Source organism: Stegostoma tigrinum, chromosome 6 (assembly GCF_030684315.1).
Source record: "Stegostoma tigrinum isolate sSteTig4 chromosome 6, sSteTig4.hap1, whole genome shotgun sequence".
Taxonomy (NCBI): Eukaryota; Metazoa; Chordata; class Chondrichthyes; order Orectolobiformes; family Stegostomatidae; genus Stegostoma; species Stegostoma tigrinum.
The window spans coordinates 107848542-107920630 of NC_081359.1; the positions used below are offsets into that span (position 1 = coordinate 107848542).

Genomic DNA, 72089 nt, shown 5'->3' on the forward strand with positions numbered 1-72089 from the left:
ATGCTTCAAATCCCACCCAAGTCCTCACTTTCAGGCGTGATGGGCTAACTGGCCTCCTTTTCACAACAATAATTCTGTCTTCTCCTAAAACAGAAGGTTTAGAGGTTTGATCAAGATGTTCCAGGTCATTAAATTTAGATCAAGTAAATAAGGATACTGTTTTCACTGGCACAGGATCAAAAGCCAGCAGAACAGATTCAAGGTGCTTAGCCAAGGGAAAAATGACACAAGGAAGCATGTTTTTAGAAACAAAGGTTATGAATTGATATATACTAAGAAGGGAAACCAACAACACAAAGGTATTCTGGATAAAGGTAAAACAGAAAACAGAAGTGTAGCAATATGGGAACGAGCGAGGGAAAGGGGAGAATTTGAACACCTCCCCAATACAGCTAAGACTGGGTGGAGAAGCACAATGCCCCATAGTTTCTAAGATGCTATACAAGCATTTACATCAAAACTCCCCATTAAGGCCAACATAAAGAGAGTCATGTGATAAGCTCTGAACCAGAAAACATGCAAACAGTTAAAAATATATAATTAACTAGGAGAAAGAAATTTGTCGTCAGTTTATTGTAGGTCAACCATGCACTATCAGAAGACCACTCCTGGGCCAGAGGTGGACAGTACAGGAACAAATTTGATCCATGTACAATGAACTAATTAATAATGAATTAAGAGTTAGTACAACTCGCAAAAATTACAACAAGCATCAGTCAGATTTACAGATAACAAAGTGTGAAGCTGGATGAACACAGCAGGCCAAGCAGTTACGGGACTGGTGAAGTCATATTAATAGTTTTAAACTCACAGAGCATTACTATTTTTTTTAAAAGCAGGCGCAAGGTCAAGTAATAAGTGAAGGAATGTGAAGGTTACCTCCACTTTCTGAATGCAGATCGTGAGCAATGTGAAAAAACAAGGAAGTTTCCTCCATGTTCTAAACAACCATTTGTACAAGTAGTACTGTCAGTTGCAGCAGCTTGATGTTTCACGGATGGGCAGCATCAGGCATTGCCACAGTGCGATAAGGATGAGAGCTAATGGACAGCACGGTGATTGATGTGGTCACTTCATATCTTGACAGTGTCAAGGAGGGGGAACAAGTGACCAGCAAGGGAGTCCAAAAGGATAGGTAGGTCACACGTGGGTCCTAAGCACAAGCTGCTCTCCAACTAGTACTCACTTCTGACGGGAGTGATGGTTGATCCAGGGACTACAGCCACAGCTAAGTCCATGGAGCCATCGTGGTTCGGCTGCACACAGGGCTACAAGATAAACTGGCACTCCAATAATAGGTCATTCCAGTCAGGCAACACAATAACTACATTGAGACATAACCTTTAGACCAACAACTACTGAGCAGGATGTAGTGGAAAAAAACTTTAAGCAAGTTAGGAAGAACTTCAAAAAAATTATATAGTGATTACGTTGGGGGATTTTAGTTATCTAAATATAAAGTGTTAACAGTTGCTTAAAAAGAGAGGGTGGACGGGTTGTTCAGCAGTATTTTAGCTGCGTGCTTTCAGTCCTAAGAGACCTGTAGCACTATTATAGCTGGTTCTTGAATACAAAGTAGGCCAAGCGAATCAAACATTAGTAAAGAATATTTGGACAGCAGTGATCAATGTTTCACATGGGTTAGGGTGACTAAGGAAAGAATAACAAACAAGTCAGAGTCAGATTAATTAATTAGGGGGAAGATAACTTGAATGATACTGGAAGGGAGAGAACCCCACTTCTTCCTCCATTACCTTGATGACTGTATCGGTGCTGCCTCTTGCTCCCCAGAGGAGCTCGAACAGTTCATCCACTTCACCAACACCTTCCACCCCAACCTCAAGTGGACCTGGGCCATCTCCAACACATCCGTCAACCTCTCAGTCTCCATCTCAGGTAACCAGCTAGAAATTGATGTCCATTTCAAGCCCACTGACTCCCACAGCTACCTAGAATACGTCTCCTCCCACCCACCCTCCTGCAAAGATTCCATCCCCTATTCCCAATTCCTCCGCCGCATCTGGTCCCAGGAAGAGGCATTCCACTCCCGCACATCCCAGATGTCCACGTCCTTCAAGGACCGCCACTTTCCCCTTGCAGTGGTCGAGAACGCCCGTGACCGCGTCTCCCACATTTCCCGCAACACATCCCTCACACCCTGCTCCTGCCACAACCGCCCCAAGAGGATCCCCCTCGTTCTCACACACCACTCCAACAACCTCCGGATACAACGCATCATCCTCCGACACCTACAATCCGACCCCACCACCCGAGACATTTTTCCATCCCCACCCTTGTCTGCCTTCCAGACAGACCACTCTCTCCATGACTCCCTTGTCCGCTCCACACTGCCCTCCAACCCCACGACACCCAGCACCTTCCCCTGCAACCACAGGAAGTGCTACACTTGCCCCCATACCACCTCCCTCACGCCCATCCCAGGCCCCAAGGTAACCTTCCATGTTAAGCAGACGCTCACCAGCACATCTGCCAATGTGATATACTGTATCCAGTGTGGCTTCCTCTCCATTGGGGAAGCCAAGCGGAGGCTTGGGGACTGCTTTGCAGGACACCTCGCTCGGTTCGCAATAAACAACTGCACCTCACAGTCACAAACCATTTTAACTCCCCCTCCCATTCCTCAGATGACATGTCCATCATGGGCCTCCTGCAGTGCCACAATGATGCCACCCGAAGTTTGCAGGAACTGCAACTCATATTCCGCTTGAGAACCCTGCAGCCCAATGGTATCAATGTGGACTTCACCAGCTTCAAAATCTCCCCTTCCCCCACTGCATCCCAAAACCAGCCCAGATTGCCCCCACCTCCCTAACCTGTTCTTCGTCTCACCTACCCCTTGCTCCCATCTCAAGCCGCACCTCCATTTCCTACCTACTAACCTCATCCCGCCCCCTTGACCTGTCCGTCTTCCCCGGACTGACCGATCCCCTCCCGACCTCCCCACCCATACTCTCCTCTCCACCTAACTTATTTTCTCTCCATCTTCAGTCCGCCTCCCCCTCTCTCCCTATTTATTCCAGAACCCTCTCCCCATCCCCCTCTCTGATGAAGGGTCTAGGCCCGAAACGTCAGCTTTTGTGCTCCCGAGATGCTGCTTGGCTTGCTGTGTTCATCCAGCTTCACACTGTTATATTGGATTCTCCAGCATCTGCAGTCCCCATTATCTCTGATACTGGAATGGATCGATGTTCAATCAGCTAACTTGGCGTCAAAGGATGGCAGGAAACATTGCACAATAGGCTACCTTTAAAGGCAAGATGGTCTGTATAGCTTAGGGCCAATATATCTTCGATTCTCCAGAATCTGCAGTTCTCATTATCTCTGACCATAATACAGAACTTCAAAAAGTATGCAGACAACACAAAGGAATACAAAGCAGCGAAGTGATACATTTTGGTAGGAAGAGGCAACATAAAACAAAGCGCACAATTCAACGTCAACACAGAGCGGAGCTAGAGGAACACAGCAGGTCAGGCAGCATCAGAGGAGCAGCAAAGTCAGCATTTCAGGTTGGGACTCTGCATCAGGAATTAGATGGGAGCTGGGAAATAATTAGAGAGATGGGGTGAGGCTGGGGGAAGGTAGGTGGGATGTTGATAGGTGGATGCAGATTGGGGTAGCTGGGATTCGTCAATGGGAAGGGGTGGCAAACAGGTAGAGGGGAAGATGAACAGGTTGTGACAGGTCAAGGAGGCAAGGGTGGGCATGGAATGAAGGCGAGGTTGGGGAAGATTTTAAAACTGGTGCATTCTACGTTTAGGCCATTGGGCTGTGGGTTCCTGAGACAGAACATGTGTTGTTCCTGCAGTTTGCATGTGGTGTCACTGCGGCATTGGAGGCGACCCAAGATGGACACGTCACTCAGGGAGTAGAAGGGAGATTTAAATTGGTTGGCAACCAGAAGGTATTGTTGATTATAGCGGACAGAGGACAAGTGCTCCATGAATCAGTCCAAGGCTGCACTCGGTTTTACCAATCGAAGTAAAAGAGGCCACATCAGGAGCAACGGATACAGTAAACCAGGTTGGAGGACGTACAGGTGAACCACTGTTGGAAATGCAAAGTTTGTTTTGGGCTTTGGATAGAGGGGAGGGGGTTAGCGTCGAGACGGGAGCGGAGCGGCATTCGAAGACAGAAGTGCAGGAAATGCAAGGGACGCAGTTGAGGGCATTTTTGATCACCAGAGGAGAAGTTGCACTCCTTGAAATAGGAGGATATCTGGGATGTCCAGGAGTAGAATGCTGCATCTTGGGAGCTGTTGCAGGAGACACTGAGGTGCCAGTAGCAAGGGATTGCATTTTTGCATAGGGTGGGTGAGAGGTGGTGTAGTCAAGGTAGCTATGGGAATCAGTGGGTTTGAATCAGATTTCAGTGTTGAGACAGTTAACAGACAGCCCATAACCACCCGCTCTGTTTGTAGGAAGTGACAGGAGTTAAAGGAAAAATGGTTCAGGGTAAGGACAAGTTCCGTTAGATGGAGGGGGGTGTTGGTGGTTGGGCCTGCGGGACAGGAAGATGGCGGCTTTTAGGCCACCTGCGTGGGGATACAGGTCAATTCTAAAGTGGTTACAGGAGCACAAAGACCTGGGTGCCTATCTGCAGGCATCATGAAAGGCAGCAGGACAAACTGAGACAGCAATTAATAAAGCACACAATATACCAGGCTTTAGTAACACGGATATAGCATTGAAGGGAAAGGAGATTACGTTGAACTTGTCCAAGACGTGCATGTGGCCTCAGCTAGAGTGCTGCATTCAGTTTGAGTACTGTCTTTTAGGAAGGATGTAAAGGCAATCGAAAAAGTGCAGTAGTGGTTTACCAGAACGAAATTCCTCATTCCGCAAACTAGTTACGAAGCTAGATTGGAGAAGTCAAGACCCTAATTTGGACAGGAGGCATTTGATCAAAGTCACAATGGATCAGAACACAGTACATTGGGACAAACTGTCTGCGCACTTCTGGTCAGATTGAGACCAAAGGGATGCAGAATTGAAGTAATTGGTGAAAGCAGCCAGGGCAATATATGGGAACATTTCTTCCCTATACAAGTGGTCAAGCTTTTTCCTTTCACAGCAGGGATTCATTCAGAACTCTGAGGGAATTAGGCTGTTACTTGAAAAAGAGCAAGGAGACTGAAAGGAGAATATTATTCAGATGTATAAAATCATGAGGGCTATACATTGTCGAGACTTGGAGGGGAGGACAATGTACAGGTGCATAAATTTAAAGTAAACAGCAAGCGGAAATCAGAAAAAAATGTTTTTACAACAGGTCAGTAGGAATCTGGAACTCACTGCCAGGAAGCAAGAACCCTCCGAACATTTTACCTATTCAGATGTGTACTTGCGAGGCCAAGACATAAAAGACCAAGTATTGGGAAATGGGATTGGAATAACCTATTTAAAATAAGTAAAACAGATGCCAAAAATCTGAGACAAAAGCAGAATGTCAGAGAAGCTCAGTCAGTCTGGCAGCATCCGAGATGATTGGGAAGGGGATCAAAGATGACATGGAGAACGAGACCGAGAAACATATCAGACCAGAGAAAGAAAGTGGTAGAGACTGGTACAACATTTAAAAGGGGTCCAGGGGGGTATATGAATAAGAAAGTTTGAGAAGGATATGGGCCAAATGCCAGCAAATGGGAGTTGATTTATTTTGGATTTCTGGAAGGCAGGCATGAGTTGGACCGAAAGGTCTATTTCCATTATGCGCAGCTCTGTGACACGACCGAATAGTGGAACAGACACGCAGGGTCGAACGGCCTAAATCTGCTCCTACATTTTATGGTCATATCATAGGGGAGGGGGACAAGGGGGAAAGAGAAGGAGAAAAGAAACACAGTTAGCGCTTGGGGTTACTTTAGAAAGCCAAGAGTGGTTCAGGTGGTTGAATTAGCCCCCCCACCCCCACCCCGGCCGCCTCGACGGGCCAAGGGGCCTTTACCCGTGCCGCAGACCGACTCGGGAGAAAGGAGAGAGGCCAAGGGACGGTTCGTTCGGGGGCGCTAGCAGAAACATGACGGGCCGAGCGGCCTCCTCCGGCGCCGTGAGGCTTTGGGGGTGGTGGGGGGGGGGCGGTGGGGAGAACGAGGAGCAGCCCAGCCGCCAGGCCCCGAGTTTTCATTTCATTCGCTACCAGGCACAGGAGGAGCCTCGGGCCCGGCGCTGGGGAGACATTCCCGCAGACGGGCCCGGTGTGAGTGTGAGAAGCCGGGTGGGCCAGCGGGCAGACCGTGGGGTGGGCGCCGCCGGCTCCTACCTGCTGGGAGCTCAGCTCGACGTGCACGGCCCGGGACGAGCTGACATTCCTGGCGTTCATCGCCGGCTCACCCCGCCACCGAACAACGGGCCCTCGCCTCGTCCTCGGACAGCCGAGCGGTAACGGTCCAGGGAAGCAGGCGGTCGATCACCTCAGCAGCAGCAACACCAACAACACTCGCGCCACCTCCGGCCCGCTCGCTGCTCTGCACAAAAGCGCCTGCGCCAAAATCTGACACCTCGGCCCGCCCTCTTCCTTCCTTCTATTGGTCGATGCAGCCCCCTGACGCTAACGGAAAAGTGGGTACCTGTGTGAGGAAAGGCGCCGCCGATTGGTCGTGTCCGCCCCCGCTTCTGTCAATCCACGGTGAGCCACGCCCATGCGACGGCCCGTCAGGACTGATGACCCGGACGTCGGCCACAATGCGCAAGCCCGATCACGGCGCTCACGGTTTGGGGTGGTGCCAGAGAGGGCAAAGGGCAAGAAAGCAGATGCTGATACACTGGGGAACACAGACGGGGGCAAATATAGGGACTGGCTGATACACTGGGGAACACAGACGGGGGCAAATATAGGGACTGGCTGATACACTGGGGAACACAGACGGGGGCAAATATAGGGACTGGCTGATACACTGGGGAACACAGACGGGGGCAAATATAGGGACTGGCTGATACACTGGGGAACACAGACGGGGGCAAATATAGGGACTGGCTGATACACTGGGGAACACAGACGGGGCAAATATAGGGACTGGCTGATACACTGGGGAACGGAGACGTGGCAAATATAGGGACTGGCTGATACACTGGGGAACACAGACGGGGCAAATATAGGGACTGGCTGATACACTGGGGAACGGAGACGTGGCAAATATAGGGACTGGCTGATACACTGGGGAACACAGACAGGGGCAAATATAGGGACTGGCTGATACACTGGGGAACACAGACGGGGGCAAATATAGGGACTGGCTGATACACTGGGGAACACAGACGGGGGCAAATATAGGGACTGGCTGATACACTGGGGAACACAGACGGGGCAAATATAGGGACTGGCTGATACACTGGGGAACGGAGACGTGGCAAATATAGGGACTGGCTGATACACTGGGGAACACAGACAGGGGCAAATATAGGGACTGGCTGATACACTGGGGAACGCAGACAGGGGCAAATATAGGGACTGGCTGATACACTGGGGAACGCAGACGGGGGCAAATATAGGGACTGGCTGATACACTGGGGAACGCAGACGGGGGCAAATATAGGGACTGGCTGATACACTGGGGAACGCAGACGGGGGCAAATATAGGGACTGGCTGATACACTGGGGAACGCAGACGGGGGCAAATATAGGGACTGGCTGATACACTGGGGAACGCAGACGGGGGCAAATATAGGGACTGGCTGATACACTGGGGAACGCAGACGGGGGCAAATATAGGGACTGGCTGATACACTGGGGAACGCAGACAGGGGCAAATATAGGGACTGGCTGATACACTGGGGAACACAGACAGGGGCAAATATAGGGACTGGCTGATACACTGGGGAACACAGACAGGGGCAAATATAGGGACAACAAAGTATGAAGCTGAATGAACACAGCAGGCCAAGCACAATCTTAGGAGCACAAAAGCTGACATTTCGGGCCTAGACACTTCATCAGAAAAGGGGGATGGGGAGAGGGTTCTGAAATAAATAAGGAGAGAGGAGGAGGCGAATCGAAGGTGGATACAGGGAGACAGACAAGTTAGGGGGCAGGAATGGAGCCTGTAGAGGAAAGTGTAGGTGGGGAGGTAGGGAGGGGATAGGTCAGTCCAGGGAGGACAGACAGGTCATGGGGGCAGGATGAGGTTAGGAGGTAGGGAATGGAGGTGCGGCTTGAGGTGAGAGGAGGGGATAGGTAAGAGGAAGAACAGGTTAGGGAGGCGGGGACAAGCTGGGCTGGTTTCGGAATGCAGTGTGGGGAGGGGAGATTTTGAAGCATGTGCAATCCACATTGATACCATTGGGCTAAGATAACAAAGTGTGAAGCTGGATGAACACAGCAGGCCAAGCAGCATCTCAGGAGCACAAAAGCTAACGTTTCGGGCCTAGACCCTTCATCAGAGAGGGAGATGGGGAGACGGTTCTGGAATAAATAGGGAAGATGAACAGGTCAAGGAGGCGGGATGAGGTAGTAGGTAGGAAATGGAGGTGCGGCTTGAGGTGGGAGGAAGGGCTGGGTGAGAGGAAGAGCGGGTTAGGGAGGCAGAAACAGGTTGGACTGGTTTTGGGATGCAGTGGGGGGAGGGGACGAACTGGGCTGGATTTGGGATGCGGTGGGGGAGGGGGGAAATTTTGAAGCTGGTGAAGTCCACATTGATACCATCGGGCTGCAGGGTTCCCAAGCGGAATATGAGTTGCTGTTCCTGCAACCTTCGGGTGGCATCATTGTGGCACTGCAGGACGCCCATAATGGACATGTCATCTAAAGAATGGGAGAGGGAGTGGAAATGGTTTGCGACTGGGAGGTGCAGTTGTTTATTGCGAACCGAGCAGAGGTGTTCTGCAAAACGGTCCCCAAGCCTCCACTTGGTTTCTCCAATGTAGAGGAAGCCACACCGGGTACAGTGGATGCAGTATACCACATTGGCAGATGTGCAGGTGAACCTCTGCTTAATGTGGAAAGTCATCTTGGGGCCTGGGATGGGGGTGAGGGGGGAGGTGTGGGGGCAAGTGTAACATTTCCTGCAGTTGCAGGGGAAGGTGCCGGGTGTGGTGGGGTTGGAGGGCAGTGTGGAGCGAACAAGGGAGTCGCGGAGAGCGTGGTCTCTCTGGAAGGCAGACAAGGGTGGGGATGGAAAAATGTCTTGGGTGGTGGGGTCGGATTGTTGACGGCGGAAGTGTTGGAGGATGGTGCGTTGTATCCGGAGGTTGGTGAGGTGGTATGTGAGAACGAGGGGGATCCTCTTGGGGCGGTTGTGGTGAGAGCGGGGTGTGAGGGATGTGTTGCGGGAAATGCAGGAGACGCGGTCAAGGGCGTTCTCAACCACTGCGGGGGGAAAGTTGCGGTCCTTAAAGAACATGGACATCTGGGATGTGCGGGAGTGGAATGCCTCATCGTGAGAGCAGATGCGGCGGAGGTGGAGGAATTGGGAATAGGGGATGGAATTTTTGCAGGAGTGTGGGTGGGAGGAGGTGTATTCTAGGTAGCTGTGTGAGTCAGTGGGCTTGAAATGGACTACAGTTTCTAGCTGGTAACCTGAGATGGAGACTGAGGGGTCCAGGAAGGTGAGGGATGTGTTAAAGATGGCCCAGGTGAACTGAAGGTTGGGGTGGAAGGTGTTGGTGAAGTGGATGAACTGTTCGAGCTCCTCTGGGGAGCAAGAGGCAGCACCAATACAGTCATCAATGTAACGAAGGAAAAGGTGGGGTTTGGCAGTGTAGGTGCGGAACAGGGATTGTTCCACATAACCTACAAAGAGGCAGGCATAGCTTGGGCTCATGCGGGTACCCATGGCCACCCCCTTTGTCTGTAGGAAGTGGGAGGAATCGAAAGACAAGTTGTTGAGGGTGAGGACAAGTTCGGCTAGGCGGATGAGAGTGTTGGTGAAGGGGGATTGGTCGGGCCTGCAGGACAGGAAGAAGCGGAGGGCCTTGAGGCCATCTGCATGGGGAATACAGGTGTATAGAGACTGGACGTCCATGGTGAAAATGAGGTGTTGGGGGCCAGGGAATTGGAAGTTCTGGAGGAGGTGGAGGGCGTGGGTGGTGTCACAAACGTAGGTGGGGAGCCCCTGGATCAAAGGGGAGAAAATGTATTCCAGATAGGTGGGGATGAGTTCGGTGGGGCAGGAACAGGCTGAGACAATGGGTCGACCAGGGCAGGCAGTTTTGTGGATTTTGGGACTACCTACTACCCTACCTACTACCTCATCCCGCCTCCTTGACCTGTCCATCTTCCCTGGACTGACGTATCCCCTCCCTACATCCCCACCTATACTCTCCTCTCCACCTATCTTGTTTTCTCTCCATCTTCGGTCCGCCTCCCCCTCTCTCCCTATTTATTCCAGAACCTCTCCCCATCCCCCTCTCTGATGAAGGGTCTAAGCACGAAACGTCAGCTTTTGTGCTCCTGAGATGCTGCTGGGCCTGGTGTGTTCATCCAGCTTCACACTTTGTTATCTTGGTTTCTCCAGCATCTGCAGTTCCCATTATCACTGATACCATTGGGCTGCAGGGTCCTAAGCGGAAAATGAGTTGCTGTTCCTGCAACCTACGGGTGGCATCATTGTGGCACTGCATGAGGCCCACGTCTAAGGAATGCGAGGGGGAGTGAAATGGCTCGTGACTGGGAGGTGCAGTTGTTTATTGCGAACCGAGCGGAGGTGTTCAGCAAAGCGGTCCCCAAGCCTCCGCTTGGTTTCCCCAATGTAGAGGAAACCAAACCGGGTACAGCGGATGCAATATACTATATTCGCAGATGTGCAGGTGAACATTTGCTTGATGTGGAAAGTCATCTTGGGGCCTGGGATCTGGGTGAGGGAGGAGGTGCGGTGGCAAATGTAGCATTTCCTGCGGTTGCAGGGGAAGGTGCCGGGTGTGGTGGAGTTGGATGGGAGTGTGGAGCGAACAAGGGAGTCACGGAAAGAGTGGTCTCTCCGGAAAGCAGACAAGGGTGGAGATGGAAAAATGTCTTTGGTGGTGGGGTCGGATTGTAGATGGCGGAAGTGTCGGAGAATGATGCGTTGTATCTGGAGGTTGGTGGCGTGGTACGTGAGGATGAGGGGGATTCTCTTTTGGCTGTTCTTGTGGGGACGGGGTGTGAGGAATAAGTTACGGGTCGACACGGTCGAGGGCATTCTCAACCACTGCAGGGGGTTGCTGCGGTCCTTGAAGAATGAGGACATCTGGGATGTACAGGAGTGGAATGCCTCATCCTGGGGTGAAGGAATTGGGAATAGGGGATGGAATTTTTGCAGGAACGTGGGTGGGAGGAGGTGTATTCCAGGTAGCTGTAGGAATCGGTGGGCTTGAAATGGATGTCAGTTGCTATGTGGTTGCCTGAGATGGAGACAGAGAGGTCCAGGAAAGAGAGGGATGTGTTGGAGATGGTCCATCTGAACTTGAGGTTGGGGTGGAAGGTGTTGGTGAAGTGGATGAACTGTTTGAGCTCCTTTTGGGAGCAAGTGGCAGTGCCGATACAGTCATCAATGTAACGGAGGAAGAGGTGAGATTTGGGGCTGGTGTAGGTGCGGAAGAGGGACTGTTCCACGTAACCTACAAAGAGGCAGCCATAGCTTGGGCCCATGCGGGTACCCATGGCCACCCCCTTTGTCTGTAGGAAGCGGCCAGGTGGATGAGGGTGTTGGTGGAGGGGGGCTGGTCGGGCCTGCAGGACAGGAAGAAGCAGAGACCCTTTCGGCCATCTGCATGGGGAATGCAGGTGTATAGAGACTGGACATCCATGGTGAAAATGAGGTGTTGGGGACCGGGGAATTGGATGTTCTGGACGAGGTCGCGGGCATGGATGATGTCACGGACGTAGTTAGGGAGTTCCAAGACCAAGGGGGAGAAAATGGAGTCCAGGTAGATGGAGCTGGAGCAGGTGGAGACAATGGGTCAACCAGGGCAGGTGGGTTTGTGGATTTTGGGAAGGAGATAGAAGCGGGCCATGCGGGGTTGGGGAATGATGAGGTTGGAGGTTGTGGGTGGGAGGTCACCTGAAGTGATGAGGTTGTGAATGGTTTGGTGCTCGGGGGCGGGGTCATGATCCAGGGGGCGGTGGGAGGAGGTGTCGGAGAGCTGACGTCTGGCCTCAGCAATGTAAAGGTCAGTGCGTCATACTACAACTGCGCCTCCCTTGTCTGCGGCTTTGATGGCGAGGTTGGGATTGGAACGGAGGGCTGTGTGTTGTGCGGGGGGGAGAGGTTGGAGTGGGTGAGAGGGGTGGAGAGGTTGAGGCGGTTGATGTCTCGACGGCAGTTGGAGATGAAGGGGTCGAGGGACGGTCGGAGGCCTTGGCGTGGTGTCCAGGAGGAGGACCTGTGTTGGAGGCACAGGAACTGTGGATACACTGAGGAACTGATACACTGGGGGAAACAAGGAGGGGTTGAAACACTGGGGGAAACAGGGAGAGGCTGAAACACTGGGGGAGACGGAGATGCAGAAACACTGGGGCACACAGCAAAATTTGCATACCATGAAATGGAAAAATCTGCATTGAGAAGGAGCCAGATGTCATCCCGCAATATGACCTCCCAACTCCTACATTCAAGGCTATGACTAATGATGGCAGGAGTGTGCCAAACACATTCTTTGTCACCCTGTCTACCTGCAACTCCACTTTCAAGCAACTATGCACCTCGGTCTCTCAGTTGAACAACACTCCCCAGGACCCCACTAAACCTGTCTAAGTCCTGCCCTGATTTGCCCCACGAATATGCAACACGTCACGTTTATCTAAATTAAAATCTATCCGTCTATTGGCCCATCTGTCTTATTTTCCTCTGTTTCAATTGGCAAAATAACACTGGGGAAGAGATTGGGAATTTTGTTTTTAAAATAGTTTGTTGATATGAATGGGAATGAGGGAGATTCAGTTGTAATTTAGAAAGAATTGCAGAAATACTTGAAAAGAAAATAACAAACGCTGCAAAGCCAAGGGAAGAATAGAATGATCAGTGTCTTTTAACAAACAAGCGTAAGAAACAGGTCCAGAGATAGGCCGTTCAGCCCATCGAGTCTGCTGTAACTTCCCATCCACTCCTTAGCCATCAATCAGTAACTGTTGTCGGATTGTATTGTGGCAGGATTTATTGTATGGTTATCATTGCTTGCTATGTGAAGGGGTGCTGTAAAAGAGGTTTAGAGGGTATTTAATGATGCAGAGGAACAAACCCCCCTCCCCCACTCTACGCATCCTGCGATGACAATGTTGCACAATATGATCCCTTTAAGCCAGCACATGCTCCAGAGGTAATAGTGATGCCTTCACACCCCCATGAATTAATAAATTAAACTAATTGCCCTCTGGGCAATTATGGATGGGTAAAACATGCTGGACCAGCCAGTTACATGCACATCCAATGAATTAATTTATAAAACCTCTCTTAAACATAGCAGATTCCACATCGGGGCCATTCTGTTCCCCCTCCATACCCCCAGAGAAGGTTTGGGGGGGTCGGTAGGTGAAAGGCAAAGTGCCGTTAAAACAGCAGCAGTAGGGGTTTGAGATAACAAGGTGTAGAGCTGGATGAACACAGCAGGCCAAGCAGCATCAGAGGAGCAGGAAGGCTGACGTTTCGGGCCTAGACCCTTCTTCAGAAACCATCAGTGTTGCCTGTACTGGAGGAGCGTAGGGGATGAGGGTGGGCATCATTAAGCTGTAATTTCAGGGGGCAGGGAAGACTGTGGAGGTAATATGGGAGTGCCTGGAAAGGAGCAGTTCGAGTTAAAAGGGGGAGCACGGGAGAAAGCTGGTGACAAGAGGGAGCTGAATGTTGAAGGTGTCTACCACGCACTGCCAATACTTCCTGTACTCCAGGTGCAAAATGCAACTGGAAAAAAGTCTGCAGAGAAGAGCATGTCAAAATGGAAGCAATGATAGCTTTCGGATCAGGCTGAAGCACCAATACACTAACAGGCTCAGCACAGTGTGAATGCTGCGGCCAGGTAGGTGGTAGGTGAACAGCCCTGAGATACAAGTTGGGTGTCTGCTGCTGTAGCTTCTCAATGCTAGTTGCTGGTGTACATTGCAACGCAGTTCTGTGCTTCCTAAATGTCTACAAATAGATCAGAGAGAGGTTCAGGAGGTGTTTGCAAATAGCAGATGCCAGTGTCTCTAGCTGAGAGCTGGGCTGCCTATGGACTGTGCCCAGAAATACTGTTTGCCGCTGAGGAACATGGAGTCTCCTCACATCCAGCAGTGAATTGAAACCACCAGGTACCGGCTCAGACTTCCATTATGAGATTGTCTAGATTGTTAGGCTCATGCAGTAAAAGAGGATGCTGGCTAATAATGAGGTGAGATAACAAGGTGTAGAGCTGGATGGAAACAGCAGGCCAAGCAGCATCAGAGGAGTGGGAAGGCTGACATTTCAGGCCTCGACCCACCCGTCCTTTTTCTGCACCAGCTTTCCTGCTCCTCTGATGCTGCTTGGCCTGCTGTGTTCATCCAACTCAATGTCTTGTTATCTCAGATTCTCCAGCATCTGCAGTTCCTACTATCCCTAATAATGAGGTGAGTTGTGCCATTAATAAGGCATTTAACGAGCTTGGAAATATGTTGTCATTCCTTCAGTGTCGCTGAGAAAATCCTGGAATTCCCTCCCTAAGGCCCATGTTGGTCAACCTACAGCACATGGACTGCAGTGGTTCAAGAAGGCAGCTCGACCCCACCTTCTCTAGGAGCAACCTCTCAAGGAGGCCAGCTGGGTTTGGGCAATAAATGATGGCCCAGCCAGTGACACCCACATTCCACAAGTGAATAAAGAATGATAATCCCCGTCTGCTGTCTGGTGAGAGACTCTATTGTCCGCCCAGCAGATACAGAAAAGGTGCAGCAAGTTACTCCTAAAGTCCAGCCCCGGGCTCCACTGGACATCTCCTGTGATTCTACACTCTATAAGGGTGTTAGAGGCAGAAAGCCACAGAACAGAGAAAGAGTATTTAGATGTGCAGTTGCGATGCCAAAGGCACATGGGTAAATGCTAGAAAATGGGATTAGAATAGTTAGGTAGTCATTTTGACTGACATGGACATGATGGGCTGAAGGATCTTGACTGTGCTGTAGATCTCTGTGACTCTATGATGAATCCCACCTCAATACACACAGTTGAGGCACTGATACAATTCCCTTTGTACCATCACAGGGGGGTGCTGCTGAGCTATAGGTGTGTAATGCGAATGAAGATAGTTTGTAATTAAAACCGCTTATTACCGCAAACACTTCTGGTTCTTTCTTGTCCTTTTGTCCTATTCCCCTAGAGTTCAAGGTAATCCTTGTAGTGCACAGAGGACAATGCAGACTGGCATAGAAGTAATGTTGTCTGGACCAGTAAACCAGAAATCAAAGGCTAAAGCTCTGGGGACACAGGTCTGAGGTAACTCCATGAAGACATGTATCACACCACATCATTCCATCTCCTATTCCCAATTCCTTTGCCTCCGCCGCATCTGCTCCCATGATGAGGCATTCCACTCCCGCACATCCCAGATGTCCACGTTCTTCAAGGACCGCAACTCCGCACCCCCCCCCCCCGCAGTGGTCGAGAACACCCTCGACCGCGTCTCCCGCATTTCCCGCAACACATCCCTCACACCCCACCCCCGCCACAACCACCCAAAGAGAATCCCCCTTTTCCTCACATAGATGGAGTTCAACCTGGATAAATGCGAGATGACGCATTTTGTAAGGTCGAACTTCAATGCTGAATCTCGGATTAAAGGCAGGATTCTCGGCAGTGTGGAGGAACAGCGGGATCTTGTGGTTCTGGAGAGAAGGAGGAAGAGAGGTGACCTGATCGAGGTGTACAAGGTAATGAGAGGCATGGATAGAGTCGATGGCCAGAGACTTTTCCCCAGGGCAGGATTGACTGCCACGAGGGGTCATAGTTTTAAGGTTTTAGGAGAAAGGTATAGAGGAGAAGTCATAGAACATAGAACATAGAACAGTACAGCACAGAACAGGCCCTTCAGCCCACAATGTTGTGCCGACCATTGATCCTCATGGATGCACCCTCAAATTTCTGTGACCATATGCATGTCCAGCAGTCTCTTAAATGACCCCAATGACCTTGCTTCCACAACTGCTGCTGGCAACGCATTCCATGCTCTCACAACTCAGAGGGAGTTCAGAGGGAGGTTCTTCACCCAGAGAGTTGTGAGCGCATGGAATAGTTTACCAGTGGTAGTCGTGGAAGCAGAGTCATTAGTGACATTTAAGCGACTGCTGGACATACACATGGACGGCAGTGAATTGAGGGGAATGTAGGTTAGGTTATTTTAGTTTTGGATTAGGATTATTCCACGGCACAACATCGTGGGCCGAAAGGCCTGTACTGTGCTGTACTTTTCTATGTTCTATGTTCTATGTTTGATGTTGTATTCCCCTCTCTGATGAAGGGTCTAGGCCCGAAACGCCAGCTTTTGCGCTCCTGAGATGCTGCTTGGCCTGCTGTGTTCATCCAGCTCCACACTTTGTTATCTTGGATTGTCCAGCATCTGCAGTTCCATTATCTCTGATCACGTCACGTCACGTCACATCACATCACATCACGTCACCCTTTATTTACACATGCATTGTACATGACACTGAGCCAGCTAACCCAGAGCCAACTCCTAGAGTGGCTCCTGTTTATATCTGTCAGACAGGGCTCACTGATTGAAACCAGGTTTACAGCCTCAATCAGGGAACTCATATTCTATGAGGTCCACCTGGCTGACCTCATTACAATCACTACCGGTTCAGATCCCAGCAAATTTCAATTCAGTAAAAATTGAAAGCTTAAACAAAAACAGAAACTGCTGAAAAATCTCAGCCGGTCCGGCAGCATCCGTGGAGAGAGATCTGTGAAGATGCTGCCAGACATCCTGAGCTTTATCAGCAATCTTTGTTTTTGTTTCTGATTTCCAGCATCCGCAGTGCTTTTGGTTTTCAAAATTGAAAGCTTTTCTAATGACAACTGTGTAACCATTTATTATTGATTCTGGTTCACTCGTTTCCTTTCGGGACAGCAATCTGCAGTGCTAACCTGGTTTGACTGATATGCGAGTCTTATCTGACCTGCGAAATGGCTAAGCAAACCATTCAGTTGAAGGGGCACTTAGGGATGGATAGTAAATGCTGGCTAAGTTGGCGATGTCCGCATCCCATGAGCAAATTTAAAAAGAGAGAAGTGATCCATGCCTCAAAATCACTGAAATCTCAGCTTTCTCCCAGAACATTATGTTGAGATTGTACAGGGCGTTGGTGAGGCCTCTTCTGGAGTACTGTGTGCAGTTCTGCTCACCCTGTTACGGGAAAGAGCGAGCACAGAAAAGATTTACCAGGATGTTGCCGGGAGTGAAGGCTGGACAGGCTGGGACTTTTTTCACTGGAGTGTAGGAGGCTGAGGGGTGACCTTACAGAGGTTTATAAAATCAAGAGACACAGGTGAGGTGAATAGCAAAGGTCTTTTGCCTAGGGTGGGGGATTTCAAGACAAGGGGCATTTTTTTGAGGTGAGGGGTGAAAGTTTTATTAGGGACATACGGGACAACTGTTTTATACAGAGTGCAGTTCATGTGTGGAATGAACTGCCACAGGAAGTGGTGGATGCAGTTACAGTGACAACATCTAAAAGACATTTGGATAACGACATGAATAGGAAAGGCTTGGAGAGATATGGACCAGGCACAGGCTGGTGAGTCTAGTTTGGATTGGAAACTTGGTTGGTGTGGATTAGTTGGACCAAAAGGTCTGTTCCAGCGCTCTATGACTCTATAACAGAGTCAGCTTTACCTCTTTAGCATTTGCCATCATTCTGGGGGTCAGTAAGACTGAATTCGGACACTCTGATCTTTGGACATGGACAACTTCTAACTCATTTCCATGACATTGCAACGCTTTCATTTTTGCCTGCCTCCCTCTTCAGCTTGTTTACTGGCATGTTCCGACCTTTAATTGCTCTTCAGTGTAGCACCGTGCTGTAATCGTCGCAGCTTTAATTGCATTTGGTATAACATGTGCTGCTGCTGTGATCAGCTGGCTGAAAATTCATTGTGCAGGACCTAGAGAATCGTAGACTATTTACAGCACAGCAGGAGGCCATTCAACCCAGTGAACTCTTACTGGCTCTCTGCGAGAACTGTCTAACCAATCCCCACTCCTCACACTTTCCTTGTGGCTTTACCATTTGCGCACTTGTCCAATGCTGTTTTGAAAGAGAGGATCAAACCTGCCTCGTCCACTCTCTCAGGCAGAGCATTCCGGACCTTAAACACTTACTGCATTCAAACATTTTCCTCCATGTCCTTCCAGTTCTGTCACCAATTAAATTATATCAATGTCCTCTGGTTCTTGTCTCTTGTGCCAATGGGATCAGTTTCTCTCTATCCTGTTCCGCCCGTATGTAATATCTGACAGATAGACTCATATGTGGAATGGGCAGGTTGGCTTATGAGAAAATATTGGGTAGGCAGTGCTTGTATCCTTAGAATTTAGTAAAACAAGAGGTGACTCTCCAGTGTGAAGAGTGAATCAATGAGTTTTTGGCCCATGGCATATGGCTCCCCTGGAAGTTATAATTCCCCGGCAAAGGGACAGGCTGTTCGTGTTCTTCTCATGGCAGGGGCTTGCTAGGTTTACCTCAATGTTGCTCAGTTACTAGTGGTGTACTGCAAGGGTCGGTGTTGGATCCACTGCTGTTTGTCATTTTTATAAATGACCTGGATGAGGGCGTAGAAGGATGGGTTAGTAAATTTGCAGATGAAGGTCGGTGGAGTTGTGGATCGTGACGAAGGATGCTGTAGGTTGCAGAGAGACATAGATAAGCTGCAGAGCTGGGCTGAGAGCTGGCAAATGGAGTTTAATGCAGACAAGTGTGAGGTGATGCACTTTGGTACGAGTAACCAGAAGGCAAAGAACTGGGCTAATGGTAAGATTCCTAGCAGTGTAGATGAGCAGAGAGATCTCGGTGTCCATGTACACAGATCCTTGAAAGTTGCCACCCAGGTTGACAGGGCTGTTAAGAAGGCATACAGTGTTTTAGCTTTTATTAATAGAGGGATCGAGTTCCGGAACCAAGATGTTATGGTGAAGCTGTACAAAACTCTGGTGCGGCCGCACTTGAAGCATTGTGTACAGTTCTGGTCACCGCATTATAAGAAGGATATGGAAGCTTTGGAAAGGGTGCAGAGGAGATTTACTAGGATGTTGCCTGGTATGGAGGGAAGGTCTTATGAGGAAAGGCTGAGGGACTTGAGGCTGTTTTCATTAGAGAGAAGGTTGAGGGGTGACTTAATTGAAACATATAAAATAATCAGAGGGTTAGATAAGGTGGATAGGGAGAACCTTTTTCCTAGGATGGTGATGGCGAGCACGAGGGGGCATAGCTTTAAATTGAGGGGTGAAAAATATGGGACAGATGTCAGAGGTAGTTTCTTTACTCAGACAGTAGTAAGGGAATGGAACGCTTTACCTGCAACGGTAGTAGATTTGCCAACTTTAAGTACATTTAAGTCATCATTGGACAAGCATATGGACGTACATGGAATAGTGTAGGTTAGATGGGCTTCAGATCGGTGTGACAGGTCGGCACAACATCGAGGGCTGAAGGGCCTGTACGGTGCTGTACTGTTCTATGTTCTATTGTCAGGGATCTCATAGTCTTCGGATCATCGGATTATTTTGGTTATAAACAGATACCCCTTACACACTGATGCAGTTCTGTTAAGGTGCTCTGAGTTGTTAGATCTCCAGACCAGCCTTGAGCTTAGTGTGGCACTGCTCCACCCTTGGGGAATGCATTTTGTGGAGGGAGGAGGTCATAATCTACTCCATGTTAGCTTGGTGCATCCTCTTGACGGCATTGCGATGTGAGGTTTGTGATTCATATAGATTTTAACATCATTTGTGTTAGAGTTTGGATCTTGAACTAGAGGCACATGGGTTTGATCTGATATCAATGGAGTGTAAACATTTCTGTAGCCATGGTGATTTCTTTTCAAACACAATATTATTGGGAGTATTATAGAGAGCTCTGATGAAGGGTCTAGGCCTGAAACGTCAGCTTTTATGCTCCTGAGATGCTGCTGGGCCTGCTGTGTTCATCCAGCCTCACATTTCATTATCTTGGATTCTCCAGCATCTGCAGTTCCCATTATCACCATTATAGAGAGTATAATGGGATTTTGTCTTCTTTAAATTAGTAAACAGTGTAATGCCTGAGGTTTCAGTTGGAAGGTTCTGGAACTTGTTATATTTTTGCGTTAGGGTAACACTCATACTTTGAAGAAAGCCCTTTTGCTTTTAGGTTAGCAGAGGTTAGAGGTTAGGTTGGAAATAACTGTATGTGTAAGGTCTAAGAAGAATGGTGATCATTTAGAACTGTTAAGAAATAGGATATTTCAGTGAAATGACTTAAGTTTTAAAGTTCCAAACCAGAAATGTTTGGTTGAAACCCGGATGGGTTAAACGCTTTTGATGTGACAAGGAAGGAAATTCTCTCTGGTGTGAGTACCACAAAGGAACACTATTGGGACTAACGTGATCATATTTTATCATGTGTTCTGAAATAACTAAATATGTTTTATGTAAATAGTTTGGTTTATTCTATTTTATCTTATTTTAGAACATAGAAATGTACAACACAGGAACGGGACGTTCGGCCCATGATGTTGTGCTGGACATGACACCAAATTAAACTAATCCCTTCTGCCTGCCCTTGGTCCATATCCCTCCATTCTTTGCATGTTCATGTGCTTATCTAAAAGTCCCTTAAATGCCCCTATCATATCTGTCTCCACCACCGCCCCCCTGCCCACCCCTGGCAGTGCGTTCCACACTCCTACCACTGCCTGTGTAAAATAATTTGCCACCACATCTCCTTTGAACCTTCTTCCTCTCACCTTAAATGCACGCCCTCTAGCGTTAGGCATTTCAATTCAGGGAAAGTTTTCCCACTGTCAACCCTACCTATGCATCTCATAATTTTATAGGCTTCCATCAAGTCTCCCATCAGACTCTGCTGCTCCAGAGAAAACAGCCTGAGTTTTTCTCGCCTCTCCTTATAGCTCAAACCCTCTAATCCAGGCAGCATCCTGGTAACTCTCTTCTGCATCCTCTCCAAAGCCTCCACAGTCTAGAATGGAAGGCAATACAGTAAGTGGGGCCTAAACAAAAGCTGCAATATGACATCCTGACTCTTGTACTCAGTTCCCCAACCAATAAAGGCAAGCATGCCATATACCTTCTTTACCACCCTATCTACTTGCGTGGTCATTTTTAGGGAGCTATGGACTTGAACCCCAAGATCCCTCTGTACATCAATCCATCATGTTCAGGGTCCTGCCATTAACTGTCCTTTTCCTTAACATTCGATTGCTCAAACTGCAGTACCTCACTTACCCTGTTGAAACACCCTCTGCCATTTCTCCGCCCATATTTGCAACTGATCTACTCCCTGCTGTATCCTCTGACGACCATCTACACTATCCACAACTCCACTGCTCTTTGTATCATCTGCAAACTTACTAACCCACCCATCTACATTTTCATCTAAGTCATTTATATATATTACAAACATCAGAGGTCCCAGTATGGATCCCTGCAGAACATTACTAGTCACAGACTTCTAGCCTCTCTTCCACCACTATCCTCTGCCTTCTCAGGGCAAACCAATTCTGAAACCAAGCAGCCAAGTCACTGTAGATCCCATGCATCTTAATCTTCTGGTTGAGCCTACCATGAGGGACCCTGTCGAAAGCCTTACTAAAATCCATGCAGACAACATCCACTGCTCTACCCTCATTGATAGCTTTCGTCACCTCCTCTAAAAATTCAATCAAGTTACTAAGACATGACCTGTCCCACACAAAAGATATACTGACTGTACCTAATTAGGCTATGCTTTTCCAAATCTGTGTAAATGCTACCCCTAAGGATTCTTCCCAGTAGCTTCCCAAACCACCGATGCATAATAAACTTCTGTTTTATTGTTTCAGTGAAGGACTGCCTTATTAAGACAACAAGATTGTTTTATCGAGCCAGATGGAAGTCTGGAATCTGTGTTGCCCAGAAGTAAAATCAACTGGGATCTTATCGCATGGAGTGTTTAACCATGGTAGTGTGGTTACGATCAGTTTTAAAGGTGGGGTTGGAGAGGTAAGGTTTGATGAGACTTAGGAAAAACAAAACACTCCTGATTTCAACCATAGTTTAGTTTGAGTAGATGAGTCTAATGAGGGATGCTGCTTTACTGCTCAATCCTCTGATTCCTGTTTGCCATGTGGTGGCTGTTCACTATCTGTTCAATGTGGATTTGTTGGTCACTGTTCTCCAGGAATCCTGTCTTGCATTTACTATGCCGTAGGAAATCCCAGTGGGGGGGAAATACAAAAATAGTACAGGTGGGAAGCGGCTTCTGTAGAATATAAATGGCCTATTTATGTCTTTTTAATAGTTGATGACACTACATGCTGTGCTATATAATGTAAGGAGCAGCAATCTCTGAGCAATGTTGGGTAAGATTCATGATTATCACTTCAACAGTCTGTCCCCCAATTCTGATGAAGTGAATACAAAGAGATTGGGATTGTCAGAAGGAAAATTTGAGCTGGTCTAGAGTTTAGCACAAAGCTCTGAATTTAAAACAGAGAATGCTGGAGAAACCCAACAGGTAGAGAAGCATCTCTGGAGGGAGAAAAAGACTTAACATTGAGACTGGTTTGACTCTTCTTCAGAGAAGAATTACCTGATTGAAACAGCTAAGTATTTTGAAGGGTTTTGGCAAAGTGTGTACCATGAGGTGGTTTCCCCATTTGGGAGAGGCTAGAACGAGGGCACACACATTCCAAGTAAGAGATGTTCTCCTCAAGGTGAGGATTACGAGGAATTCTTTAAAATGAATACAATATAGATTTACAAAAAAAATTACACTAGGACATTCACGAGTTAAGATATGTGGGCAGATTATACTAACTAGGCCTGTTTTGTCCTGAATTTAGAGGGTTAAGAAATGATCAAATTGAAGTCTTCAAGATTGGGTAGGTAAAGATAAACTGTTTTCCATTGGTTGGGGATTCCAGAACTGAGAATTAGGGCCAGACCATTCGGGAGAGATAAAAAACCAAAAGAACTGCGGATGCTGTAAATCAGGAACAAAAACAAAGTTGCTGGAAAAGCTCAGCAGGTCTGGCAGCACCTGTGAAGGAAAAAAAGAGTGAACGTGTGGGGTCCGGTGACCCTTCCTCACAGCCTTGAGGGTCACAGGACCTGAAACGTTAACTCTATATTTTCCTTCATAGATGCTGCCAGACCTGCTGAGCTTTTCCAGCAAATTTGTTTTCATTCAGGAGATGTTAGGAAACACTTCTATACACAAAGGTTAGAAGAGGTCTGGAACTCTCTTCGGCAAAACAACAGTTGTTGCTGGATCGTACGTTAATTTTAAATCCAAGAGGTACATTTTTCTTCAGCAAAGGTATTAAGGGTAAGAGGTTAGAACACAGATCAGCCGGGGTGGGGGCTGGGGTCTAGGGGGTAAATAATTAGATCATTCACAATTATTGAGATTGAAGCAGGCTTCAATGGGCCAAATGATCTAAACATCTCCCTAGCAAACACCATGTCCCCACATGATATCTTCAGATCAGCTTCTCATTGAGGAGGAACAAAGAATGAAAGGCAATTTGTCGTTTCAATTTTTATTGTGAAACGTAACCAAAAAGCGGTTTCACACAAATGTTGTAACAGTCACCACTAAACCATCTTCACAGATGTGTGGCCAAGAAATCCTGTAACATGAGTAAATCCACAGTCAGTCAGTCGATGGGTAGAGCAATGAAAGAACTTTCTTTCGATGAGATATTTCATCACCAAACCCCTGTTTGGAACGTACATGGACTGCTCCCAACACAAAAACTGATTCAGCCTCATTCTTGACTGTCTGAGTAGTATTACACAAGCTGGCTCACGTGCGAGAGTTATTTATTGACAACAAACTGATTTGCACATGTGTTGGTCTTCGTTATCGCAGGTCTTTGGTGCAGGGGGTAGTGTCACTGCCTCTGCTCCAGGAGTGCCGGGTTCAAGGCCTGCAGCCAACCAGACCAAGGGCCAAACTGCAAATCCCGCCAACAGCAGGTGGTAACAGCAAGGAAGATTCCAGACCAGTTGCGCCATGAGAAGACCATCGGTGCCCCTATTATCATTATCTATAGCTCCAGACTACACCATGTTACCATAGCAAGTCCGGCTAAGTGAACAGTAACACACTACCTCCACTAAGTTAAGTCCGTTTTCCAGGTGACATGTATAAGAACCCACCAGCTCTTACCGAAACACCCTGGGATACCACCCGTGCATTTAACGCTGTTCATACTGAGCAAGTTTTGCAGTTAATTGGAATAAATCATTCAGGAACTGAGTACCTGCAGCATCAGGCTAAGAATTGAAGAGCGATGCAATCTCATGAGCTGGGTCTCGCTCATCATCTTTCTCCCCAAGACTTTCAACATGGCCCTGACAGGTGACATTCTCACAGTCAGTTTCTGGCTTTTTTTTTTAAAAAAAAAAAGAATTTGGGGGATAATTCTCCTCCAACTGGACAGGGTACCTCAGAGTTCCTGCCAGGTTTACTGCAGACCTCAGTACCACTTCAGCAAAGCATTCATAGTGGGGGTACAGAACTCATAAGATTCATTCTAAAGGGAATTCAGGAGCCGGAGCATGGAAGTTTCTATCATACTGAAGGGAATTGCAAGTGGTGTATTTAAAAGGGAAATTCAATGACACACAGCAGCGAGGGTGCTGGGTTGAGATGAAATAAGGTGGAAGGAGGTCAGTGGGGAGCATAAGCCACAAGTTTGCTCTGACAAGTCAAAGTAATGTACTCCATGTGGTGCAACTAGACTGATTTACTGATAAATAGTCACCTCAGCTAACTTCCAGCTCTCTCAGATTCACACATCACCCGGTGTTTATAGCATACAAATTGCTCAGCTCCAAGTGAATGAGAATGAAAACTACACATCAGCTTCCAGCCATAGCCATTGCACAATGCTGGCCATGTTCAAGTCCCAGTCACAGCCCCTCATTGAGAATTTGAAACTGCACTCCCTGAGAAAAGATGGAGATTTTAAAAGAAATTGCTATTGACACCATCCAGGACAAAAATAACCCATTTGATTGGCATCTTATCCACTACCAACATGCAGTAGCAGTCGTGTGTACTATCTACAAGATGCACTGCAGAAATTCACCAAGGATCCTTGGAGAGCATCTTCCAAACCCATGACGGTTTCCATCTAGAAGGACAAGGGCAGCAGAAACATGGGAACATCACTATCTGCAAGATCCACCCCAAGCCACTCACCATCCTGACTTGGAAACATATCACTGTTCTTTCACTGTCGCTCGATCAAAATCCTGGAATTTCCTCCCTATAGGGCTTTGTGGGTCAACCTGCAGCACTTGGACTGCAGCTGTTCAAGAAGGCAGCTCACCCTCACCTTCTCTGGGGACAATTAAGTCTGAAGAACAAATGCTGACCCAGCCAACGACATCCACATCCCGTGGCCAAGAAGAAATTCCACAAGTGGTCAACACATTTTGTTAAAACATATTGGGACATCAACTTAAAAATCCACTGAGAATTCAGGGAGAACGTGTTTACTCAGGGAAGGTTAGAATGCAAATCAAGTGGTTGAGGTGGATTACTGGAGTGCATTTAAAGGGAAGGTGGGTGGTGAGAGGAAGGTGAAATGAATAGGGGGAGACTAAGAGTAGGAGCAGACTCTTGGGGAGGGTATACCTGCTGGCAAAAACTAGATAGGCTGAATGTCCTGTTCTTATGCTTTTAGTTTGATTTGATTCTATGTAGGGTTTGATACTATTCCTGCTAATGGCTCAAAGTACAAACATTGAGAGGTGGAAGCAATAATACTTCTGGAGCCAGAGAGCCCACCCAAGATTGAGGCAGGGGTTTGGGACAAACAGGCTGTGAACTGGCTGACAATATCCCACCAAAGGGGCAATTGGAGATGGTAATACACACCTAACACTCTAACCCAAAGACAGGATGTCAAATCTGCAAGATAGAATAGTTGACTTTTTTTGGGGGAAAAAAACAACTTAAAGACACATTGCAATTTGAGCATCAGCTACACCCTTTAGCACCGGAACCATTCAGTGGCTACAGTTCATCGTGCATCTTGCTGCCTTCAGGCTTCACCAGTCGCCCAATGAAGAGGATGGAGTTTGTCCTCTTGTCCTTGACAAGGAAGAAGAACGGATGATCAGCGTAGAAGATTTCAGGGTTCTTCAGCTCCTCCCGCCCATAGATGTACGCATCATAGGGGTTTCCATCAGTGCTCCATTCTAGCGCCGCAGCATGGAGGACATTGGCCAGGTACAGGTCTTTCTTCCCAGAGATCTTCGACAAGTCGGCTTTGGTTTTGTCAACCGCCGTGGCGAGACCAATACTGGCCAGATGTTTCTAGGTGCAGAATAAAGATGGATCATTAGTCATGGCTAGCCCATACAGGAGCAGGGGAGTCAGCTGTTCGGCTCTAGCAGCATTGTCCACCATTCAGCTCCATCTGCATCTCTATTCCACAAAACTACTGACCCAGTGAAACAGGAACCCACCATTACTGAAGCAACAGAGAATCAGACTTCCACACCTCATGTCTGAGTTAGTGCCTTTTGGTTTCACACCGAGTGGCCTCGCTTTAAGACTATATTCCATTGGTCAGTGTTGCCCCAATCGTTATAATAGTTTCTTCGTGTCTATCCTATTGAATCTGATAGGCATTTTTGAACACCTCACTTAGTTCACTCCTCAGTCTCCTGTTTTGGCGGTACGTTACAGCAAATCAGAAAATAAACAGGTCCTCCCAGCAAAGGAGGACTTTGTAACCAACCAGTCGAATCTTCAAAATTATCTTCAAAACCACACAGTGCCCCTCACCACAGGGGAATGTCAATTTGCTCTCCATTATTTAACCCCTTGAACACATTATGAATCTATTGATGGGATACACAGGTTTACAGCGATTGAAACAGGCCCTTCAGCCCAACTTGTCCATGCTGTAATTGTTTTCACAATTAATCTAGACCCATTTGCCTGTGTTTGGGCTATATCCCTCCATGTACTTGTCTAAAATGTTCCTTAAATACAAAGAAACTGTACTTGCCTCCACCACTATCTCTGGCTGCCCATTCCAGACACTCACCACTATCTGAGAACAAAAAGTTACCCCCCCGGATCCTTTTGTATCTCTCTCCTCTCACCTTAAACCAATGCCCTGTACTTTTAGGCTCCCCCACTATGGGGAAAATCTGTTGGCTATCTAACTTATCTATGCCTGCTCACGATTTTAATCGGTCTCTATAAGGTCATCCCTCAGTCTCCTAAACTCTAGAGAAAAATTCCCATCTATCCAGCCTCTCCTTTTAACTCAAACCTTCCAGTCCAGACAGCTTCCTAGAAAACATTTTCCGCACTCTAACTTAATAATCTCCTTATTTTTAGTAGGGTGACCGGAACTGCACATAGTACTCCAAATGTGGACTTACCAATGTTTTGGGTCACTGCGACAAGACTTCATTTGGAAAATACATCACCTTGTTTCCTCAGTGAGTAACAAAAAGGGGGAAATAACCCAATATTAAAATGAAAATAAATAAACAAAAGCTGGTGTGAGGTTGCAGAGCTCCAAGATGCAGTGGGATCCAAGAGCATGGATTGGAAAAAGCTAACACATAGGACTGTAAGCAACTAGGAAAGCTAATTAAATGTTATTGCTTACTTCAAGGTACAGCTGAAATGGAAACTAAAACCGCTTTATTTATTCAGAGCACTGATGGGACCACATCTGGAGGACTGTGTACACTTCTGCTCTCCACATTTAAAGTCATCTACTTGCATTGGGGCTTGTACAGTAAACATTTAATATCAATTCATCCCTGGGAATGCAAAGGTTCTTTGATCATGTGACCGACTAAACAGGGTTGACAGTCTCTGGAGAGACCTCAAATGACAGGAGACCTCACTGAGGGAGCCTACAGCTGGGGAATCTCAAATAATGTCTCGGTTTAACGGTTGATTATTTAGAACTGAGATGAAGAGAAACGTTTTCACTCAATGGGTTGTGAATCTTTGAAATTCTCTATTCCACAGGATTGTGCACATTTATTGTTGAGTATGTTTGAAGGCTGGAATACACAATATTTTTAGACTCAGGGAACCGAGGGAGAGAGAGAGATCACATTGAATTAGGGAGCAGGAATGACAGACTGAATGGCCTACTCCTACTCCTATTTCTAGTATTTTACTGGAGGCTAATACTGGCGAACAAGCCTGCTCTGATCCTTACAGAGCCCCTTCCAATTGCTACCTGGCCACTTTGTTATCCAGGATTTAGTAGGAGTCCTGAATGACTGTGAGATTGCCTGGCCAACTGTATATTATGTGATAAACGGCATCACAGAATTGGTGCAGGGCAGGCAGTGACCTGGGGGTTGTTGCATTTTAGCCTCTCTCACTCAGATAGTTATGGATCTAAATCCCATCCCAGAGCTGGAGAGCCTATTCAAGCTGAAACTGCAGCTGGAGTACTGAGGGATTGCTGCATTGTTGGAACGACTGCCCTCTGAAAGGGGCTTTAAACCATGTCCTCTACTTTGAAGAGGGGCAAGGGAAGATCTGCTCAATCTACATTATGGCTGGGGAAGGCGATGGCCCAGTGGTATTCTCGTGGGAATGTTAATCCAGAGACCCAGATAACATTCTGGGGGCCCAGGTTCAAGTTGTACCATGGCAGGCAGTAGAATTTGAATTCAGTAAACATATGTGGAATTAAGAATCTAACGATGAACATGAATCCATTGCCAACTGTTAGGGAAAGCCCATGTGGTTCACTAAGGTCCTTTACGGAAGGAAACTGCCATCCTTACCTGGTCTGGCCTACATGTGACTCCAAACCCACAGCAAGGTGGTTGACCATGAACTGTCCTCTGGGCAATTAGGGATGGACAATAAATGTTGCCTACCCTGTGATGCCCTCATCCCATGAATGAATTAAAAAAAGACAGATGCCCCGATCACCATCAGGAGGTCTGTCTGTGGGATCCTGCAGTGTGCTAATGGGCAGCTGAGATTCCTTCCTTCGGTGGTGGAGGACGCTCCACAATCACAAGCTCTTGCTCTGTGGTTTTAGGTTTACCTGCAGCTCGTGGCTAACCCCCAGCTTGACTTTTGGCAAGGAGATGGCCACAGCCCGTTTCTGAAGCTTGCCCAGCCAGGTCTTGATCTGCTCCTTGGTCAGCAGTTTCTCCAGCCTGTCCAGAGGCTGCACATGGAGTGGCATGACTAACATCATGCTGGATAGCTGGTGGGCCAGGGGCATCTCCAACACATTCACCTGGTTGGTTTCATCCTTATGGAAGTTATAAAGACCTAAGCAGGAGAGAAACAAATTAAAAGTGAGAGTTTTGATCCATCAACACAGGAATTAGTTTTAATTAATACACAAGATGTAAGCATCACAGTTAAGACCGTCATTTATTGCTTATCCCTCATGGCACAAGAGCGCAGTTAAGATGTGGAGGTTGGTTGGCTCGCCGAGCTGGTTTGTTGTTCTGCAGACGTTTCGTTACCGTGCTGGGTAACATCCTCAGTGCAGCTTCCGATGAAGTGTCGGTGTGTTTTCCCGCCTGGTTTTTAAACTCTGGCGTCCATTGCGATGGATTGCCTCACTTCAGGGTTTCCTCCGTCATGGAATGTATTTGGGGCCAGGTTCATTGTGTTTATTAACAGCCTGCTTCATGGAGCGCCATGCTTCCAGGAATTCTCGTGCTTGTCTCTGCCTAGCCTGTCCCAGGATCTTGGTGTTGTCCCAGTTGAAGTGGTGGTTCTCCTTGTCCGTGTGGATTGAGATGATTGAGTATTGATCATGTCTTTTTGTAGCCAGTCATCTCAATCCACACGGACAAGGAGAATCACCACTTCAACTGGGACAACACCAAGATCCTGGGACAGGCTAGGCAGAGACAAGCACGAGAATTCCTGGAAGCCTGGCGCTCCATGAAGCAGGCTGTTAATAAACACAATGAACCTGGCCCCAAATACATTCCATGACGGAGGAAACCCTGAAGTGAGGCAATCCATCGCAATGGACGCCAGAGTTTAAAAACCAGGCGGGAAAACACACCGACACTTCATCGGAAGCTGCACTGAGGATGTTACCCAGCACGGTAACGAAACGTCTGCAGAACAACAAACCAGCTCGGCGAGCCAACCAACCTCAATGCCCACAACCCGAGCTGCAGATATACTCCAAAACCTTAGTGCAGTTAAGAGTCAAGCAGTGTTGGTCTGGAGCCACATGTTGGCCAGGCTGAGTAAGGATGGCAGATTTCCTTCCCTAAAGGACATTTAGGAACCAAGTAGGCTTGACCCAACAATTGACTCCAATTCCATGGTCATCATTAGCCTTAATTCTAAACTTTGGTTGGATTGAAATTCCAACACCTGCCATGGCAAGGTTCAACTCAGATGCCCAGCACACTAGCTGGGTCTCTGGATTACCAGGTGAGTTTTAGCACCTCGGATTACCAGCCCTCCCGTTACCTGAAACGGAGGACCATAGGTTTGTTGTAACTGGCAACAGAAGCAGAAGGGAGACAAGGAAGATTATTGGGCAGTGAGCTGTTGTTATCTGGAATGCACCGTCTGTAAAGGGCAGTGGAAGCAGGTTCACTGTTCCTTTGAGTAGGAGCTGGATAAATACCTGAACTGGCAACAGTGCCAGGATTTGAGGAAAGAGGAAGAAAAAGTAAATGGGGCTCATTGGCCCAATTCTTCCAAAGACTCAGCACAGGCTGCTAAAGGCAACTCAGCAGTTGCAGGCCATTCAGCCCCTCAAATCTGCTCCACTATTTAATATAACCATGGATGACTGGATCAATTCCTATTGGCTACGATTACAACCCTTGATTCCCTTGTCGACCAAAGGGGTGTCTAACTCAACCTCAATGATGTCTTATCTCTCAGTCTGAGAAAGTCCTCCTCCAAAGCCCTTCCAAACAACAGTCAGCCTCCAGAGGTCAATGACTGCTTCCCAGTGGAGAGTGCCACCTGTGTAGGGTGACCCAATGGATTTCTGATCCACCTCAAGGCATTGCTGCCACTGTAGTGTCAGAAATGGGGCATCCAACTTAGAGGAAACGCCCCACAAACACAGCAATGGGATTATGGTCTGCAGTGGATCACAACAGCAGTTTCTGAAGGGCAATTAGGGATAGGCAATAAACATTGGCTGAGCCATCAACACTCAAATCGCATGAATGAATATAAAAAAAGACTCAAGAGTTAGTCTTGTCTCAAAGTGATGTCGATTGAGGGATTTGCTTTAAAACAAATAGAGATAATTAGTGAGACAGCAAGAATTACAGGTGCTGGAGTCAGAGATAACATACTGTTGAAGTGGAGGACCACAGCAGACCAGGCAGCATCAGAGGAGCAGGAAAGCTGATGTTTTGGATCGGGACCCTTCTTCAGAAATAATTAGTGTTCTTTTGTTAAGTGAAGGTTAAGTTGATTGAGGGATGGGGTTGATTTACTTGAGATGTTAATGGGGTAACATTGCATTAATTTTTATGCTCCTTATCTTCTTACACAGGGATATGTGGAAACTGTCTTAAACTTCCTGCCCAAATAGGATTGGGTGGGAAATGTTGGTAAAGGGTGAGACTTCTGTTTCTACTGAAGTGGCCAGGTCAGTGACCTTTGCTCAAGTCAGACACTTCGGCGACTTGAAATCACACCCTGTCGTCATCAGTCACTTTGAGAACAATCAATGCTGCATCCTGTTCTCTATGTTCTGAATGTAGTAATTGTTTTATGTATCAGCCAATTCATAGAGTATAAAAAGCAGGGACTGTCTGCTGTTCGGGGAGAATTGCTTATGAAACTCAGCTCTGTGCCGGATTGAGAACGGCGATCCTCCACAGATTGGATTTGCTTAAAAATAAAGGATTGTGTTTTTATAGCCAGGTCAGTGTCTTGCTATTGCATCAAGTCTGTGAGGGTCTCCGAAAAACGAACCTAACACTTAGGTCGGCTGGATGGCTGGTATGCAATGCAGAGTCTTCATCAACAGTGCAGGCCCTGCCTGGTCAACTTACCCCCAGCCTAAGGCATGTTGACCATCAGGTTAAAACATCAGCAATCATCTGTCTCAGTCTTTATAATGAGACAATGGGATGTGGTGACTTTACCTTTCACTAATTGTGGGATAAACACTGACCAGGGAACGTTCCTCTTTCTCTTAAAACTAGTTCCAATGAAATCTGATAGGGTAGATGAGGCCGTGGTTTAATATCTTGTCTGAAGGATGGCACCTCCGACAATGAAGTATTCCTTCGGTACTGTGAGTGACCAGAGTGCTCAAGCTTCAGCAATGTCTGCCGGGAGGTGGAGACCTACCTGTACGATGCATCATGTCGATCCCAATTGAGAGAGACCGGCTCACCATGAAACTGCGCTGGTCCACCATCTTGTGATGAAACTGTTCATCCCAGTGAGCTGTGAACACAAAGTAAATAACAGGGGAATGTGAATGATTGGCCTGGTCAAGAGCAAACCAGTTCAAACCAAAAAAAAAAGGCCAAACTACAAGGATCTATTTATTCTTTTACAGGAGGTGAGCATTGCTGGCAAGACGAGCATTTATTTCCCATCCTTAGTTGCCCATGAACTAAGAGGCTTGCAGGGTGATTTCAGAGGGCACTTAACAGACAGCCACATTGCCATGGATCTGGTGTCACATGTAGGTCTGACCAGGTCAGGATTCTTCCCCTCTCAAAACAAAAGGATGTGAATGAATAAGGTGAGTTTTAACAAAAAAAACCATTGTTGTCACGATCCCCGTCACGGAGACAAATCAATGCCAGATTTACAACTTGAATTCAAGTCCCACCAGCTGCAGTGGTGGGTTTGAATCACTCAATCTCTCCAGTGCAGCAAGGGGCCATTTGGCCCATCAAGTCCACCTGAGGAGCATTCCACCGAGACCCACCGTCTAACCTGTAACCCTGCATTTTCCATGGCTAACCCACCTAGCCTGCACATTCCTGGACAATATGGGATAATTTAGCCCACGGCCAATCCACCCTAACCTGCACATCTTTAGACTGTGGGAGGAAACCCCACGCAGACACAGGAGAACGTGCAAACTCCACACAGACAATCGCCAGAGGGTGGAATGGAGCCTGGGTCCGCAGCACCGTGAGTCGGCAGCGCTAGCCACTGAGCTACCGTGGTACCCCATTTCCCTAGAGTAATGGGCATTTGGATCGCTCGTCCGGTGGTGTCACACAGACACCCTTACAGCCAAGAAACCAGGCAAACCGTGTAGCTCCAAACCAGGCTTCTGGATTTAATTCACCGAATTAACACGGCTGCTGCGATGGGCTTTGAAGCCTGCGGTCGCAGACGATGAGAGTTTCTGACAGAATGATCCAGTGACTTTCCTACTGTCTCTGCCTGCTCCCTCCTACTTCCCCTTTTAGAAAAGCCACCTACGTTTGAAGAACATGGCGTTGATGATCATAGCTCCATCGGTTTTTGTCAGATCTTTGGTTGCCTCAGCGACTTTGCCGTCGGTGCTCTCTGCCGCCCACTCATTGATGGACTTCAAGGCTCCCTTCTTGTCCCGGAAGTTGATCTTAGAGGGCTCGTAATTGTAGTGCTTCTTGCTCTTCTTCACAAAGTCATCGGCAAAGTTGACCGAGGTTGGCCCATACAGCCGGCTGCCCATCCTCCAGGTCACGTTGCGCGCGGTGGAATTGCTGACTTCGGTGAGTAGCTGGGACAGTGCCGAGTGGAGCTTGTCATCTTGCACCTTACCCATGTCCAGCACCGCTTTGGCCTCGCTGGCAGTCGGCTCCTTGGCAGCAAGGGACACCAGGCCGAGGGAAGAGGCGACCACCACAGGAGAGAGGAGGATGTTCTCAGTGCCCTTGTCCTTGGCCATGGTGTGATAGAGGCTCAGACCCAGCTTGATGCTGTTATCTGCCAGAGCAGCAGTGTGCTCGCTCAGTTTCTCCTCAGCCACTGCGACAGCAGCCAGGAGCACGATGGCCAGCAGTTTGCCTACCCACATGGTTCCAGCAGAAGGGGGCGCCATAATCCTGCAAAAAGAAAAGAAACAGAACGCCGAATTAAAATCTTGGGCCATGAGAGTAGTGGACTCCTGTTGCCATGCTCCATCGTAACCTCCCTTCGACAGTGTGGCACTCCCTCGGCACCAACCCTCCAACAATGCGGCATTCCCTCTGCACTGAGTGCTCGCTCTCTGCCGAAAATCAGAACTGGGGCTCAAATTTGCAAATGGTCCTGCTGACGAGTGCAGGGCTTTACGCAAGCACATTAAAATGCAAGATGCGGGGGACTCTCCCTTCTCAATGCAGACATCAGTGCAGAGTTCTCAGCGTCTGAAATTAGGGCAGATATCACAACCACTCCATAAAAATCGAGCTCTTTCCCAGGCGCACACACAGGACCAAACAAGTTGATGCAAGGAATACCAAACAAATCAAAAATTGAAAAGACATACATCGACACTGGAAATCTGAAATGGAAGGTCAATCTTAAAAACATGAACTGTTTCGCTCTTCAGATTCTGCCAGACCTGTTGAGCATTTCCTGCATTTTGTTTTTAATTTGCTGATTAAACCTACATTAGTGAATTCCTTCAGCTATTAAAAATGGTTTGTTGGTCCTGAGGGAGACACCAACTGCTGTTATTTGTAGTTACTTTTCACTATCCAATGAGCTGTGTAAGAAGATGTGTGCAGTCATGCATGTTTGTGTGCAAATACATAGCTGTCTACGCATGTTGGTTTCATATAGGTGTATGTGCAATGGGATTTATGACACTCGCTATAATAGAACATACCAAGCCTCTTGACACGGAATCACAGAGCTACATTTTTCACAAAGCCCCCCCCAATAAGATGAGGTCAAAATGTTCAAAAGCTTGCTGAAACGGCGAAGTTTTAAAGGAGGAATCCCTCAAAAAAAGGCAAGGGAAATGGTGAGAGGCTTAGGACGGAACTCCAGGCATGGAGTAATGGCCACTGATGGTGGAGCGATTCAGATCAGGGAAGCTCAAGGGGTCAGAACTGATAGAATGTAGAGATCTTGAATGATAGTGGGGCTAAAGTAGATGACAAAAAACAGTGAAGCATTTTAAAGCAAGGATGAAAATTTTTAATACTGATGATTGCTTAGGAACAGATAGAGCACTGACTAAATGGGCGAACAGGTTTGGTGCAGGTTTTATTGAAGTTCACACTTATTTGTGTATATGTCTGCACACAAAATTGTTTGCATGACTACTTACAAAGAGTACGATACAATTCTGGACTGCCCCGATACTGGAAGAACTGTCCAGGCCCTGGATAGACTGACCACTCAGATCTGCAGCCATGAAGCAACAGCCCGCAAGCCCACTTCAGGACAAAGACGACAGAATGGGAGATTGAAATTTAAAGAAATACTAGAAGTAGTAAATACCAAGAGGAATCTGAATACAGTCTATCTTGGATTTGAGGGCTTTTCAGACACTGCTTGGGAGAGCTATCTCAAAACACAACAGATCTACACTCGCAAGTGAATGTTTAAAGCGGGTCTCAAAGAACTTGCCCGATATCTCTGTCCTTGGTTTGAGCATCTGTCTACGTGGCAAATCCTCAGCTGGAGGGGGAGGGACCTTCTCTTGTGCCTTACAGCATATCTGGAAATCTGGATCCATTTGAGACTGCCTTTATTTCAAAAACAATCACTCTCAGTGCCTGGCCTGTATTCAGACCACAAAGCTGCAGCAGTTGAAGGCAGCAGCAACTCACTCAACAGAGAATTAACAAATGGGGTTTAGGAAACATCAGCATGCACAATGCACTGCGACACATGGACAGTAATAGGCATACACAGGGACACAAACACAAGCTGACAGACATACACACACATGCGGGCGTGCGCGCGCAATGCTAGTTTTGGTTCCAAATGCCTGTCTCTCAATTTCACTCTAATAACCATTTCCTCAACTGCTCCTAGATTCCATAATGACCTATGCTACTGTTGAGCATCTCCCCTGAGATCCGGCACTGTGTATCTTACCTGATATTTATCCCCTGAACAACATCACTCAATAAACATAGAGCACACAGCTGTACAGCACAGTACAGGCCCTTCAGCCCGCGATGTTGTGCCAAACTTTTACCCGAAACCCAAGATCTATCTAACCTCCACCACTACCTTATACTATCATCCTTATGCTTATCTAATAGCATTTAAATGCCCTTAATGAGGCCGACTCCACTACCCTCTGTGGCAATGCATTCCACACCCCGACCACTCTGAGTAAAGAACCTACCTCTGACATCTCCCCTGTATCGACCCCAACTCACTTTAAAGTGATGGCCCTTCATAATGGCTACCTCCACCCTAGGAAAAAATCTCTGGCTGTCCACTATCTGTACCTCTGATCATTCTGTCCACTTCTTATCAAGTCACCTCTCATCCTTTATCGTTCTAAAGAGAAAAGCCCTAGCTCTCACAACCTTTCCTTGTAAGACATTCCCTCCATTCCAGGCAACATCCTGTTAAATCTCCTCTGCACCTTTTCCAACGCTTCCACATCTTTCCTGTAATGCGGCCACCAGAACTAGACACAATACTTCAGATGTGACCGAACCAGACTTTTGTACAGCTGCAGCATAACTTCATGGCTCTTGAACTCGATCCCTCTATTAACAAAAGCTAACACACCGCATGCCTTCTTAACAACTCTATCCACCTGGATGGCAGCTCTCAGGGAACGGTGAACATGAACCCCAAGATCCTGGTGCTCCTCCACACTGCCAAGAATCTTTCTGTTAACCGTGTATTCCGCAATTCAGTGATTGACTGACTGGCCAGTCCCATTGTAAAGAAAACAAGATCATATGAAAAACAGAACAGTACAGCACCAGTACAGGCCCTTCAGCTTTCCATGTCTTTGCCAAGCACGATGCCATTCTAAACTAATTCCACCTGCCTGTACATAGTCTGTATCCCTCTCATCCCTGCCTGTTCATATGTCTGTCTACATACCTCTCAACCATTGCTATAATATTGCTTGTGCCACATCCCCAGACAGCTGATTTTGGGTACCTACTACCCTCTGGCCTTGCACATCTGCCTCATATCTTCCCCCTCTCATCTTGAACCAATGCCCCTTAATATTTAACACTTCCACCCTGGGGAAAGAGATTCCAACTATCCACCCTATCCACACTTCCAGTAATTTTATGTAATTCTACCAGGTCACTTTCAGCTTCTGACACACTCGTGAAAACAATCCAAGTTTGTCCAACCTCTCCTTGTAAAGAATGCACTCCAATCCAGGCAGCATCCTATTAACCCTCTCCTCTCCAAAGCTCCACATCCTTCCCATAGCACGGTGACTGGAGCTGCGCACAATACTCCAAATGTAACTTAACTGAAGTTTTATTCAGCCGCAACATGACTTGTCAATTTTTATACTTAATTCCCTGCCTGATGAAGACAAGCATGCCATATGCCTTCCTCTACAACTTTCTCAACTTGTGTTAGCATTTTCAAAATAACAAACTGTGGACATGCTCCCAAAGTGTGCCTAAGGGTCCTACTTGTCTCAGAGTTCATTGCAGGTGGAGGCTGGGTGGGTAGGTAACAGCCAGTGAGGGAGGCCCATCCCTGCAGTACTTCTCCCACAACAGGTCAGACTTCAGCAAGTCCAATTTCACAAACCTCACTATGTTATTGTAACTAAATCGCTATAGATGGGCTTACGGTGCTCCAACAACATGAAAGGCAAGACTCAAATTCATTCTTGGGACATGGGTGTCGCTGGTTCTGCAAACACTTATTGACCGTCTCAAGTTGCTCCTTGAGAAGGTGGTGCCTTCTCGAACAACCACAGTCCATGTGCTGGAGATAGACCCACAATAACCTTAGAGAACAAATTCCAGGATTTTGACCCAGCGACACTGAAGAAACGGCAATATATTTCCAAGTCGGGATGGTTAGTGACTTGGAAGAGAACTTGCAGGTCGATGGTGTTGCCATGTATCTGCTGCCCTTGTCCTTCTAAAGGGAGGTGGTTGTGGGTTTGGAAAGTGCTGTCCAAGTATTTTTGATGGTTAACTTTGCAAAATGACTCAAACTTCTCTCTTGCTTTCTGCTTCCACTGTTTGCATGCAAGTAGGCTGGTTAACAGCTCAGTTTCAGGTATGCCCCTGGCCATGCCTTCCTGCACTCTCCACTGAACTGGGCTTATCCCCTGGTTTGATGGTCATTGTAGGTTGAGGGACATGCCTGGCCATCAGGTTTCTGACTGTGGTTAACATGGTGCTGATGGTGCACATCCTGGATGCCTGCAAGAATGCAGGAGTTAGGACCAGGAATGGGCCATTTGGCCCTACTGGTCTGCTTTGCCATTCAATAAAACTATGGTTGATCCAACAACCCTGGACCCCGTTTCTGAAAACCTTTCTCAGGCCTAGATGCATTCAGCAGCACAGCCCACCCACTCTCTGGGGAAGGGACTTGCACAGGCTCCTGGCTATCTGGGTGAAATAGCTTTCTCCTCATCTCTTATTCCTTCACCCACAGAAACGTAAGGAGGACACAGACCGTTGATTAGAAACAGGCTACAGGATTACGGAGAGCAAGCAGTAAAGTGATTCATTTGGAAAGGACAAACTTGAAAGCAGAATACAGGGTTAACAGAAAAATTCTTGGCAGGTGGATGAGCAGAGGGATCTTGGGGTTCATGTTCACAGTTCCCTGAAAGCTGCACCCAGGTGAATAGAGTTGTTAAGAAGGCGTATGACGTGTTAGCTTTCATTAATAGAGGGATCGAGCTCAAAAGCCGTGCAGTTGCCACCCAGGTTGATAGTGCTGTTAAGAAGGCTTACGGTGTGTTAGGTTTTATTGGTAGAGGGATTGAGTTCTGAAGCCATGATGTCATGCTGCAGCTGTACAAAACGCTAGTGCAGCCTCATTTGGAATATTGAGTGCGGTTCTGGTCGCCCCCATTACAGGAAGGATGTGGAAGCATTGGAAAAGGTGCAGAGGAGATTTACCAGGATGTTGCCTGGTCTGGAGCGCAGGCCCTATGAAGAAAGGCTGAGGGACTTGGGCCTGTTCTCATTGGAGAGAAGGAGGCTAAGAGGGGATTTAATAGAGACATACAAGATGATCAGAGGATTAGATAGGGTGGACAGTGAGAGTCTTCTTCCGAGGATGATGACGTCAATTTGTACAAGGGGTCATAGCTACAAATTGAGGGGTGATAGATTGAAGACAGATGTCAAAGACAAGTTCTTTACACAGAGAGTGGCAAGGGCGTGGAACGTCCTGCCTGCCAATGTAGTTAACACAGCCACATTAGGGGCATTTAGATAGTCCTTGGATAAGCATATGAATGATGATGGGATAGCATATGGGGAGGGGCTTAGATTAGTTCACAGGTCGGCACAACATCAAGGGCCGAAGGGCCTGCTGTGCGCTGTATTGTTCTATGTTCTAAGTTATGCTCCAGCTATACAAAACCCTGGTTCGGCCACATCTGGAGTATTGTGTCCAGTTCTGGTTACCTCATTACAGGAAGATGTGGAAGTGTTGGAAAAGGTGCAGAAGAGATTTACCAGTATGTTGCCTGGAAGGGAGGGAAGGTCTTACAAGGAAAGGTTGTGAGAACTAGGACTTTTCTCTTTAGAGTGATGAAGGATATGAGGTGACTTGATAGAGGTGTACAAAATGATCAGAGGTATAGATAGAATGGGCAGCCAGAGACATTTTTTTAGGGTCGAGGTAGTTTTTATGAGGGGACATAGATATAAAGTGAGTGGAGGTAGATATTGGGGAGACGTCAGAGGTAGGTTCTTTACTCAAGAGAGTGGTCAGGGCATGGAATGCATTGCTGGACAGGGTAGTGGAGTTGGCTTCATTCGGGGCTTTTAAGAGACAATTAGATAGGCACATGGATGCTAGTTTAAAGGTCGTGGTGGAGGTTAGGTAGACCTTAGGATTCGGGCAAAAGTTCGACACAACATTAAGGGCCGAAGGGCCTGTACTGTTCCACGTTCTGAAGTGGAGTTGAGGCTGACAGGAGATCAGCTAAGATTGTATTAAATGGTGGTGCAGGCCCAAGGGGCTGAATGGCCTTTTACTGAGCCTGGTTCTTTTATTCTTAAGTATCCCTTAGTTATAAAAGGGAAACATCCTCTCAGAATCCATCCTGTCCGATCCCCTTAGAATCTTACTTCTCAAAAAAATCTGCTCAAATTCTTCTAAACCCACAGGAACAGACTGATTGAACGATCTTCATGAGGTAAGCCTTTCAATCTAGAAATGAGTTCAGCATACCTTCCCTGAACTGCATATTAAAAAGACAATGAATTACTACTGTCCTTTACCAAAGGAAACATGCCATGTTACCTGTAGTGGCTGGAACAAAGTCAGCCAGGTGGGCCTCACAGAACATGAGTTCCCCAATTGGTCCAGGTTAACAGCTCCAATCAGGGAGCCCTGGCTGACAGATATGAACAGGAGTGTCAGAGGTTCTCTTCACTCTAGGAGTTGCCTGTGTTAGATGGCTCGGTGTCATGTGCTGTGCACATGTAAATAAAGGGATACCAGCCTGTACTGAGTTATTTCAATATGCCTGCATGACTCCATGTGGCACCCAGACAGCAATCTTGCTGGCTCCTGTCCTTGAAACAACTTGATAGAATGACTTAGTGAAGGGATTTAGGAAAAGGCAGAAAATCCAGAAATGCCCATATCCTATGGCTTTTTAGAAAATTTTCAAGCTGTTAAGGATAGAGAGAAAGCTGCATTGTGGCACTAACAGATAGAGGACCGGCCATGATCAAACTGAACATCAGAGCAGGCTCGAGGATGCAATAGGCTATTGGTATTACAACTAGACTATTAGTCTACAAATGCAGGAGGCCTTCCAGGGACCTGGTTTTGAATCCTGCTAAGGCATTTTATTTTAAAATCTGGAATTTAAGAGTTTCATGATGACCACGAATTCATTGCCAATTGCCGTATAAACCCATGTCCATTAGGGAAGGAAATCTACCATCCTAACCCAGTCGAGCTCACATATAACTCCAGATCCACTGCAATGTGGTTTAAGGCAGCACAGTGGCTCAGCGGTTAGCACAGTTCCTCACAGCACCAGAGACCCTGGTTCAATCCCAGCCTCAGGCGACTGTCTGTGCGGCATTTGCACACGTTCTCCGTGTCTGTGTGGATTTCCTTCCACCGTGCAAGGATGCGGAAGTTAGATGGATTGGCTGTGCTATAGTGTCTGGGAATGTGTGGGTTGGCCATTGGAAATGTAGGGTTACAGCGAGGGGCGGTGTGAGTCTTGGTGGGATGCTATTCAGAGGATCAGTGTGGAGTCAATGGACCAAATGGCCTGCTTCCACACTATAGGGATTCTAATGGATTCATTGCTGTCCTCTGGGCAATTAGAGATGTGTAATAACTGGCTTAGTCACTGCCATGTGCATGGCTCCTGATTTAGAGGGCCAAATGGCCTGTTCTTGTTTCCAGTTTTTTTTCCTAAAAAGCCAATTTTAAAGCATTTGGAATCTTTCTAAAATAACTGAGTAATTGAGTGTCAGACAGAAAGCCCTTAACTCCTCCTGCCCACTGCTCCTTTCTTTGTTGTGTAATTATTTGCAAAAAAGCATGGAGCTGCATGAACACAGCAGGGAAAGCAGCATCTTAGGAGCACAAAACCTAACGTCAGCTTTTGTCTTCTAGGATGTTGCTTGGCCTGCTGTGCTCATCCAGCTCCACACTTTCTTTTCTCAGATTCTCCAGCATCTGCAGTTCTCATTATCTCTGAATTAAATGACAAAGTTTATTTTGAAAGTTTCTTCTCACGTTTCCTCCCAACTCCAAGGCAAGTTGAGAGCGCCAGACAATGATCTGGCCACACCCAGATTTAAACTTTCCGCCTTTCAACACTTCAAGGAGAAAGCCAGCAGCCCAGGGAGCGTACAGCTCTGGCCCTTCGGCTCTAACATCCTCCTCAGAACAAAGAGGAATCAGAGATAATGGGAATTGCAGATGCTGGAGAATCCGAGATAACTAAGTGTGGGGATGGATGAACACAGCAGGCCAAGCATCATTTTAGGAGCACAAAAGCATGCTCCTAAGATGCTGCTTGGCCTGCTGTGTTCATCCATTCCCACACTTTGTTATCAAAGAGGAATCTATCCTCATCTTCCCAGCATCTTGCAGAGACTAAGAGGTTCTGCCAGCAATCCGCCCTCCCTTTGGGGGAGACAAACATTCAGTTTTAGGTACAGCTCCTCAATTCCTGTGGGGGCTGGAAAAAAAATTAAATCAACTCAACTGGTCATCCTGACTGCAGCCGTAGTCTCTGAGTGCGGGCCGGTGGGGTGGGGGTTGGGGGGGGAAAGACAGTCACATTACAAATTGCATTTATATAGCGCCCTTCACGTAGAACACAAGTGCTATCGGAATTGCACTTCACACCGAGCCAGTGAAGGCGGGATCGGGACCTAGGGCTGCAAAAAAAATCCCTCTCACAGGGGTTTCTCAAAGTAGTAGACAGTTAGAGTTTAACAAGAGAATGTTTAAAGAAAATCCGAGCGGTTTTTTTTTGAAACCGCGAACCATTAAAATTGGGGGATACTGTGTAACTTGCCTGAACCGCAGGAACAGAGGGTCGGAGGAGGTTACAGATCAAGGAGGGGAGGGATTCGGGGAACTTGGACGGCAAGGCTGAGATTTTTAAAATCCACCCTCTTTCTTTCATCTCTGAAGACTGAGACAAAAAAAAAGACAGTCAGATAGGAGTACAGTCTGACTGTTTTAGATCCAACATTCCCCACTGCAGGGCCGTCGGCTGTGGAATGCAACAGGAAGCGCAGATCAGAACGATTTTCATGTTCCAGCACGCACACAAACAGGGAATTATACAAGAGGTTCTGGCCGCGTTCCTAACTTTGGGGAAAAAAAAATCACTGCCCGGCAATGATGAGATTTCAGGGGGCGGAGAAATCTGTTCTGGTCTCTCTTTACACCGAAAAATCTGCAAGTCTAAGATCTGGTAGAAATGCGATGACACTCTTCACACACACGAGGGAAAACACAATAAAGTGATAAATATCAGAAGGTCTAACCTTGAAATTTTGTCAAAGTGATGTCAACTTTTGCCTTTGTCATTCTGAAAGAAAATAAACAAATCAAGTACAGGATACTTTATCCCCAGTACTTCCAACAGGATGGGGGAATGCGAGTTCGGACCGGTTTGGGTGAGGTGGGCAAGTCATTTCATCGCTGATAACGGGAACTGCAGATGCTGGAGAATCCAAGATAACAAAATGTGAGGCTGGATGAACACAGCAGGCCAAGCAGCATCTCAGGAGCACAAAAGCTGACGTTTCGGGCCTAGACCCTTCATCAGAGAGGGGGATGGGGAGAGGGAACTGGAATAAATAGGGAGAGAGGGGGAGGCGGACCGAAGATGGAGAGAAACCATCCCCCTTTTCTGATGAAGGGTCTAGGCCCGAAACGTCAGCTTTTGTGCTCCTGAGATGCTGCTGGGCCTGCTGTGTTCATCCAGCCTCACAAGTCATTTCATCCCCTCTGATTTCTTTAAAAGAAAGAAAGAGGAGGAGGGGTGTGGAGGAAAGGGAAGGGAAAAAAAAAATCAGCCAATGGAGGCTGCCAGAGTGGACAAATTCTTCGGAACGTCTGGAAATTTCCTTATACATTCCTTCCAAACCCCACCCCACCTCTCGTCTGAAATTATGGATTTCCAATTTGGACCATCAATGACAAGATGCAAGAAAAGCAAAGTTTAAAAATAAAACAACTCTTAACTGAACGGGAAGTTTGCAAGTTTACAAAGAAAAAAAAAATCACTTTCCGAGGGATTATTTGCCAGATTGTGACTGGATCTTTACCGTTTTGTCTCGCCCATTCCGCCGTTATCTCCGATTTGCCTCCCCTTCCTTCCTGGGAGGCGGGGGAAGGTAGAGAATCAAAGAATTTGCACAGTCTTATTTGGTCAGAATTTAGTTCTGACAAGCACACCAAAAAATAAACTCAATCGTAACTTAAGATAACTCGGTGTGAAGCTGGATGAAGACAGCAGGCCAAGCAGCAGAGGAGCAGGAAGGTTGACTTTTCGGGTCGAGACCCTTCAGTCAATCCTAAATTACATTCATATTGGGTGTCATAATATGAGGATATCAGATGCAGTTAAAAGTATAGGAGACGCGTGGTTTACATTAAGGCTAGAATACATTGTTAATTATTTACAATTTCATTACATAATTTGCTACAAATAATTTGATACACTGTCTCAGCAAACATGAACACATCCACATAGCGACTAGTTTTGCTTTAAATACAAAATCTTTCCAAATACAAAATTTTTGTCCAACTTTGGGGCATTTTACTCCAAAGACAGTTTAAGATTCCGTGCAGTAGGACGGGCACATTGACTAACCCTCGACTATCCATGGCAGCATAGAGATTTAAAACAAATTTAAGAAGTTTTACAAACTTCTGACGTCCCATAACTTTTCATTCCCAATGGGTGCGGCCGTCTGACTGGACAGAGACTGACCTGCTGCATTCATTTGTCCCATTACAGTGCAGCCCGGATGGGTTATAACTCTTCATACAGTCTCTCACCTGCTCTCCTTCACTAACTCTCTGAGACTTCCTGGTCCTTTTGGCTCCTCGGCTAAAGCCCCCTGAGTGCGGCTGTCTGCTGGAAAGTTCTGGAAAGCTGGATGAACAAAGCTCCCTTGTAAGGTTTATTTAAAGGCTGAACTTCGAACCAGGCAAGAGAGACCTCCCACCGAGGTTTCCTCTGGGTCCCAGAGACCACCCCGCTTTAACGCCGGCAACGTTTCTCCATAATGCGTCGAGACGAGAACGCAGGCAGTTAACACCCCACTTATCTACCAGAGCAAATTTTACATTAATCCTCAGCCAATCCTAATGATATCACCATACATACTTGCATGTTTATAAAACAAACTTTATTTATATCATGTAGCTACATTTAAGAATCATCTGGATGAGTATTTAAACCGCCAGTGTGTAGTAGGCAATGGACCATGTACAGGTATATGGGATTAGTGTAGTTTGTTGGTTAGTATGGACAAGGTGCCGAAGGGCCTGCTTCTATGTTGTATCACTGTATGACTCTTTGCAGGGATAGACAAAATTTGACACAAAGCCACACGGAGAGTTGTGGGTTAGCAGGAACTGCAGATGTTGGAGAATCTGAGATAACCAAGTGTAGAGCTGGATGAACAGAAAATCCCCCATTTCTGAAGAAGGGTCCAGACCCGAAACATCAGCTTTCTTGCTCCTCTGATGCTGCTTGGCCTGCTGTGTTCATCCAGCTCTACACTTTGTTATCTTGGGGAGTTATGGGAGTCTCTTGATCAAAAAGCAAGATTTTAAGGAGAGTTGGAGAGGGAGGAAGTTCTAGGGTTTCAGGCCCAGCTAGCTGAAGGCACTACTTTTGGCTGTGGAGAGGTGAAAATCTTCATGAGAAGGGAGTCTGACCCGGAGGAATTAGAATGCAGAGAGAGGTAATGGGTGAGGCAGGAGAAGGGCTTGAATATAAGGATGGAAAATTTAAAATCAAAGTGCTTTAGACCAGAAGTCAATGCGAGCCAAAGAGCCCAGAGGGAGGCCATTCAGCACTACATACTTTCTAAATTCACTGAATTCAGCCATTGGCTGGGAGACCAACAGAAAATCCTCTCTGACCTCCCCCACCCTCTTCCAGTTTCTCCTAATTTTCTAGATTCTTCCTGCATTTTAAACAACCATCTAACCTTTTATAAACAATGTAATGGTCTCTGTGGGAAAAAATAATTCCATGTTCATACATCCCTTTGCCAATGAAAATGTCTCTGAATTTCACTATTTGCTGCAGTCACAATTTAAGTATGGAATCTCAGCACCTATTTCCCACCATGAGACGATTGACTTTTTTCGACAATTCTTTAAAACCAACATATTTCCCAAAAGCTACAATTACATCACCACTTGACCTTCTCACCATCATTGGAAATGACACCAGCACTTGCAGTTTCCCCTCGTGCTTATAGCTTCTCATCGCCAGCACTGAACCTGGTGACAAACTCACTGACAACAAAATGTGAGGCTGGATGAACACAGCAGGCCAAGCAGCATCTCAGGAGCACAAAAGCTGATGTTTCGGGCCTAGACCCTTCAAAGGGTCTAGGCCCGAAACGTCAGCTTTTGTGCTCCTGAGATGCTGCTTGGCCTGCTGTGTTCATCCAGCTTCACATTTTGTTGTCTTGGATTCTCCAGCATCTGCAGTTCCTATTATCTCTGACAAACTCACTGAGTCATGCAACATAAAAGTAGGCCCTTCAGCCCACCCTGACTATGCTGGCCAACGAACATTAAACTGTACTAACCCATATACCTGCGCCTGGTCCACAGTCTGCTGTTCCCTGACATTTTAAGTGCTCATCCAGATGCTTCTTAAATGTTGTGAGAACATTTGCCTCTACCACCTTCTCAGGCAGCACGTTTTATATTTTTACTACCCACTGGGTAAAAATAAATTCTCAGATCCCCTCTAAAGCACTTACTCACCTTAAATGTATGCCCTCTAATCTTAGGCATGTCTACGCTAACACAGTAATGCTATAAACCCTCTGATTCTCTCCACAGTGAGCTGCCAAATACTGGACATGGTAAAACAAAAGTTTCTGAAACAATGCTTTTTTTACCCCTCCGTCCAATCACTCACTCACTCACTAGTGTCCTTTGACAGCACCTTCCAAACCCACCACCACTATCTTGTAGAAGAACAGGGGCAGCAGATACATGGGAACACCACTCCTTTCAATTTGCCCTTGAAGCCACTCACCATCCTGACTTGAAAATACATTGCTGTTCTTTCAGAGTAACTGAAATCCTGGATCTCCCTTCCAAGGTAAAGGTTGAGTGGCCATAGTCCTACACTCACATTAAAAGAAAGGATTGGTGGCGGTTTATCCCGAGAGTCACCACACATCAGATGAGGGGTGACATTGAGAAGGAGAGTCCTTCATGCTAACCTCAGTCAGTGTAGGAAATGAATTTATGCTGGTGACATCACTCTGCATCACAGCTAACTGACACCCTTCCAGCTTCTGGGTGTACCTGCGCAGCATGAGCGCCCAAGAATGTGTCTGGCCGTGACCTTCTCAAAGGCAACGAGCAGAGTTGATAATCTGGCTGGATTACTAATCCAGAGACCTGGACGCCTACTTCAATGTTCTGGAGAGTTGGGGAGTGGGGTGGCTAGTGGAATTTAAAATCAATCAACTATGTATTGGGAATTGAAAATGATAGAGACAATGAGGAATGGGAGGTACACAAGGGGCCAGAGAACAAGACTAATAAGGTTCAAGAGAAGGCCATGTACAAAAATATACAAAAAACACAAATGCACTGCAGGTACAAGTTACGATGTTTAAATATATAATTGCATATTATCATTGCAAACATTAATACCAAACACAGACTACATATAGTCGTGCTTCGCTGCAATGCTTAAATACAGGCACTGCCCAAGTTACAAATGGGTTCTGATCTTGAGTACATTTGTGAATTGATTTGTGCACAAATTGGAACTCAATACATGACTGAACAAAATAGCTGTTCATAAGTAAACATTACATATAAGGTCTTTCTAATTAATAATTACTACACCCCTGTATGGGCTCTGGTCATTAGCATGCGTGTTTGTAACTGAGACGTTTGTAAATCAGGCACTGCTCGTGTACTGCACTTGCACCAGGGACTTGAGACAATGATTGAGATTGACATTACCCCAATGCAGAATTGAGAGTGGCGCTCTTTCAGGTGAGTTAAACCACGGCTCTTTCTATTCTCTCTGGTGAATACAAAATGTCTCGTCTATGGTGACTTCAAAAGTACTTCATTGGCTATGAAATACTGTGCAACATCCTGAGGACATGAAAGGCGCAATAGAAAGGCAAAACTACACAACTTAGGTCTGTTTTCTCTGGAACTTAGAAGGTTAAGTCGACTAGATCAAAGGCTACAAGAAATTAACAAGAAAAGATAAAGATAAACTATTTCCACTGGCTGAGGAGTTTCGGGTGCACAGTCTGAGAATTAGGGCCAGGCCGTTCACAAGAGATGCTAGGAAGCACTGCTGCACACAAAGTATGTTTGGAACTCTCTTCCACCCAAAGCAGTGAATGTTGATTCAATTGTTACTTTTAAATCTGAGAGACATACAGTTTTGTTAAGCAAAGGTATTAATGGATATGGGCCAAAGGCAGGTCTATGGAGTTAGGCCACAGATCAGTCATGATCTCATTGAATGGTAGAACAGGCTCAAGGGGCTGAATGGCCGACTTCTGTTCTTGTGTTTCAGTCTGATCTATATAATTTTTCCTGGAGTAAATTAGTCTTGTGAATAAAATAAACTTCAAACTACAAAAAGGGAAACATCTGGTCAGATTTTCATTTTCCTCTGGAACAGATGTTTGCTTCCAATTCCGGTTTCTCCCTTTTCTGGATGTTAGAGAGACTCTTTAGGACCCAGAGACCATCAGGATCAGCCTGTGGTCCCAATAAGATTTAACTCAGATTTGGGATTGGGTGGGAAGAGAACTTTACGGACTGAATGATTATAGTATTGTGTACTTTTAATGTTTTATGAATTAATATATTTTCCCTCAGTGTTCATGTTAATCCCAAATATGTGTCCAATAAATTACGTACACATAAAGTGAAGGAATATCTGCAGTTTTAAGCATAGTGAGATACTTCATATCGAATCTCCAATATTTTTAAGATTGTAACTGAACTGGATAGCTCAGAGTAAAACCTGGCAACAGTAATAAATTATTTGTCTGTTTTTCCTGGGATTATTTATGCTTTTGACAGAAGACAGTCTTTGTGCATTGTGTTCTTTTCTCATTCACTGGAGCTGTCTCTCTCTCTCTCTCCCTCTCTCCCGCCCCCACTCTGAGCTGTGCTACGTGGCAGAAGTTAGATACAGGCAGTCTGGAATCCCTTTCCACCCACACCTATTGTATAGTCCAGTTCTCAGCCTGTCCTGTTAATGCTGCGAAAACCAAAGCTGCTTCATTTCCTGGCTTCACAGTGACAACAAACTGTCCAAAATCTGGAATTCGCTCCCACTGACTGGCGAAAAACACTGAGCAGTGCTCGTTGCAACCGCAGGCTCCCAAAGTCCAAATGACACCATGGGAATGATGATATTATTCAGGCAGATGCTGGTGGAGGAGTGGAATCCAGAGGTAGAGGTTCTGGGGCCATGTATTCAAATCCCATCATTGATATTGAGTGAGCTTGGATGTCAGTGTGAAAGCTGGCCTCATGGTGTCCACTAAACTACTCCCGACTGCCATAAACAGATGCATTTGGTTCACCAATGCAAGTTAGCGTAGGATCAGAGGAACAGGAGTTGGCCATTCAGTCCCTTGAGCCTGTTTCTCCATTCAATGAGATCATGGTTGAACTGTAGCCTAAATCTGTTTGCCTGTCTTTGACCTTTACCCGTTAATAGCACTGGACCTCGCTCCCGAAGGGCATTGTTGGCCAACCCACAGCACATGAAGTGTCATTTCAAGAAGGTCACCACCTTCTCAAGTGGCAATTAGGACAGGCAATAAATGCTGGCCAGCCAGCAATGCCCATGTCCCACAAGAGAATTTTTTTTAAAGTCCTTTGCTTAACAAAACTGCATCAATCTCAGATTTTAGACTGACAGCTTAGAGTTATAGTCATGGAGACATACAGCATTGGAACAGACCCTTCGGCCCAACCAGCCTGTTCCGACCATAATCCCACACTGAATTAGTCCCACCTGCCTGCTCCTCGTCCATATGCTTCCACAACTTTCCTATTCATGTATCCATAGAACATAGAACATAGAACAATACAGCGCACAACAGGCCCTTTGGCCCTCGATGTTGCGCCGACCTGTGAACTAATCTAAGTCCATCCCCCTACACTATCCCATCATCATCCATATGCTTATCCAAGGACTGTTTAAGTGCCCCTAATGTGGCTGTGTTAACTACATTGGCAGGCAGGGTGTTCCACACCCTTACCACTCTCTGAGTAAAGAACCTGCCTCTGACATCTGTCTTCAATCTATCACCCCTCAATTTGTAGCTGTGCCCCCTTGTACAAGCTGAAGTCATCATCCTTGGAAAAAGAGTCTCACCGTCCACCCTATCTAATCCTCTGATCATCTTGTATGTCTCTACTAAATCCCCTCTTAGCCTCCTTCTCTCCAATGAGAACAGACCCAAGTCCCTCAGCCTGCCTTCATAGGGCCTGCGCTCCAGACCAGGCAACATCCTGGTAAATCTCCTCTGCACCTTTTCCAATGCTTCCACATCCTTCCTGTAATGGGGCGACCACAACTGCACGCAGTATTCCAAATGAGGCCGCACTAGCGTTTTGTACGGTTGTACAAAATGTACATCCAAATATCTTTTAGGTTGTAATTGTACCCATATCGTTGCTTCCTCAAGAAGTTCATTCCACACATGAACCAGCTTCTGCGTAAAAACAGTTGCCTCCAATGTCTTTTTAAAAATCTCTGTCCTGTCACCTTAAAAATATGCCCCCTGGTCTTGAAATTCCCATGTTAGGGAAAAGACAAGTACTATCAACCTTATTTAGACCCCTCGTTATTTTATAAACTCCGATCAGGTCACTTCACAACCTCCTAGTTCTAAACTTTTGTCATCTTTTGTGTGTAGTACATTTCTCCTGAAATGTTTGGTTCTAAATTTTTAGACTATCTGTTTAGGATATCAGTTGTCCTTGCCTGTTCTGGTCTACATGTGACCCCAGATGCACAGTAATATTGCTAACTCTTAGATATGTCCTCTGAAATGGCTGAGAAAGCCACACCATTGTGTTAAACTGATAAAACATCTCAATAAAGAAATGAACTTGGACAGATCACCAATTGTTAATCTTGGCACTAGAAAAGACAATGGCAGAAACAAGCCCACCTTACTCACATTTTGGGGGCTAGTGCCAGTTGGGAGAGCTGTGCTACAGATGAACCAGGCAAACAGCCTGGCATCGTCTTGCTCACAGAATCATACCTCACAGACAATGTCCCAGACAGCACCATTAGCATCACTGGATATGTTCTGTCCCACCAGCAGGAAGGGCCTAGGAGAGGTGGTGCACAACGATGACAGAATTATCCTGGGGGTCCTCAGAATTGACTACAAAGGCTCAAGACATCAGGTCACTCAAGGGCAAGGAAGTCTCCTGCTGATCTACATGTACGGCTGCCCCCTTAACTGATGTATCAGTGGCCCTCCATGTTGAACTACACTTGGAAGAAGTACGAGGGTGGCAAGGATAGCAAATGTACTCTGGGTGAAAGAACGTCAACGTTCACCACCAAAAGTGGGCCGACAGTAGCATTACGGATCGAGCTGGTTGAGTCCTAAAGGACATAACTTTTAGAGTGAGCCAGTGGCAGCCGGTGAGGGAACCAATGAGAGTGACAATCATACAAGTACCTGTTTTTAGTTGCATCTGTCGATGAGAGTATTGATAAGAGTGACATCTGCACAGTCTGTGGGGAGACAAAATCCTTCCTTCCCATTGAAGATGCTGTCCGGCACATTGTATGACACCTTTCTCCCTGTAAGGACTCCGTTCCATTCTCCCAAGTTCTCCATCTCCATCAAATCTGTCACCTCAAACCAGGGTACCTCAGGCATGTTCTCCTGAGCAACCTCAAGCAAACACTTCCCTCCCTCCACGCACATAGCCATGCCTGACCTATTCCACACTTCTGTCCTCACCCACTCCCTTTCCTCGCAGAGAGTTCCACTTGCTTTCACTTTCCACTCCACCGTACAAACATGGAAACAGTGAGAGGTGTAGGCCATTCAGCCCTTAGAACCTACCCCTCAATTAAATATGATCATGGCTGATCTTCTATCTCAATGCCATATTTCTGCTTTCTTTCCATACCCTTGAAGCCTTTGCTATCCAAAAAAATTATAAATCCCTTTCTAAACATATTCAGTGACCCAGCCTGCACAGCTTTGTGTGGTAGAGAATTCCACAGGCAGACCAGCTTCTGAGAGATAAAACCTTTCCTCATCTCAGTCCTAAATGGCCTATCCTGATTCCTGAGGCTCTGTCTCCTCGTTCTAGACTTAATGTGACAATGACCAAGTAATCTGTTTTATGTTAATATCACTAGTTAAGGGATAAATAATGACCTAAATCCTGGCAGAGACCTCCCTTGGTCCTTCTAAAGTGCAGTGAAATTCTCCTTGTAGAGCAAATATAATCTCAGCTCTGTAGTTTCATCCAAAAGACAACATTGCTGATCACACAGTACTACCTCAGAGCTCCACTGGTAGCATCACCTGAGAGAATAGGAGGCTAGGAGTGATAGACAGGATTTCAGCTCAAAATCTTTGAGCTAAGAGCATAAATTACTGAGTTACAGTTGACCCTGTGGTAGAGAGCCATTCTTGACACTGTGCCATCTCCTCTGATTGTTGGTACCAGCTCTGATTCTGTTGCTGAGCTACCACTGGGAACTTTTGGCAAGTTACTTGACCAGTAAGCTCCCTCTGTTTCTGCACTGCCCCCCTTCACTGCCTCATCCGACAATCTCTACTTTCCTCTGTGCTGACACCTGGCACGTGGAATGCGCAGCAGTCAGTTAGCTCAGTTGGCTGGAAAGCTTGTGTGTGACCCCAACAGCATGGGTTCAATTCTCACACTGACTGAGGTTACCATGAAACTGCCACCTTCTCAACCTCTCCCCCCACCTGAGGCATTGTGACCTCAGGTTAAACCATCACCAGTTGCCTCTCTTTGTCTGATAGGAACAGTGGCCTATGTTGGTGTAGGATTTAAGTAATTTTGCTTTTATACTGTATATTTATGCCAAGTTCCTTGGGCCAGACTGTTCACTTGCTGTCTGGAGTCACATATGAGCATCGGAAAAGAATCCCTGGTTCAGCCAAAACAAGAGTTCTGGCTCAAATCCAGTTCTGGTTATCACACTCTGGGAAGGATGTTGATCTCCAAGACTGTTCACCCAAATGATTCCAGTGATAAGGGATTTTAATGACAAAGTTAGGTTGTCTACAGAGTCAGTTTGGGTTGAGGTCAGGAACAAGAAAGGAGCGGTCACTTTGTTGGGGTTTTTCTACAGACCCCCTAATAGTTGCAGAGAAGTGGCGGAGTGGATTGGGAGGCAGATACTGGAAAGGTTCAGAAGTCACAGGGTTGTAGTCATGGGTGACTTCAACTTTCCAAATATCGATTGGAAGCATTTTAGTTGTAAGAGTTTACATGGAGCAGATTTTGTCCAGTGCATTCAGGAAGGATTCCTGACACAGTACGTGTATAGACCAACATGAAGAGAGGCCACTTTGGATTTGGTGCTTGACAATGTGTTAGACCTTTTGGTAGGAGAGCATTTTGGCAGTAGCGATCATAACTCTGTTACTTTTACAATAGTCATGGAAAAGGATAGGTACATACAGCAGGGTAAGTTTTATAATTAGGGGAAGGGTAATTACAATTCTGTTAGGCAAGAACTGGGAAACATAAAATGGGAACAGATGCTGTCAGGGAAGTGCACTATTGAAATGTGGAGATTGTTAAAGGAACGATTACTGCGTGTGCTTGATATATTTGCCCCTGGCAGGCAGAGAAGCCGTGGTCAAGTAAGGGAGCCTTGGTTCTCAAGAGAGTCCGAACAACTGGTTAAAAGGAAGAAGGATTCTTATAAGAGGAACAGAAAAGGCTCCAGAGGGATACAAGTTATCTAGGAAGGAGCTGAAGAAAAAGCTAAGGAGAGCTATAAGAGGGCATGAGAAAACCTTGGCAGATCGGATCAAGGAAAACTCCAAGGCCTTTTGCACGCACATGAGGAGTAAAAGAATGACCAGAGAAAGGGTAGAGCTGATCAAGGATTGTAAAGGGAATTTGTGCACGGACACTAAAGAGATAGGAGATGTCCTTAATGAATACTTTTCTTCGGTATTCACAACTGAGAGGAACCTAATTGTAGATGAGGACAGTGTGAAACAGCCTGGTAGGCTAGAGGAGGTTGATGTTAGTACGGAAGATGTACTAGGAATTTTGAGGAAGTTGAAAATAGATAAGCTCCACAGGCCTGATGGGATTTATCCAAGGGTTCTATGGGAAGCAAGGGAAGAGCTTGCAGGGCCTTTGGCGATGATCTTTTCATCCTCACTGTCCACGGGCATAGTGCCGGAAGATTGGAGAGAGGCAAACTTCATTCCCTTGTTCCAAAAAGGGAATAGGAATAAACCTGGAAATTACAGGCCAGTTAGTCTTACATCAGTAGTGGGCAAATTATTGGAAAGTGCTCTGAGAGATAGGATTAATGATCACTTGAAAAGGCACAGTTTGATTCGTGATAGTCAGCATGGATTTCTGAGGGGGAGATCATGCCTCACAAACCTTAATGAATTCTTTGAAGAGGTGACCAAACATGTGGATGAAAGTAGAGCAGTGGATGTGGTATACCTGGATTTAAGTAAGGCGTTTGATAAGGTTCCCCATGGTAGCCTCATGCAGAAGGTAAGGAGGCATGGGATAGGGGGAAATGTAGCAGATTGGATTCAGAATCAGCTGACCCTTAGAAGACAAAGGGTGGCAGTGGACGGAAAATATTCAAGATGGTGCTCAGTTACGAGTGGTGTACCACAAGGATCTGTTCTGGGCCCTCTTCTATTTGTGATTTTTGTAAATGATTTGGATGAAGGAGTGGAAGAGTGGATTAATAAGTTCGCGGACGATACAAAGGTGGGTTGAGTTGTGGATAGTGCAGAGGGCTGTTCTAGGTTACAAAGGGACATTGATAGGATGCAGAGCTGGGCTGAGAAGTGGCAGATGGAGTTTAACCCTGAAAAGTGTGAGGTGATTCATTTTGGAAGGACAAACTTGAAAGCAGAATACAGGGTTAATGGAAAGATTCTTGGCAGCGTGGATGAGCAGAGGGATCTTGGGCTTCATGTTCACAGTTTCCTGAAAGGTGGCACCCTGGTGGATAGAGTTGTTAAGAAGGCCTAAGGTGTGTTAGCTTTCATTAATAGAGGGATTGTGCTCAAGAGCCGTGAAGCTATGCTCCAGCTATACAAAAGTCTGGTTCGGCCACATCTGGAGTATTGTGTCCAGTTCTGGTCGCCTCATTACAGGAAAGATGTGGAAGCATTGGAAAAGGTGCAGAGGAGACTTCCCAGGATGTTAGGAGGAATGGAGGCAAGGTCTTACGAGGAAAGGTGAGAGAGCTAGGGCTTTTCTCTTTAGAACAATGAAGGATGAGCGGTGACTTGATAGAGGTGTACAAGATGATCAGAGGTATAGAGTGGACAGCCAGAGATTTTTTTCTAGGGTGGAGGTAGCTATTATGAGGAGACATAGTTTTAAAGTGAGTGGAGGTAGATATCGAGGAGACCTCAGAGGTACGTTCTTTACTCAGAGAGTGGTCGGGGGCGTAGAATGCATTGCTGGAGAGGGTAGTGGAGTCGGCCTCATTTGGGGCTTTTAAGAGAAAATTAGACAGGCATATGGATGATAGTATAAGGTAGGGGTGGAGGTTAGATAGGCCTTAGGTTTAGGGTAAAAGTTCAGCACAACATTGTGGGGCAAAGGGCCTGTACTGTGCTGTACAGTTCTATATTCTATGTTCTAAGTTAATGGTTGTTCTCCTTGGAGCAGAGGACGTTAGGGGAATATTTGATAGATATGTGCAAGATTATGAGAGGTTTCGACAAAAAAAATTGAATCCATGACGTCAGCTCAGTGGTTAGCACTACCGCCTCACAGGGCCAGGGACCTGGGTTCAATTCCAGCCTCAGGTAGCTGTTTGTGTGAAGTTTGCATGTTCTCCCCGTGTCTGCATGGGTTTCCTCCCACAGCCCAAAGATGTGTAAATTGCCTTGTGGAGTCTCGGTGGATTACCCGTGGGAAATGTGAGGCTATGGGGATTGGGTTGGGGGCTCGGTTTGCCTGGGATGCTCTTTGAGAGTCAGTGCGGAGTCAATGGGCAAAATGGCCTTTTTCAGCACCGTATGGATTCTACAATTCATTAGGTCACATGGAAAGCACTGGAAGAACTCAGCAGGTGTGGCAGTATCTGTAGAGAGAGAAACAGAGTTAATGTTTCAAGCCCAGTGTGGTATCACGTAGACATGAGTATCTGTAACAAGGCAGAATTTGTTGGCCATTCCACAGCTGGCTTTTAGACCATTTCAGAGACAACCATCTTGTCGCGGCCAGGGTTCATACGTAGGCCAGATCAGGAGATTGCTGTCCCTAAAGATCTACAGTTAACCACCCCAGAGGGAGAGAGCAGTAACAGTCTGTGTCAGGGGAACACCGTTTTCTTGATTGATTTTACATGGATTGAGGATGGCATCATGGGAGCTGTCACTCTGAAAGAGGGAAATGATGCCACGCTGACTTGCCTTCCGCTGACAGTCACGCGGCATGAGAGACTATTTCAAGTTCTCCAGCAAATCCTGATCGTTTGCCTGTAGGAATGACAATTTACGATTCACTCCGTTACATCCGTGGAATTTTTCAGACCGTCACCAAATCTCAACAGGCCTTTGCAAATCACCTTGATCTTTGAGGAACAAACCAAAACATGTTATTTCACATGATACTGCTGCTTTTGTTACAGCACATTGGAACGCATGCCAATAAAGGAGGGGTCGATTTCTGACTTCACATTTAACTCTTCTTTTCACTGCCTCTGGCTGTTTTCACTCCTTCTGTAATTTAACTAATTCTGCTCTTACTCATCCTTTTTGTTTCCATCTGTCCATTTGTCTGTCTCTCTCCCTGTCTCTCTCTGGGGTCAGTTTTAACACTTCTAGGAGCAGAGGGCATAATCTCAGATTAAAGGGGCACCAATTTAAGAGGAGGTATTTCTTCTCTCAAAGGGTTGAGAGTCTTTGGAACTCCTTGCCATGGACAGCTGGGTTAGTAGAGTCCTTGTGTGCCAGGATAAATTCTTATTCAAGATAACAAAGTGTGGAGCTGGATGAACACAGCAGGCCCAGCAGCATCTCAGGAGCACAAAAGCTGACGTTTCGGGTCTAGACTCTTCATCAGAGAGGGGGATGGGGAGAGGGTTCTGGAATAAATAGGGAGAGAGGGGGAGGCGGACCGAAGATGGAGAGAAAAGAAGATAGGTGGAGAGAGTATAGGTGAGGAGGTAGGGAGGGGATAGGTCAGTCCAGGGAAGATGGACAGGTCAAGGAGGTGGGATGAGGTTAGTAGGTAGGAATTGTATCCATTGTACCCGGTGTGGCTACTGTATCCATTGTACCTGGTGTGCCCATCTGCCAATGTGGTATACTGTATCCATTGTACCCAGTGTGGCTTCCTCTACATTGGGGAAACCAAGCGGAGGCTTGGGGACCGCTTTGCAGAACACCTCCGCTCGGTTCGCAATAAACAACTGCACTTCCCAGTCGCAAACCATTTTAAGTCCCCCTCCCATTCCTCAGACGACATGTCCATCCTGGGCCTCCTGCAGTGCCACAATGATGCCACCCGAAGGTTGCAGGAACAGCAACTCATATTCCGCTTGGGAACCCTGCAGCCCAATGGTATCAATGTGGACTTCACAAGCTTCAAAATCTCCTCTTCCCCACACCGCATCCCAAAACCAGCCCAGCTCATCCCCTCCCCACACTGCATCCCAAAACCAGCCCAGTCTGTCTCTGCCTCCCTAACCTGTTCTTCCTCTCACCCATCCCTTTCTCCCACCTCAAGCTGCAGCTCCATTTCCTACCTACTAACCTCATCCCACCTCCTTGACCTGTCCATCTTCCCTGGACTGACCTATCCCCTCCCTACCTCCCCACCTATACTCTCTCCACCTATCTTCTTTTCTCTCCATCTTTGGTCTGCCTCCCTCTCTCTCCCTATTTATTCCAGAACTCTCACCCCATCCCCCTCTCTGATGAAGGGTCTCGGCCCGAAACGTCAGCTTTTGTGCTGCTGAGATGCTGCTTGGCCTGCTGTGTTTGTCCAGCGCCACACCCTGTTATCTTGGATTCTCCAACATCTGCAGTTCCCATTATCTCTGAGGAAGGGTCACTGGATTAACGCTGATTTCTCTGCACAGATGCTGCCAGGCCTGCTGAGCTTTTCCACAAATATCTATTTGTGTTACAGGGAAATGGCAGTGTGTTGATTGTAATGAGGTCTGCCAGGTGGACACGTTAGAAAGTTATTTCCCTGATTGGGGCTGTTAATCTGGTCCAATCAGGGAGCCCTGGCTGACAGATATAACAGGGGTGTTGGGGTCCTATTTGCTCTGAGAGCTGGCTCAGTTTCAAGTACCATGCATGTGCAGTTAAAGGGTGATGGGATACTGGCCTCTGTGGAGTTAATTAAGGCAGGAAAGTTGGATCAGCCAATGATCCTGTTGAATTGCAGAGCAAGTTTGATGGACTGAATGGCCTAATCCTGTTCCTGTATCTGATGGTCTTCCTAATCCTGACCTTGTTTCAGGAAACTGCCCAAAGCAGTTAAGATGACAGCCTCCCAGGTTACACAGAACATCCTATTTGGCCCTTTCTACTGTTACTGTATGAAATGGACAACTCTTTCCCTTTCACATTGACATTCCCTTACTGTTTCTTTCTCATTCTTTCTCTCAATGTGTCTGTGTCTTTCTCTCTCCTTTAGTAATTCCTTCTTTCCCTTTTCAAATATTCTCTTTCCTTTTGTTTGTGCTTGCTCTTTCTTTCTGTACAGTAAGATGCTACCCTCCTCCTGTTCTGATATCCACTTGGGGTATATTGAGAACTAAGTGTCATTGAATGGAATAGGGTGGAGAGAGCAAGCACCTGTGTCCAATCTAAAATAACAAACATCAACATGTAAATCTTAAAGTATTTTAAAATGTCAGACAAGCCTCTCATGCCCCCAAAACTTGGTCACAACTTGATAGGAGGAGAGTGTTGTTAATCAAGCCCAGAACTCCCTGAGATACCCCAAAAGTGTATGCATCCACTGAACCACCAAGATGGCTAAATTATTTTAGTTTTACACTTACTTCGGACAAAAATAAAGTCTCCCAGCAGGTTTGGTCAGGAAACGAAGACATATTTATCATGAACAAACTTAACCCAATTTGCCACTTGGTTAAAGATTATTAAAGGGGCAACTGAGAGGCTCAGAGGTTAGCACTGCTGCCTCACAGCGCCAGGGTTCAATTCCAGCCTCGGGTAACTATGTGGGATTTGCACATTCTTTCTTTCAGGTTTCCTCCAGGTGCTCTGGTTTCCTCCCATAGTCCAAAGATGTGCAGGCTAAGTGGGGGTTGGCCATGGGAAGTTGCCCCATAGCGTACAGGGATGTACAGGCTAGTCGGGTTAGGCATTGGAAATGGAGGGGTAGGGGGGAATGGGTGGGATGCTCCTTGGAGGGTCAGTGCACCCATACTGTAGGGGTTCTATGAAGTGCTATGTGCAACCTCAACCCAAAAATATAGAAGCATTGAAAATAAGAGTAGACCATTTTGCCCTTCTATTCAATAACATTGTCGCTGATCATCTAATTCAGTTCCCTGTCCCTACTTTCCACCCATTCCCTTCAATCCCTTTAGCTGTGAGACCTATATCTACACCTTCTCGAAAACTTTTGATGTCTTACGTGCACTGTTTTCTGTGGCAGAGAATTCCACAGGCCCTCCGCTCTCTAGGTGGAGAAATCTTTCCCACCCCTGGTTCTGGACTCCTTGGTCATCAGGAACATCTGTCTTGTTCTGTTAGAATTGTATAAGATCTCCTTTCTTTCTAGAGAACTCCAGTGAACATAATCCCAACCAATTCAATCTGTTTTCATGCATTGGTCCTGCCATCTCAGGAATCAGTCTAGTCTAACTATATCCTCTTTAAACCCAAGTAGACATACATTCATGGACAGACAGGATGAGATGTGATTGACAGCTCTGCTGAGCTGTTGTGTCACAACAAGGGGAATTATTATTCAGTGACTGGGGAAACCAATGATCAAGTTTAACGAATTCTCTCAGAAACAGTGACTCTTGGCAATGAACAGATTTTAGGAACTGCAGATGTTGGAGAATCTGAGACAACAAGGTGTAGAGCTGGATGAACGCAGCAGGCCAAGCAGCATCAGAGGAGCAGGAAAACCGACAGAGTACAGGCCTATCTGTATAGCTCACTTTTAGCCAATTCCCAAAGCTCTTCACTGCAAAATTTTTTTATTCATTCATGTGGCTGGCCAGCATTTCTTGCCCATTTCTAGTTGACCTTGAGAAGGTGGTGGTGTGCTGCTTTCTTGAACCACGGCAGCTAATGCAGTCCGGGTGGTGTGTCTGCAGAAAACTCCTCAAGGTGCTGGAGCTAAACTGCCAATGTGGCCTGCGCAAGACCCTGCGAATCTGCAATCAGGAAAGATGCTCCAACACCGGCATCCTCAACCAGGCCAATATCCCCAGCATCGAGGCACTGACCGCCCTCGATCGGCGACAGTGGGCACCTCGGCTACATGACCCACACGAGACTCCTTGAGTGGGTGCTGTACTCCAGCTACGAAATGGCGGGTGAGCCCCAGGGGTAACAGAGGAAACGCTTCAGTGATTCCCTTAAGGCATCACTGGCAAAGTGCAACATTCCCACAGGCACCTGGGAATCCACGACTGTCCAACGCAGAGGAGGAACATCCGGGAAGGCATCGAGCTCCTTGGGTCTCACTGTTGGGAAAATGGGGGATTGAGGTGAAAACAGTGTAAGGATCACACTGCCACACCAACTTTTCTTGGGGAGGCGATGGCCTACTGGTTTTATCACTGGGCTGTTTATCCAGAGACCCATATAATGTCCTGGGGACCCAAGTTCGAATCACTGCCACGGCAGATGGTGAAATTTGAATTCAATGAATATCTGGAATTAAGAATCTAATGATGACCGTGAATCCATTGCTGATTGTCATAAAACCCATCTGATTCACTAATGCCCTTTAGGGAAGGAAACTACCGTCCTTACCTGGTCTGGCCCACATGCGACTCCAGACCCACGGCAATGTGGTTGACTCGTAATTGCCCTCTGGGCAATTAGGGATGGGCAATATACGCTGCCTGGCCGTCAATGCCCTCATCCCATTAATGAATATAAAAAAAAACCCTTCCTGTGACCACCTTCCGCCCCAACTGTAACAAAGCCTGTGGTAACTGCATCGGTCTGTACAGCGGCCTACGGGCTCACCCTGTGAGTGGAAGAGAGACATCCTCGTCTGTGAGGGACCATCGATGATGCGCAGGTTGTATTCCCCTGCATCTGCTGTCCCTTGTCCTTTGAGATGGAAGTGGTCGTGGGTTTGGAAGGTGCTGTCTGAGGACCTTTGGTGAATTTCTGCAGTGCACCTTGTAGATAGTGCACACTGCTGCTACTGAGTGTCGGTGGTGGGGGGAGTGGATAGCTGTGGGTGTGCTGCCAATCAAGTGGCTGCTTTGTCCTGGATGGTGTCAAGCATCTTGAGTGTTGTTGGGGCTGCCCCCATCCAGGCAAGTGGGGAGTGTTCCATCACACTCCCGACCTGTGCCTTGTAGATGGTGGTACAGGATTTGGGAAAGCTTAGGAATTCTGAGGAAGAGTCACTGGGCCTGAGACATTAACTCTGCTTTCAGTCCACAGATGCTGCCAGACCTGCTGAGCTTATCCAGCAACTTCTGTTTTCGTTTGGGGAAGATTAGTTGGGTCTGTTTACAGCCTTCTGGACTCAATGTTGTGTTTAATTTAGATTTAGGTTTATTTATTTATTTGTCACATGTATTAACTGTAGGAATACAGAAGTAGCGCGAAAAGTGCACCAAGTTGCCATTTACTGGTGGTCAGAGATAATGGGAACTGCAGATGCTGGAGAATCCAAGATACTAAAGTGTGGAGCTGGATGAACACAGCAGGCCAAGCAGCATCTCAGGAGCACAAAAGCTGACGTTTCGGGTGAAGGGTCGAGGCCTAAAACGTCAGCTTTTGTGCTCCTGAGATGCTGCTTGGCCTGCTGTGTTCATCCAGCTTCACACTTTGTTATCTTTCACTGGTGGTCATTTGGTTACATAAACCAGAATTAGAAGATGTAACAGAGCCAAAAGGTAAGCAAGAAAAAAAGAGAAGCCCAGACCTCAGAATCACAAGCCCCCTCCCCACAACGGTGCAGGCCCCACTCCAATCGCCAGGACATTCAGGAGGCCATCGTCAACCCTTCACCAGCCTCACCCTCACCACCCACTGCCCCTCACCGCCCACTGCCCCTCACCGCCCATCGACTGCTCACCAGCCTCACCCTCACCACCCACTGCCCCTCACTGCCCACTGCCCCTCACCGCCCATCGACTGCTCACCAGCCTCACCATCACCGCCCACTACCCCCTCACTGCCCCCTCACCCCCCACTGCACCTTCACCGCCCACTGCTCACTCAACCCCACTGCCCCCTCACCAGTCCCAGTCTTATTACCCACTGCCCCCTCACCACCCACTGCTCTCACTGCCCACTGCCCCCTCAACGCCCACTGCTCTTACTGCCCACTGCTCCCTCACCCCCCACTGCTCTCACTGCGCACTGCCCCATCACCGGCCCCCCTCTCACCGCGCACTGTCCCTCATTGGCCCCGCTCTCACCATGCACTGCCCCTCATTGGCCCCGCTCTCACCGCACACTGCCCCCACACCGGCCCCGCTCTCACCGCGCACTGCCCCCACACCGGCCCCACTCTCACCGCACACTGCCCCCACACCGGCCCCGCTCTCACCGCGCACTGTCCCTCATTGGCCCCGCTCTCACCGCGCACTGCCCCTCATTGGCCCCGCTCTCACCGCGCACTGCCCCCACACCGGCCCGGCTCTCACCGTGCACTGCCCCTCATTGGCCCCGCTCTCACCACGCACTGCCCCCTCATTGGCCCCGCTCTCACTGCGCACTGCCCCCACACCGGCCCCGCTCTCACTGCACACTGCCCCCACACCGGCCCCGCTCTCACTGCACACTGCCCCCACACCGGCCCCGCTCTCACCGCGCACTGCCCCCACACCGGCCCCGCTCTCACTGCGCACTGCCCCCACACAGGCCCCGCTCTCACTGCACACTGCCCCTCATTGGCCCCACTCTCACTGCGCACTGCCCCCACACCGGCCCCACTCTCACCGCCCACTGCCCCCTCATTGGCCCCGCTCTCACCATGCACTTCCCCTCAATGGCCCAGCCCTCACCGCACACTGCCCCTCATTGGCCCCACTCTCACTGCGCACTGCCCCTCATTGGCCCCACTCTCACCGCGCACTGCCCCCACACCGGCCCCACTCTCACCGCACACTGCCCCCACACCGGCCCCGCTCTCACCGCGCACTGTCCCTCATTGGCCCCACTCTCACTGCGCACTGCCCCTCATTGGCCCCGCTCTCACCGCGCACTGCCCCCACACCGGCCCGGCTCTCACCGTGCACTGCCCCTCATTGGCCCCGCTCTCACCACGCACTGCCCCCTCATTGGCCCCGCTCTCACTGCGCACTGCCCCCACACCGGCCCCGCTCTCACTGCACACTGCCCCCACACCGGCCCCGCTCTCACTGCACACTGCCCCCACACCGGCCCCGCTCTCACCGCGCACTGCCCCCACACCGGCCCCGCTCTCACTGCGCACTGCCCCCACACAGGCCCCGCTCTCACTGCACACTGCCCCTCATTGGCCCCACTCTCACTGCGCACTGCCCCCACACCGGCCCCACTCTCACCGCCCACTGCCCCCTCATTGGCCCCGCTCTCACCATGCACTGCCCCTCAATGGCCCAGCCCTCACCGCACACTGCCCCTCATTGGCCCCACTCTCACTGCGCACTGCCCCTCATTGGCCCCGCTCTCACTGCGCACTGCCCCTCATTGGCCCCGCTCTCACTGCGCACTGCCCCTCATTGGCCCAGCCCTCACCGCACACTGCCCCTCATTGGCCCAGCCCTCACCGCACACTGCCCCTCATTGGCCCACAGTGGATCTGCTGTCGCTGTAGGAATTGGTCCCTGTCTTCAGCCCCTGCCACATGGTCCAAAGTCACAATCTGACTCCTTCCCAACTCCTGGAGTAGATTGTCAAGGGGGCGGGGTTTGGGGGGGATGGTGGAATTGAATGACTGCTGAGGGAGAAGAAGAGAAAAAGAATGAAATAGGAAAGGGAACTGGCTGCCATCTTGCTGGTTTAAAAGCCACAGATAACGAAACTCGGTCCCCTGTTTTGTTATGTTACTATTTCCCTTGTGTTGGAGTATAGATTGTGTTTTCTCTTTCAGTGAGAGCTCACCTTTATTCCCATTAACATCTACTTTGACCAACACTTTGCTCCTTCACTACAACCATTAGCACTAAGGGCTTGCATCAGTTCTGAGGGAGGGTCACCGACCTGAAGCGCTAACTCTGTTTTCTCCTTCACAGATGCTGCCAGACCTGCTGAGCTTTTCCAGCAACTTCTGTTTTGGTTCCTGAGCACTCACTTTGCCTTTTGTTCTGTGATATTTTTGATCTCTCCTCGCCCTTGCCTTGTAATATTTCCTTTTCTTCCCCCTTTCCCTTTCTCAAAAGCACAAAAAACTCATCTTTTTGCCACATCTTGTCAGTCCTGTCGAACAATCGTTAGTGAACTTGAAATGTTACCTCTGTTTCCCCTCTCCACAGATATTGCCAGACCTGCTGGGGTCCTTCATTGAAGGATAGGAGCAGGGTTAGGCCATTCAGCCTATCAAACCACTATCATGGAGTCCCTACAATGTGGAAACAGGCCCTTCGGCCCAACAAGTCCACGATGCTTTTCAGACAATCCCACTCAAACCCATCCCCTGAGAAACCACACATTCCTCAACATTATGGGCTATTTAGCATGGCCCAATCCACCTAGCCTACACATCTTTGGACTTTGGGAGGAAACCCCCACAGACACGGGGAGAATGTGCAAACTCCACACAGCCACTTGCCTGAGGCCGGAATTGAACTCAGGTCCCTGGCGCTGTGAGGCTGCAGTGCTTAGCACTGAGCCACCGTGCCACCTCACCATGGCTGATCAAACACTTCGATGCCTTTTTATTAAATTTTTTATGAGATAGGGGCATCACTGGCTATGACTACCCCTAATTACCTAGAGAGCAATAGAGAGTCAACCCCATTGCTCTGGGTCTGAGTCACACGTAGGCCAGGCCATGCAACAATGATGGATTTGATTGTGAAGGTCAATAGTGACCGCGATGTGTTTAAATGGTCACCACTGTGTTAGTTTTCTTTATAATTTAAGAGTTTTATTAAATTCAAATTTCACCGTCTGCCAGACTGGTCCAATTTCACCATCTCCTCTGCTTGTTCTTAAAGTGATGGTAACAGCTCACTGGACAAGGCAGGGACAGGGCAGTGTTGCAGAGAATGTGAGCTAGTCTCTCCCAGAGGAGCTCCCTGGTCCCAAACCTCATACCACCATCCTGAAATGGAACAAATGACACCCCGAGCCAAATTGCCCAGGGCTACACTTGACCTCAGCCGGGAAATAAAAATCTAATAAATAACCTGTATTTATAAAGCACCTTTCCTGACTTCTGAACCTGCCAAGGGACACCATGGAATGTGAAGGACATTAGGAAGCGCAGCAACTTCACGTAACAAAATGTTACATTGCTGTTTTTGAGCAAGATTATCAGACAACCGATATTTTGAGACAACAAAATCACAAGAAATGTTTGTATTGGCATCTTAAAGGAAGTGCGAAGAGGCGGGGGGTACGTTTTGGCAAGTGGGGCATTGCAAGTGCTCTGTTATCCACAAGAGGGCAGCATTAGAGACGACGTAGAAACATGGAGCAGTGGTAGGTCTGAAGAAGGGTCTAGGCCTGAAGCGTCAGCCTTCCTGCTCCTCTGATGCTGCTTGGCCTGCTGTGTTCATCCAGCTCCACACCTTGTTATCCCAGATTCTCCAGCATCTGCAGTTCCTACTATCTCAGCAGCAGTAGGTCATTCAGCCCTTCAAACCTGCTCTGCAATTCGATATGACCCTTTATCTCAATGCCAATTCCTGCCTTCTCCCCTAACTCTTGATGCCTTTGGCATTTAGAAAAGTATTGATGTCCTTTATTCAGCTGATATCTCAGTCCCAAATCACTCTGGAACCTTCCTCCCCTCACCTTCCCTCTGACTGAATCCCCTCTCTCTAGCCCAATCTCTTTTGTATTTACCATCCCATCTGACCTTCTGCTCTCTGATGCTGAACATTCTATCTGCAGCAAAGCTCTCAGTTCTATCCTTCTGACTGAATTTCACGCATCTGACGTTGAACACTCCTTCTGCTGCCTTCGCTTCCGTGCTCATTTCTTTGGACAAGAGTCCTATCTCCGTCCCACAGACCCCTTCACCCACCTCCCACACTCTCCCTCCGCCTGAACCCCTCCCTCTGGCCTTTGACCTTCACTTGACCTATCCATCGAGAACTGTCCATGTGACATTGGTCGCCTCAATTTCTCTGCACCTGCATTCCCCCACTCACCCATTCCAACCCATCCTCCCGGGAACTGACTGCATTCTGTGTTTTCAGATTCAACCCTGACTTTTTAATTAAGCCTGTGGGTAAAGGCGATGCTGTTGTTGTCTGGCGCATTGACCCCTACATTGCAGAGGCTAAACGCCCACTCTCAGATACTTCCTCCTACCTCCCTCTGGACCGTGAGCCCACCACCAAACACTAGACCATTGTATCTACCACGGTCACCAGCCTCATTTCATCTGGTGATCTCACCCCCTCACTGTGTTCAAGCTGATAGACCCCCGGCCCCACAAAGCTCACTTCTACGTCCTTCCAAAAATTCACAAACAGGACAGTCCGGGCAGACCCATTGTTTCTGCCTGATCCTGCCCCACAGAGCTCATCTCTCCCTAACTCGGTTTGGCTTCTTCTGCCTTTTTCCAGCCCCTTCCCACTTAAATCTGTGACTCCTCTGACCCTTTACGTCTGTTTCAGAATTTCCGATTTGCTGGTTCCAGCCCCCTCCTCTTTACCATTGATTATATCCCTTTACACATCCATTCCCCACCAGGAGGGTCTCAGGGCTCTCTGCTTCTTCCTGAAGCAAAGACTTGAACCATCCCCACCCACCACCCCCCGCTTGGCCGAGCTTGTCCTCACCCTCAACAACTTCTCTTTTAACTGCTCTCTCTCTCTTCGGGTAGGAGGGGTTGCCATGGCTGCCCACATGGGCCCTAGTTATGCCTGTCTCTTCATGGGGTACATGGAACATTCCTTGTTCCAGTCCTATTCCGGCCCCCACCCACAACTCTTTCTCCAATATGTCATTGGTGCTGCTTCCCTCTCTCATATGGAATTGGAAAACTTCATCAATTTCGCTTCCAATTTCCACCCTGCCCTCACTTTCACCTGGTCTATCTCTGACTCCTCCCTTCCCTTCCTTGACATTTCTGTTTCGATTTCTGGGGATAGACTGGCCGCTAATATCCACAGACTCCTAGTAACCTGGACAATACATCTTTGCACCCTGCTTCCTGTAAACACTCCATCCCACTCTGTCAGTCGCTCCATCTCCATCACGTATGTTCAGATGAGGCCAACTTCGACGAGGGAGCCTCTGAAATGTGCACCTCCTTCTTCAACCTAGGATTCCCAGCTCCGTTGTCAACAGGGCCCTCAACTGCGTCTGACCCATCTCCCGCACTTCTGCCCTCACCCCTTCTCTTCCCTCCCACAACAGTGATAGAGTTCCCCTTATCCTCACCTACCATCCCACCAGCATCCACATCCAGAAGATCATCAGACGCCATTTCCACCACCTCCAGTGAGATGTCACCACCAGACACATATTCCCCTCCCCTTCCTTGTCCGCCTTCCGCAGGGACCATTCTGCCCGGACACCCTTGTCCACTGTCCCTCACTCCTAAAACTGCACCACTGCCCCCCACTCCCCCACCAACACCTGCACGGCACCTTACCCTGTAACTGCCAAAGCTGTAACACCTGCCATTTAGCTCCTCCCTCCCCAGTATCCAAGGGCCCAAACATACTTTCCACGTGAAACAGCACTTTATCTTTACAATCTAGCTGCTCACAATGTGGTCTCCTCTACATTGGGGAAACAAAGTGTAGACTGCGTGAATACTTTGCAGTTCTGCCCACAAAAAGGACCCTGAGCTTCCAGTTGCCTGCCACTTTAGCTCACCACTGCATTCCCTGGTCAACATCTCGAACTCAGGCTTGCTGCAGTGTTCCAGCGAAGCTCAGCACAAGCTGGAAGAACAGCATCTCACTTTCCGCTTGGGGACCCTGTAGCGCTCCGGACTCAATAATTTTAGGGCTTGGGGCACCTTTTCCCATGTCCTTACCCCAACACCCGCACACCAGGCCTTGTTATCATGTGGTCTGCTATCATGCACAACCCATTGTTAGCCACTAATAGTCTCCATGGGCTATTCATTCTCCCAGACTGGCTGTCATCTACTCCTTTGTCTGTCCTTTTCTTCATTGCTGCTTTCAGACCTGACCTGCTGAGCTTTTCCAGCAACTTCTGTTTTTGTTCTTCTCTCTGGGCTCTATCCCCACCTAACATTTACTCTTTACCATCGCCCGCAACCACCCCTCCCCACTGCTCCCCCTCCCCCCACACACGCTATCTTCTGCATTTGAACAAACAGCTTCCTATCTTCCATCAGTTCTGAGGAAAGGTCACTGGACCTGAAACGTTAACTCGAGTTTCTCTCCACAGACCTGCTGTGCTTTTGCAGCACTTTCTGTTTGAGCAGTGGGTTTTCAGGCTGGCTATAAGAATGGACATGTTATCGAGCCCTGGCCTCACCTACAGGTCTCCAGCCTGCGGCTATGCCCTGCTGTGATACTGATCAGGTGAGCCACTGATGAATCATTTGTTTTTAATGAAAATCTCTCGCAGCCGTCAGCTGAGGACAGCAGATTGAGATAAGCTGCGACAATGTGAATTGGAGAAGCTGAACACGCTGGAATCGTTCAAGAGTTCAAACAGCATCTGTCAAGGCAACATGATTCGAGTCAACACTTGACGACAAATCCTTTCCTCACACTCAAAAGTACCAGGAAGGAGCATAGTAACCTGGGAGCAGGCAATACACACAGGTACTGAACAAAGATCAGTACTGCGAGATAATGGGAACTGCAGATGCTGGAGATTCCAAGATAATAAAATGTGAGGCTGGATGAACACAGCAGGCCAAGCAGCATCTCAGGAGCACAAAAGCTGACGTTTCGGGCCTAGACCCTTCATCAGAGAGGGGGATGGGGGGAGGGAACTGGAATAAATAGGGAGAGGCGGACCGAAGATGGAGAGTAAAGAAGATAGGTGGAGAAGGTGTGGGTGGGGAGGTAGGGAGGGGATAGGTCAGTCCAGGGAAGACGGACAGGTCAAGGAGGTGGGATGAGGTTAGTAGGTAGCTGGGGGTGCGGCTTGGGGTGGGAGGAAGGGATGGGTGAGAGGAAGAACCGGTTAGGGAGGCAGAGACGGGTTGGACTGGTTTTGGGATGCAGTGGGTGGGGGGGAAGAGCTGGGCTGGTTGTGTGGTGCAGTGGGGGGAGGGGATGACCTGGGCTGGTTTAGGGATGCAGTGGGGGAAGGGGAGATTTTGAAACTGGTGAAGTCCACATTGATACCATATGGCTGCAGGGTTCCCAGGCGGAATATGAGTTGCTGTTGACGTCCATGGACGTCCAGTCCCTGTACACCTGCATTCCGCATGGAGATGGCCTCAAGGCCCTCCGCTTCTTCCTGTCCCGCAGGCCCGACCAGGCCCCCTCCACCGACACTCTCATCCGCCTAGCGGAACTCGTCCTCACACTCAACAACTTCTCTTTTGACTCCTCCCACTTCCTACAGACTAAGGGGGTGGCCATGGGCACCCGCATGGGCCCCAGCTATGCCTGCCTCTTTGTAGGTTACGTGGAACAGTCCATCTTCCGCACCTACACAGGCCCCAAACCCCACCTCTTCCTCCGGTACATTGATGACTGTATCGGCGCCGCCTCTTGCTCCCCAGAGGAGCTCGAACAGTTCATCCACTTCACCAACACCTTCCACCCCAACCTTCAGTTCACCTGGGCCATCTCCAGCACATCCCTCACCTTCCTGGACCTCTCAGTCTCCATCTCAGGCAACCAGCTTGTAACTGATGTCCATTTCAAGCCCACCGACTCCCACAGCTACCTAGAATACACCTCCTCCCACCCACCCTCCTGCAAAAATTCCATCCCCTATTCCCAATTCCTCCGCCTCCGCCGCATCTGCTCCCACGATAAGACATTCCACTCCCGCACATCCCAGATGTCCAAGTTCTTTAAGGACCGCAACTTCCCCCCCACGGTGATTGAGAACGCCCTTGACCGCGTCTCCCGCATTTCCCGCGACACATCCCTCACACCCCGCCCCCACCACAACCGCCCCAAGAGGATCCCCCTCGTTCTCACACACCACCCTACCAACCTCCGGATACAACGCATTATCCTCCGACACTTCCGCCATTTACAATCCGACCCCACCACCCAAGACATTTTTCCATCCCCACCCCTGTCTGCTTTCCGGAGAGACCACTCTCTCCGTGACTCCCTTGTTCGCTCCACACTGCCCTCCAACCCCACCACACCCGGCACCTTCCCCTGCAACCGCAGGAAATGCTACACTTGTCCCCACACCTCCTCCCTCACCCCCATCCCAGGCCCCAAGATGACATTCCACATTAAGCAGAGGTTCACCTGCACATCTGCCAATGTGGTATACTGCATCCACTGTACCCGGTGCGGCTTTCTCTACATTGGGGAAACCAAGCGGAGGCTTGGGGACCGCTTTGCAGAACACCTCCGCTCAGTTCGCAACAAACAACTGCACCTCCCAGTCGCAAACCATTTCCACTCCCCCTCCCATTCTCTTGATGACATGTCCATCATGGGCCTCTTGCACTGCCACAATGATGCCACCCGAAGGTTGCAGGAACAGCAACTCATATTCCGCCTGGGAACCCTGCAGCCATATGGTATCAATGTGGACTTCACCAGTTTCAAAATCTCCCCTTCCCCCACTGCATCCCTAAACCAGCCCAGTTCATCCCCTCCCCCCACTGCACCACACAACCAGCCCAGCTCTTCCCCCCCACCCACTGCATCCCAAAACCAGTCCAACCCGTCTCTGCCTCCCTAACCGGTTCTTCCTCTCACCCATCCCTTCCTCCCACCCCAAGCCGCACCCCCAGCTACCTACTAACCTCATCCCACCTCCTTGACCTGTCCGTCTTCCCTGGACTGACCTATCCCCTCCCTACCTCCCCACCCACACCTTCTCCACCTATCTTCTTTACTCTCCATCTTCGGTCCGCCTCTCCCTATTTATTCCAGTTCCCTCCCCCCATCCCCCTCTCTGATGAAGGGTCTAGGCCCGAAACGTCAGCTTTTGTGCTCCTGAGATGCTGCTTGGCCTGCTGTGTTCATCCAGCCTCACATTTTATTATCAAAGATCAGTACTCCGTCTGACAGGACTAAAGTGTGATGTAGTTAAAGGGTCGAATTAATATCAAACAATCCCTGCAGTGTGGAAACTGGCCGTTTGGCTTGTTGAGCCTGCACTGACTCTCAGATGAACACCCCACCCAGTCCCATTTCCCCACCCTACTGCTGCATTTCCCATGGCTGATCCACCTGGACTACACGGGCTGTTTAGCATGCTCCCAATCCACCCTAACCTGCAAATCTTTGGGCTGTGGGAGGAAACCAGAGCACCTGGAGGAAATCCACGCAGACATGGGGAGAATGTGCAAACTCCACAGAGACGGTCACCTGGGGCTGTGAGGCAACAGTGCTAACCAGTGAGCTGCCCCTGGGCAAACATAATGTCAAGCCACCACATTCCCGGATG

General features: G+C 47.9%; 2 protein-coding genes across 7 annotated transcripts in view; both read right to left on the reverse strand.

Annotated features, from left to right (window-relative positions):
* Positions 1-6472, reverse strand: part of uvrag (UV radiation resistance associated gene) — a 334866-nt gene extending 328394 nt beyond the window's left edge. For all 3 annotated transcript variants that reach the window (XM_059646839.1, XM_048533001.2, XM_048533000.2), the window contains exon 1: positions 6283-6472. In XM_059646839.1, the coding sequence (XP_059502822.1) occupies positions 6283-6342 (60 nt within the window). In that variant the 5' untranslated portion in view covers positions 6343-6472. The remainder of the gene's footprint in view (positions 1-6282) is intronic.
* A 17189-nt stretch (positions 6473-23661) lies between these two features.
* Positions 23662-44912, reverse strand: serpinh1b (serpin peptidase inhibitor, clade H (heat shock protein 47), member 1b). 4 transcript variants are annotated; one of them, XM_048533571.2, is made up of 6 exons: positions 44761-44912; positions 43239-43282; positions 33562-34169; positions 32464-32562; positions 29201-29433; positions 23662-26469 (listed from the first exon to the last, which is right to left on the reverse strand). In XM_048533571.2, the coding sequence occupies exons 3-6, from the start codon at positions 34163-34165 to the stop codon at positions 26167-26169; spliced, it is 1239 nt and encodes a 412-aa protein (XP_048389528.1). In that variant the 5' UTR covers positions 34166-34169; positions 43239-43282; positions 44761-44912; the 3' UTR covers positions 23662-26166. The 4 variants fall into 4 exon arrangements, with proteins under 4 accessions (XP_048389528.1, XP_048389530.1, XP_048389529.1 ...); XM_048533573.2 differs by having other exon boundaries at positions 44693-44912; XM_048533572.2 differs by lacking the exon at positions 43239-43282.
* Between the last annotated feature and the right edge of the window lie 27177 nt (positions 44913-72089).

Bases quoted from the DNA above. Each gene is read 5' to 3' on its own strand.
- serpinh1b (XM_048533569.2), bottom strand. From the start codon at position 44,748: ATGAAGAGTTATAACCCATCCGGGCTGCACTGTAATGGGACAAATGAA. The intron at 34,170-44,692 runs GTCAGTCTCTGT...TTCTTTTTGCAG, and splicing joins GGGACAAATGAATGCAGCAG to GATTATGGCGCCCCCTTCTG. The intron at 26,470-29,200 runs GTAAACCTAAAA...TTCTGCACCTAG, and splicing joins GGGTTAGCCACGAGCTGCAG to AAACATCTGGCCAGTATTGG.